The following is a 72,089-nucleotide window of genomic DNA, read 5'->3' as shown; positions in this document are numbered from 1 at the left end:
ATGTTTCTACTTCATTTACCCCACCTCTTCAAAATGTTCTCCTGAAAAAAGTGAACTGATGTCCTAGAAGTTTAAAGGGCCTTTTATAGTTTTCTGGTTTCTTTTAAAGAGCAAACCACTTAATGATTTGGGGAGGAATCAAAAAGCCCTAAATCTTGAAATAAAAGGAAAAAAAATAGTCCAAGTGGGTGTAAGTTTGGATCTAGGAAGTAGGCAACATAACTTCCCATGTGAAAACAAAGAAGAAATGGTTAAAGTTAAAAATGAAGGGAAACATGATTGTTTAAAAAGTGAATAAATTCTATATGATCAATGGACAAAAATAAAGCTAGAGATTATTACAGAAATTGATTCATTTCTAATAGAGATTATTATAGACCTTGGTTTATTTGTTCACTTCGGTTTATTTGTGATGGAGTCCAAGTATGTGTGGTTAGTAACTCCTCCATCATAACTGCACAGGACCATGGCAGAGACATCATGACGATGCTTTAAAGTGAAGGAAAGAGCAGGATTGGGGGTGCACATCGCCCACTGAGCTCCTTATAATATGCCATTACCTCCCCACTTTGTTACTTCATAACCCAGTGGGTAGTGACACGTGAGTGAAATTTGTCAACAATCTGCTTCCTTGTGTTTATGGAGGGGTGGATGCTCCCTGCAGTCCTTACCTGATGTCCTTTTGCTCACCAGATCCTTCCACTGTGTACGTTACAAGCCGGGAACAGCTCGGGCCCCTGGGGCATGTGTCTAATTCGCTGGAGTCACCAGGGGAAATTTAGTGTGCAGCAGAAATCCAGTCAACACCCTTGTTCCCATTAGTTAATATACTGTTTGACACCACTGTGGCCAGCAGAAGAATTAGTCCATCTCTCCCAGACCACCCACGCCACTAATAGCTAATAACTAACACATGGGGAGGCCATGGCTAATGATATCCTCCTTGGGTTCAGTGGTTCTTTGTGTTTTTATTTCTTTTTTCCTCCTCTTTATTAGCATTCACTCATTCAATTAACAGTTGTTGAGTGCCCGTGGGATGCCAGGTGCTGTGCTGGGCATTTTGGAGGAGACACAAGATGAGAGCCCTCCCACTGCCGTCCAGAGGCACACAAGCTCAGAGAATTCACTGTCATGTTGATGCTTTCACTCATGCACTGCTGTGGTCCATGCGATACACACTGAGAAGGTACATTTTAAATCAGTCACTTCTACATTTGGAGGGAAACTCAAATGGGGAAGTCCCAAAGGAGTGTTATTCAGTTACCCTCCCTAAACCAATCAACATTTAACGTTCAGGCAAGGGGAAGACCTCAGCAACAGATACATGACATAGACCTACTGGGGGGTAAAATAAAAAAAAAAAAAAAACTGGAGGCAATTCTTGAATACCTTCTGAAATACCATGGGAGGGCAGGGAATATGAAAAAAAGGCCAATAAGAAAAAGCATGAATCATAGACTCCTAAAAAAGCTGTCTACGAATACCTCCAAATGAGATCTGATAATACAACTCCCCCCCCATCTATCAATGCATCTGTCATTAGACCAGAAATCTTTGACTTCTAAGAGCTTGCCAATCCTAGTCCCGCCACATTAACTTGCCTCCCAAACAAAGATCCCAAGAACCACACGTTTTTAATTATACAAAGTAAAGGTTGATGAATGATTCATATAACTAATCTAAACTTGGGCCAGGTTAAAATAATACTGTGTAATAACTTATATTTATATAGCTCGTTTTCTTCAGAGCTCAGAGTCGTTTTCAGATACTATCTCGTCTCTTCTCATAACATCCTTGTGAAACAGACATGGTAAGGGAATCCTTGCTTTCCTTCCATGGGCAGGGCAATAAAGGGCCAGAAAATTCCAGACCCAAGTCCAAGATCACACAGGATGGCAGATGAAAATCCAGGACCATATCTGCACTTACGAAAGAAGTCATCTCCAAAACATGGAAATTAAAGGACAATGGCACTCACACAGCAGGCCTCCTTCCTGTTGGCAAATGACCCTGTTAATGGTGGAGGTTGTGATAGCAACAACTCTAAGCCATAACATTCCCTTTGTCCTGGTAGCTCTGGGGGCATCAGAGGTACTTAGGGCTTTGAGGTACTAAAGACATAAGACATTATGATTCAAACCCTTGGCCCATCAGCTCCAAGATTCTCCCTCTCAGTTATGAAGTGGAGGCAGTGTGAATCAGCATGGCCATTGGCCGTAGGCACCATGGCCCTCCCTCACTCCTTTGGGCCTGGACACTTTTGTCTGCATTATCGGTGCCTCTGCTAGAGGCTTCCTCTCCAGTACTGGAGGAAAGGTGTCTTGCCCACTTCAGGTGCCTATTGGTGCCTGAGTATTAACTTCCCCCTGAAAGGAGTTGTGCGTGAATGTCTGAGCTCCTCATCCTTGAGGTGTAACTGCGGAGGGTCCCCAATGCTCCCCAGAATGTCCCTGTGGGATGAAGCTCCAGGCTCCCACAGTGGCCACTGCATGGATAACACACACTGGAGAGCCTTCCCATTCCTGTCTCACTTCCCAACAGATGACTTTTCCAGAATTCTTGCATCAGGGTCAGTTTTGGGGAAACTCAAACTGTGACAATGATCCTCTCTAACATCATGCTCGACGTCCTGGTGACTCATTGTGGAGCCACATCCACAGTCCAAGCCTCCATGAAAATCTGTATCTGTCCCTCTCTCGGGGTGTCAGCTTCCCTAAGTTCCCTACTCACTGCGGGAAGAAGAGGATGTTGATAGGACCGGAGCAAAGAGACGTAAAAGTAGGAGTGTGCTCTGAGAACCTAAAAAAAAAAAAAAAAGCAAAACTCAGACTCTGGGTGTTTTCTTTTACTGTCCGGTGAGGACTGCATCAGGAATTTAGAAATGAGTGGACTTTTGAAAGCCATACTCTCATTTTTTAATGTAATTGATGAGTTTTTTTAGTCCACCTATTGTATGGCCCAGGACACACGTGAGAGGTGCAATACTGTTTGAATTTATTTTCTGAAGTAAGTCAACCATATGTGGTACACTTCCATAGGTGTGATGATCGATTTGCCCTCTAGTGGCTTAGTTGTTATTTGCAGAATATTATTTGTGAATTCACTTCATTCATTCAGTCCGTCAGTCACTCCATCAGCCAGTCAAGTAAATACAGAGCCCTTATTCTGTTCCAGGCATAGAGCTTGGGGCTGATGAAATACACAGCTGTGGGCCCTGGCCTCAGAGAGCTTACCGTTTTGTGAGGGACACAGATATGAAAGCAAATGAACACTAACAAACAAATAATTGAAAATTGTGATCATACCTATGAAGGAAATCAATGCGATGCTGTGAGAGAAAAGCAGGATACAGTTCATTTGAAGTGGGACAAGAATCAGAGAAGGGCTCTCAAAGACGTTATTTTTGAGCTGAAATCTGAAGGGTGAGCAGTCAGGCAGGATGTAAGGAAGGGCAATCTGGGCAGAGGGAACAGCATGTGCAAAGGCCCTGAGAAGCGAATGAGCTTGAAACACTTTCTCAGAGAAAGGATAGCCTAGAGACTAAGGCCCTACAGTCCAGATTCCGGCAGGCTGGGTCTCGGAAGTCCTACCTCTGTTATGAGCTCTGTGACCCTGGGCAAGAAATGTCACTGCTCTGTGCCTCATCTGTAAAATGGAGATTGCAATAATACTAGTAGCACCTCACAGTGCCCAGCACACAGCAAGGCCTGGAAAATGTTTTGGTTACTCACCAGAGCAAGTGGGCCGAGTTGGCATAGAATTGGCTTAAGTCTTAGGAGGCCATTCCCAAACACACACACACACACACACACACACACACACACACACACACACACACACACACTTTTCTTCATGTTCCAATGTTTCATTACCTTGAAGGCCCAGACACACTGTTCTTGAGAACCTCACTACTCAGAGTGTGGGCCAAGGCCCAGCAGCAGCAGCATCACCAGGGACCTTATGAGAAATGCGGAGCCTCAGGTCCCACCCCAGAGCTTCTGAATCAGAATCTGCATTTAACTAACCCCCCAGGGTGACTCTTCTGCACACTCCGGTTTGAGAAAAGCTGGTTGAGTGGCCTGGAATGCCATGGCCACTCCAGATCAAAATACCGACACGTCGTTACGGAAAGTGCTACCAGGTGACATCTCGTTCCTATTTTGATTTCGACACTGTCACCCTGAGCAAACAGATGGAACCTAAGATCTAAAGGAGAACAAAATTCTCATCTCACTTTACCTAAGCGCTGGAGGCTGGGCCCAAGCCCTCAGATGGAAGATTTAAGCCCTGAATTGTATGGTAGATGAGGAGAAGTTAGGCATGTAGGGGGAGAGAGAAAAGGAGGATACAGCTTTTCTTCTTTTATAACCCCCAATTCCCAATTTTTACCCCATCTTTCTTTTAAAAAGTCTTTCTAAAAAGTGACCGGTGGGTCTCTCTTCTCTTATAGTTGGTTACCACTAAGCGTTCTCCCCACTCTCATCCATCCAAAACTGTGATTGACATCACTGTGTTGAAATGTAATCATATGTTTGATTATGTCGCTATGACAAATAAATGGTATTTGTTAAAAGATGACAAGCATGTGAAAGAGAAATACCATATGGGACAAGACTAAAAAGTATAACTTTATTTTTTTAAACTCATCAGATTTTTTTTATCTGTGTTTTATAAACATGCCATGACTTTTGGGATACTTCTAATAATATTTACAACACAGAGAACAAAACACAAAAGCTTATAAGCTGCTCGTGTTATCTGAAAACACCAGGCAAGCATTTTTAGCACCATTTCCCTCTTAAATGTATAATTTAGATTTTGTCACATTGGCAATTACTTTGAACGTTTCACACACACACAACACAAAAGGTTCTGATGTGACGTTTCCTTTGATAGCCTATTATATTCAATGCGGATTCCAACTCAAATCTTGTTACCAAATAACACTGCACATTAGGGGTTTTCGTCGTTTATTTGCAAAATAAATAAATAAGCCCACACTAATCTCCAATGAAAACAAACCGAGGAGGCCTGCCTAATAAACCTGCATCACGTTTCGTCGTTCTCGTGATAAGATTTAGGGCTGGAAAATAACTTGTCAGTGGGACAGGCCGGTCCTCTCTTTCGTTTGTTAAACACACATTTTAAATAGCATCCATGTGATGATGGGTCTCTACCTGCGTTTAAAGGGCACCCGCGGGGAGGGATTGAAGGATTTCTAGGAGGAGCTCTGGAGAAAGGATCTCTCCATCTCACCAGGAAATAAATCCATGTCGCCATAGCAGAAGATAACGGGGGTTCCACATTGTTTAAATATCCAGCATACTTGACACTTTCCGCCCCTGAAAGAATCCCAGGCTGGATTCTTTCAGAGCGATGCAAAGAATGTGTGCATGTGGCCTGAAGTTTAAGAATCCATTCATTCATTCATTCATAAATGTGCATCGTCATTCATTTCAGGGGATTGAATAAAAAGTCGGGAACTCTATGAAAGCCTAACATAAACCTACACAAGAGTTTAGGAAACCTTTTAAAAAATGATACACGGAGATGATAAGAAACTTCCCCTGAAGTCACACCATCTCATTTGTAGGGCGACCTTTCTGACTGTCCATAGTAGGTATCATGCTGGGTCTGCAGTTTTGTGAATGTGCCTGTAGCTCCTTAAAGAATTGATGCATGTCTCATTCATCTTTGTTCTTTTCATATCTGGCTCTAAGTGAGTGCTCAGTAGATGTTTGATGAATGGGTAGATGGATAGATGGACAGAAGAAAGAAGGATAAATGGCTAGATACTCTGCTCTATCTCCAATTAGGTTTGAATTGTGGAAGAACAGAGGCAACGGGGAAATAAAGCAGGATATTATTTTAGATTGTATTATTTTTAATTTCATGCGACAAAAACCAAACTCAAACTAACCAGAGCAAAAAAAAAAAAAAAATGTTCTGGGTCATGTAACTGTGAAGTCCAGGGAGGGGGTCCTGCTTCAGGTAGAGCTGAATCAAGATGCTAGAATGGCATCGTTGGGGGCTTGGTTGTTTGCCCTTTTCCTTCCATGCCTCTGTTTCCCTCCATGTTGGCTTCCCTCTCAGGCAGCTTCAGGTTTACATGGTCTTTGCAGAACTTGCTCTCAAAAGGAGAAAGACCAGCTTGCTCTGGGTTCCTCTCTCCTTCCATTCCCCACCTCCACGCTTTACTTCCATCCTGGGCACACACACAGCTATACCAGGATCCCTTAGACGTATATCATGATGTTTGGAGAAGAGTATGAGAGCCTAAACTCATGAGCGATCAACTGAAAAAAAAAAGAGAATTTGTGAAAATGTGCTTAGCAATCAAAGTATAGGATTCTCTTTTGTAATAAAAGAGAAAGTTTTATTTCAAGAATTGTTAACTATAATTTTACACTGTTACCCTATTTTAGAGAAATAACATTTTAATGGCAATGGAAGCACAGAAAGCCTGAGAAACCTGCCTAAGGTCACACAGCCACTACCTGGTAGCGTGGACTTGCAAACCTGAGAAGACCTATTAGCGAAGACAGAGCTCTAGCCTTTCGGCTCAGCTGCTAAGCTTATTTCCTCATCTGTAAAAATGGGGACAATAATAGTACCTACTGATAGCATTGTGGGGAGGATTTTATGTATTCATACAGAGAAAGTGCTTACAATAGTGCTTAGCACACAGTAGGTACTCAGGAAATGCCAAGAGTTCTTAAGCTCTTAAGCTTCCCTGGAAGTTTGGGGAGGGGTGTGGGAGGAGGCAGGAAACCAAAACGTAATTAATCAAGTGTTCTACTTAGTAGGGTTCTGGCTCACTGATACTAGACGACATTGAGTTGACGGATGTCAGACATTCCTCTGTGAGGCTCACTTCCGCACGTGTTTAAGGCAGCTCCGGTGGCTATAATATTTCACCCAGGGATGGCGCCTCTAGGAGCAGCCTCCCTTAATTGGGGCTGCCTTTTCCAGCCAATCACAGCGGAGATTGACCCTGCCACGGAATATAAGTTTAATTCTGCTATGGAAATGGTATGACTTCCCCGCAATATTTTTCCAAATGTTTTCCTTCTGAGGGGTTTCAGGTGTCGATAGAATGCTAGAGCACTTGAACTTGGGGCACACGCTAGGATCTCAATTGAGACTCCTCCTGTAGGCGCCATACCCTGTCCCAGCCCCAAGGAACGGGCCTGGAGGGAGGATTCATACCAGTCCTTTCTGTGTGGTGAGAAACTTGCCGGATTCTGACAGTTGAATACCCACATACTCAACATAGCCACAGCCCATGCAACCCTCCCCCAAACCCCCATTTCTCCTTCTACAAGAGAGTATGCTCCTAATGTCACCAAAATTCTGCTACAAATGAGGGTGAATTCCTGCGATGGAGACACACAGGTCCCTAGCAATGCGAGGATTACTCCAAACGTCGGGGCATCCTGAAGAGGGACGCAAGCTGTTAACTGGCATTGACAAGTATTAGCAAAGAGGCCAGAGCCGGTGCCTGGCTTTGCCGACTCAGCACAAAGGGAGAGGATCCAAGCATTATGATAGCAGGGCGGTTCGGGCTGCTGCGGGCTATAGTTGTGTGTTCACACTTCCACAATAAACCTATTTTCAGGGGCTTAGAATTCAAGCGTAAAACTCTGCTCCGTGCTCCAACTTGGCAGAACAGAATCTCTGGCTGAGCGCAGATCTCCCTCCCTCACTTAAAATAGTTTCTAAAGACGTGTTTTAGATGGGTTTAAATGTCCAAAGTGCCAAACATATTAGAGATTTGAACAGCTCTTTTTCTTTAGTTGCGATCTAGAGAGACCTAATCTGCTCCTACGTTAAGGAAGCGCTGGCCTCTTTTTTTTTTTTTTTTTTGATCAATTTTGCCTGAAAAGTTGTCAAGTTGGAAAGAAGTTCAACAGCAACCTGAAATGAATTAGAGAGCATTAGACAATAATTAAACTGAAATTAGGGCATCATTTATTCATCAAGCCACCACCAAGGAAAGAATCCAATCCTCGTGGATACCTTTAAAATATTTAGATATCTTAAGCACCTTTGCAAGTCGGGAGAGGATGACGGGATTGTTTCTGCTCAGAGGGGTTTGCTGAGAACAGTGACTGAATTTTAAATAACACCCAGCCCTGGGCGGGGGGGTCAGGTTGAGTTGCGGGGGATGAAGCTGCTTTCAACTTGTGTTGACAAATTGGAAGCGATGGCTGATTGCGGGGGGGTATGGGGCGGGGGGATGTCCTAGCTCCATAGAATGCCCTTGGCCCCAGAATCTCCAGTGCCATGTGGGCAACACCAGCAGGCGGATGGCACCTTTCTCGAGCTTCCTCCTACGAAGCGTCCTCCTGTGAGGTTTCCTGGGGCAGGTCCTGCTGGGTGCTCTGAGGAGCCCCGTAGAATGCGCCTCAGAGTTGTGTCTCCAAAGGAGGGAAAGGTGCGGGCATTCATCCACTCAGTCCACGCGGAGAGGGAACGTCCCTGCGTTGCTGGGCTCCCGGGGCTTTGGCAGAAAAGAGACGCAGACCAGCCGGCCGCGTGGGCCCCACCTGGGGCTTGTGAGAAAGGCGGCATCTCAGGCCCCACCCAGCCCCACTGAGGCAGGATCCGCATCAGCAGCAGGCTCAGCCCTGGGTGTGCAGGTCAAGTCCAAGAAGCACAGAGCAAGCCCCCCACCTGGGGCCCATGCCCTGACCCAGCCCCAGGGGATGTCCATCACCCAGGGAGCTTTAGAACGACGGATGCCGGAGGCCCATCCCAGACAGGTGCAGCCAGGGAGGAAGATGCACTTAAGCTCCCCAACGGGATCCTGATGGGCGGCCACGTCAGAAAACTGCTGATCGGGCCCCTCGTATCCACTAAGGATTCTTTCCTTGGCGCCTCCGCTTGAATCGTGCCAGAGGCAGCAGGCTCATGACCTTGTGGACAGCCTAGCTCAGTGGTCGGCAAACCGCGGCTCGCGAGCCACATGCTGCTCTTTGGCCCCTTGAGTGTGGCTCTTCCACAAAGTACCACGGCCTGGGCGAGTCTATTTTGAAGAAGTGGCGTTAGAAGAAGTTTAAGTTTAAAAAATGTGGCTCTCAAAAGAAATTTCAATCATTGTCCTGTTGATATTTGGCTCTGTGGACTAATGAGTTTGCCGACCACTGGCCTAGCTCATCTTTGGACACCCAGACATTGTCCCTAAAAGATAGGAAAGTCTTCGTTGGAGGTAATCTCACTGCCCAGGGTTCCCTTCCTGAATTCCCGGGCACTCGCTTCGGTCCATGTCACAGTAGGGCCAGTTGCTGCTGAAGGGACGGCACCCTGAGCACACAGGTGCCAGCAGGTCTAGTTGATTTCATACCCACATGCTGTGCCTTGCCAATGTCACGCTGCACGAGACGTGCGTGTGCTCTCTGGTTGGGGTTTCTACTGGTTCCTAGAAAACAGTGTTTTCTCACTCCTTGGCATCTGCGGTGGCACGAGCTGGAGGAAGGGTGGTGAGGCGTTTTATCTTTGGTTGTAAGTCAGTGCTGGGGATGGTTGCCTTGCTTTCCAATATTGAGTCGATGGATTTCCTACGAGAGTCTTTAAATCTTTTTGAATAGAGCCTTAAGTCTTCTCCTCATGTCACTTTGCTTCCCTGGTGCCATCGATCATTTATGTGCTTTATGACTTATCTCGAGACAAACTCAGAGCTTATCTGCTGGGACATATACACAGGGAAGCCAGGGGAAAGCGAAGGTGAGGAACAAGAGTTCTCTCTCTCTCTCTCTCTCTCTCTCTCCTCTCTCTCTCTCTCTCTCTCTCCGGTTCTTTCTTTGTCTCTTTCTTCGTTGACTGGCTTGCTGGCTGTTTTTCCAGCCCCTTTGTCACTTCGCTGAACTGTACGCATGTCCGTTGTGCGAACGTCGGGAGAGAAGCCCGTCCTTCTGAGCCGAGAAGGTCCCCCTCCGATGATCACCAGATGAGCGCTAGAAAGTGTAGCATTTCAAAGCTGCCCGAAACGTGGTGGAATATTTTACATGTCGGTGGGTTCATCTGTTCCCCAGCCATTGTTCGCCTGGTGCGCGCCCCTCGGGACATGTGCTTTTGGTTTGGTCTTTATTGGTTTTGTTCTTTATTTCCACTCTTTCCTTCACCCAGGCACATAGGAAATCACCGCTGAAATCATGTTCATAGTGTGGGCGATGGTGGGAATCGAAACTAACACTCCCTTTCTTAGAAGAGAGGAGTCTCGGGCGGGTCAGGGCCATTGATCATCTCCGGGCTGTTGCTTTGGGTAGGTGTGGAGGGCCGCCGGGCGGGGTCCCGGTTAAAGACCGTCTCCATTATGCTCCAGGAAGCTTAAACCACGGTAATATCCGTGTGTCTGCCGTAATGACCGAGTTGATAGATTTTTATTCAGCTGTACATCTGAGGGAAACCGTCTCCGTTTCCTTTCCCCGCCTGGAAGTGGGTCAGCGTGTGGAAACCTAGTCCTTAAGCACATTCGCTGGTGCCGAGGTAGGTAGGCACCTGTTTCGCCGGCTTCGGCTTCCGGGGAGAAGCCCAGGCTCTTAGGGATGTGGCCCTGACCTCCACAGGCGCGGCGGGCGGAGGGAGACTGGGGGTTCCTACTGAGAACAAAGAAACAGTCTTGATTTTAGTGAGAGGAATTAAATAAAATGGATATCATAAGTGTGTGTGTGTGTGTGTGTGTGTGTGTGTGTGTGTGTGAGTGAGAGAGAGAGAGAGAGAGAGAGAGAGAGAGAGAGAGAGAGAGAGAGGAGCTAGTAGCTATGCTCCAATAAGAAGTACTGGCTCTTTTTTTATTTTCCTGAGAACTGATGACAATTACTCAACTAAATTAACATCCTGTATTGACTGATCCATTTGCCAGCAACAAGGAGTTCACAGGCCAAAACCTGTGCTGACCTTCAACCCCCACTCCACACACACCCTTACACACACACACACACACACACACACACACACACTATACACTATATATATATAATATACACACACTTTAACAGCTGATTTGATTACGTTTAGAAAATGAAATGTATTTTAATAAACACGGCCTTTACAGTTATCACAGTGTGCACACATTTATTGGGACACTATGTATGTACTTTTGTACTTTGCTGCTTGTCAGATTGCTTGTAAACTTCCCTTTTCCCTATTTTCATGGCCACGTCTACCTGGTACGCCAGGCTATGTGCATGTGACAGAGTCCAGAGGCAGAGCGGTTGGAGGGCAGGGAGAGGGGAGGTGGGCGGAAAGGCATTTTACATGAAGATAAGAGGCCTTTCCTAAAGTAAAACAGTGCTCCGTCCCTCTGTTTATGGTGCTAGGTATTTAAACAGCTTCTCCCCCATCCTGGCACCACCCCCAAACAGGCAAAGATCCTACTGAATTATAACATGCAAACAAAAAACAAAAACTGCAGTAACCATAAGTGTCCAGGATAATGTTTTACATGGGTGTCAGGCATGTGGCTGTCACCCACATTACAATACAGTGCATTTCCATCCCATAAACGATTACTTCCCGCCTCTCCCTGGTTAATAGTCCCACCCAGAAGCAAACCACTATTGTGACATCGATCACAACTATCAATCACTATAAATTGGTTTTGAAATGACAAGAAGTTAAATATCCTAGAGAGAGGAAACAAGAAATAAATTAACTAATAGTAAGAGTAATAGAAATAATTTATTGATCATTTACTATGTGTAGACACTATGCTAAGTACTTTAACATCACAGTTTATCTTTATATCAACACCATGAGGAAACTATGATCCCCTTTTAATATAGGAGGAAATTTAGCTCAGAAAAAAGTATCTAATTTATCCAAGTTCACACAACTAAGGGGGGGAGGGGTGTGGAGCCAAGATTTGAACATGGTTTATTTCTCCAAAGCTTGAGCTATGAACCATGGTGCTATATTTTCAAGAAGGATCATATTGGCTGGAGTTCAGATGGGTCTAGGGTGCTATTCTATCAAGCCACAGGCCTGAAATATTCAATGCTAAGTTTAAATTCCAGGTCAGATATAAATTAGGTGGAACCACATGAAACTGTTAATATCTGCATTTTTAAAAACTGTAAAGTGGTAATTTCTTATGGTTTAACCTCATTCCTGAATAAACAAGTTTCATCCAAATACAGAACTGGCCTCAACTAAAATTCTTGATTAACTTAGCTTGTTGCTATTTATCCATTTAACGAATGCCTTTCTGATGTCTGCTAAGGATCAAGTACTTTGAGAAACACTGGGAATGCAGAAGAAAACAGAATGGTTTACAATCTAATGTGTCCACTTTTCATAGGCCAAGTGGATAAAGCACGTTGTGAATCAGAAATCTGTTCTAAGAACAAAATTCCCTTTTCAATACCAAAGCTGCCCTAATTTTCAGAATGGTCAATGTTCTCAATGGTCAGATGTTTGTTGTTCTGTAGTTCTTAAGGTTAGGAAAGTGACTGACACATTTTCTAAAGGTTTGTCACAAAAGTTCTTCAACAAATATACACCGTATGGTGAACCTTCTGTTTATTCTGGGTTTTGTTCACTAGTATAAACAGTAACTCCATGTTTTCACAAAACGTGCCTGAGTTCTTGACTCCAGCCAATGGGATGCTATTTTGCATATGATTTGCATACCTTACATAATAAAAGGTAATATGCAAATTGACCCTAAAGGCAGAATGACCAGAACGACCACTCGACTAGTTACTATGAGGCGCGTTGGCCACCTCTCGGTCCCTTTCCCTGGCCAGCAGGCTCCGATCACCTGATGGTGAACTGGGAACTGGGGGTGGGTGGCAGTGGGGGGAGGGGGGGCAGGGCCAGCTGCAGGCAGCAGGGGAAGATGGCCCTGATCGCAGGCCAGGCCTAGGGACCGTACCTGCGCACAAATTTCATGCACTGGGTCTCTAGTTGTTAATAATGCCCAAATTACCTGACCTCAGTTTTTCCCACTCTATCACATACTTGTACTCTTTGCTCTTTCTGTTTTTACTTTTCTCTGGGATTCTTTCAGGAGCATCCAACTAAAGCTATAATAGGTTTTGCCAGCTTATTGAATTATTTTTTTTAATAAATTTTATTTTTAGGGCAATTTTAGGTTTACAGCAAAATTGAGTGAAAAGTACAGAGTTCCTATATACCCCTGCCCCCACAGATGTACACCCTCCCTACTGGAGTTTTTTTTATTTGTAAAGATATTTGGATGGCGAAAAATTATGAAAGGGGATATTTAAAATGAAGTTGTTTGACTCAATTTTATGTAATATAAAGCTAATATGCAAATCAACTGAACGGTGGAACTACTGGTCACTATGACATGCACTAACCACCAGGGGGCAGATGCTCAATGCAGGAGCTGCCCCCTGGTGGACAGTGCGCTCAGCCAGAAGCCAGGCTCATGGCTGGTGAGCACAGCGGTGGTGGCAGTAGCCTCTACCACCTCTGCAGCAGTGCTAAGGACCCCTCGGGGGATGTCCAACTGCCAGCTTAGGCAGATATCCCCCAAGGGGTCCCAGACTGTGAGAGGGTGCGGTGCAGGCCAGGCTGAGGCCTTCCCCCGCAATCACCCCCCCCCCCAGTGCACAAATGTCATGCACCGGGCCTCTAGCATTATATAAAATCCAGACCATGGAAAAAATTAAGACCATTTTGATTTATTTTATAAAACTACAAAAAGACACAAATCTTATAAAATAGTATACAAATGGAAAACAATAGACCTAATGCCCTTGTGGTTTCAGATGCAAACTGAATCCAGCAACATGTTTTAAAATGAATGCGTAGAAAGGTGATATAAAATTACATCAACAAATTAAGGACAAAATATGATTATGTTAACGTTTCATACATTCAATAACGTTTAACAGCCATTCTGAACAACAAACATTTTTAGTAAAATAGAAACAAAAGGAAATGATCTAAACATGGAAAGTGCCATTTACCCAAATCTTATAAGCAACCATTATATGAGGCGGCAAAATACTAAAATCATTCCCATCAAATACACAAAGCAGGATGTTTATTTTCATTATTACTTGAGGAGTTTAGCTAGTGTGATAAGACAAGAAAATGAAATCGTTGTTGTAAATGATGAAGATGATGAGAGAAAGCTATCGTTGTGTAAAATGATGAAATTCCACGAAGGTCTTTAGCTTCGCGGATGGTACTGAATGAATGCACAACAGGGCTGTCAATGGAGCAGCCGTGGTGGGCACCCTCTCACTGTGGCTGATGCTTCTACCACTGCTGCTGCTGAATGTGTAATCCATCAGCTGCAGAAACCAGTGCTGAGCCCTCCATATGCTATCCTTCCTTGAGAGAGGAAAACATGCCATTTGGTGATAAGTTGCTCTTCCCCCTGGAGGAGGTGATAATTTGTCGTTATTGGGATTGAAATCTATTCTGGGCATGGGTTTGCCTTTCCTGCCTGTGCCATTTCTGCCAGAGTCACTCCTCAAGAGCTAACAGTTAGCGATTTATTACCGTAGATCTTACATCACGAGGAGGCGTGCCCTGGTGGGCTCCTACCCCGAGTTTCCACTGTACTGCCTTGTTGGGTAGGGCCTCCTCTGCAGTGGATACTCTCCGGTGGGCACTGGTGTGGGTCGCTCTGTGCCCATTCCCTTGGGCCCTTCCGTGTGCTTCTCCTCCAGGCCTCTTTGCTTCTGATCTTCTCGTCTTTTCAGATCTCTGCCCAATCAGGCCACCCCCCACTTCTCAGGAGACAATGGGTACCCTTATGTCAGGTCACGTTTCCCTCCACACCAGGTTCATGACAAGGTGTACTCCTTGAAGCTGTGCCCATGGGGAGGGTTTTCTGTCCCATTGTTTTCAGGGTGTCACCTCCAGTGAGAGTGTGGTGTGACAGCATTCATGTTTAGCTTGCCGTAACATCTGGAGCTGATGCATCTGTGAACCCCAGAACGGGCCTTTTCCTCCTCCATAAGCCAGTCGGAGGAAACTTCCCATGTGGCCATAGGTGTGAGCTTGGGGAGAGGAGAGGTAGCTGGGGAATTTATATTTCATCTCCCATCAGTCTCCTAGAGAAGGTTAGTTTCCTGGCACTTCAGAAAGGATGTTGACCAGGGAGCGCGAGGCAGGGTGGTTACAGGATGTGGGCCAGTGCCGCAGTATCGGCCACACCAGCAAAAACCAGTTACAAAACGGAGATTTTAAAAAATCCTGTTCACCATGTTAACCAGGAATAAATGTAATAATAAAGGCATAGAGCCTATATAAAGAAAGCTATAAAATCTTATTGAAGATCTTAAAATAAGACCTCCCCCCCAAAAAATGGAGAAACATTATATTATGTTCCTGGTATTGGAAAGCTTAATACCATGAAAACATCAGTCCTCAAATTAACTTAGAAATGCAATTCCATTCAATTCAGCATCCCAGTGCTTGGCGGGGAGTTAGGGAGAGGTGGGGGCGGGGGAGCTGGGAATGCATGAAATTATTTAAAGTTTATATATAGTAATAACTATCTGAGAATGACCGAGAGACATTTGAAAGAGAAAAACATTTGGAAGGGTTCCCTTACAAAATAATGAAACTCATTATCCTATACTCCATAACATGTGTATATGTGTAACATGTATGTATAACATATATATGCGTGTGTGTCATATACAATACTACACTATAATCTAAACAACATGCCATTGACAGAGGAATACATGAAAGGATCAAGAACAAAAGAGAGAACCAGAAAGAGATCTGGGGTCATCGTACATGTAAAAGGTGGCTCATTGCTGCAATGTGAAGAAGACAGTTTATCCACTAAGTGACACAGGAATAACTGGTTGGCTATCGGGGTGGGGGTGGATGCTGGATCTCAAACCTCACATCATAAAGAAAAATAAATTCCAGATGAAATTCTCAAAAACTATGAGTTTGGGAAAAGTGCAATGCTTTCCACCTGAGCAGCAGGTGCCCTGGGCTCTGTTCTTGGGGAGGGGGGTGAGGAGAGACTCGTTGCCACAGGCTTTGAGGCTCCACCATTCCTTGGCGAATTCCAGTGTTGGGGATGGTGAAGGGACTGGGTATTGTGTCCCAAAGCCTTTTTCCAAACCGAGCCCATCCCCATACCGGGACAGTGCCCCACTCAGCCCAGCTTCCCTAAGTTAAAGCTTCGAATGCCTTAGAAAGTCACTTAACATCTTCAGCTCTGGGTTCTTCACCTGGAAAAGATTACGAAGATTCAATAAGATGACAAAGGCCACCTTAAACACAGAGTAAGCACCAAATAAATGTTAGTTATTATTAATTTTATTATTATTAATATAGTCCTTGTTGTTCTGTGTCACGGTATCAAGTAAGAGCAACTGAAAACATCCTGCCCCAAATTCTGGACACCAACCACTTCTCATCCAGTCATTAACACTCAGGCACCGGACCCGATAGAAATAGCTAATGCCTTGGGCTGAGACCACAACCATCCCCAATAGCACCTGCTTTCTAGTACTTACAGTTACTACTATTGTTCTGCCAGTCCATGACTTTAACATATGGCTATTTATTTTCCTTTATAATTTTTTTTCAAAGGCTGTTACCTTACTCTTTGTGAAAATCCAGCCTAACTAGGTCTACTTGTGGCCTATCATTTGCTAATGTATTTTTTTCTGTTGCAGAATTTTTCTCCACTAACTTAGAGGGGGTAAGATATCGTGCCTGGCTTGACCCTATCAAGCTAGACTAATCCCCATATCATCTTGTTCTCTTTTAATTAGACTTCCGAACAGTTTTCCCAGTTCCAAGCAGAGACTCCTCAGGGATCGGTGAGATCTGAAAACGATTTTCCGCAAAGTAATCTTAGAAAAGCAGAAACCCTGAAACACATCCAATTTCGCTCTTCAGCTGCAGACCTTGCCCTAATGGGGGACCCGCTGTGGCCCCTTCTCCCCCCACAAACTTCCTTCTGGCCAGGTCATTTCCAAGGCCGTTTGAGGTGGTGCCCATTTTTACACCAAATTAGGAACTTGAGATGTTATCTCTTCACTCTTTCACGTGGAGAATGGGCTTTCTCAGAGGAAGCTAACATGTATGAAACATCTACTGTGTGACCAGGCGCTATGCTCAATTCTTTATATATGTACAGAGCATTAGGTAAGTATCTGAACTACCTTGATGTTTTGAAGTAACTTGGTATTTTGAAACAGTTTTTTGATTAAAAAGAAGTTTCAAAGAATGGTATAGAGAGGTCCTGTGTACCTTCTGCTAGCTTCCCTCAATGCTAAAATCTTACATAACCTTAGCATACTGTCCTCACGTCATTGGTCTGTCTCGTGCTAAAGGAACGCCCCAGAATTCAAATAGTGATACAGTGCAAAGTGGTTCTCATGCTTCCCCTCTTCCCTATGATTCTATAACAAACGTTTAAATTCAAGTCAGCAATATGAATATTTATATACTAGAGGCCCAGTACATGAAATTCGTGCACGGGGGTGAGGGGGGGTGGGGGAGGCTTGCGTTCCTCAGGGGATGTCTGACTGCCTCTTGCAATCCGGGACTGCTGGCTCCTAACTGCTCACCTGCCTGCTTGCCTGCCTGATCGCCCCTAACCACTCTGCCTGCCTGCCTGATTGCCCCTAACCACTCTCCCCTGCCTGCCTGATCACTCCTAACAGCCTCTGCCTCAGCCCCACCACCATGGCTTTGTCCAGAAGGACATCCCATCTATCTGGCCTAATTAGCATATTACCCTTTTATTAGTATAGATATGCATGTATATGCATTCAAAGAAAAATGGTTGACGTTTTAAATGATTCATTTAAAATGAAAACACTCGAATTCGAGTTTTGAAGGAAATCCCAAGTTTTCATCAAATCTTTATCTATTAAATTGCGATGTGTTGATATTTCAGTGTAGCAACAAGTGTCCCAGGAACTCTTCACTTCAGATATCTTCGGAATATTCTGGAATGCTGGGGAAAAGTCAATTGAATGTTGCTGGGGAAAAATATATAAAAGGAAATAAAATCTTAAAGGTTTTCAATAATTGTTGGTGCTGCAACAACACAATTCTTTTTTTTTCAGGCGAGGGTCATGGGGTGACTCCATGTACCAGTGTGTGAATGTGTTGACATCAACATATTAATGCAAATGAGTAGGTAGAACCCATCAGAGACTGTGGGAGAGAAAGGTGTGAATATGCTGCACGGGTGTGTCCCTTCACCAAGGAGCCAGATATAGTGTGAGTGAAATGTTTGGGAAAAGGACAACTTCAAGGTGGTGTTTTCATTTTGATGAATATTTGATGATTTTTCTACTGCCACAGGTCAAGTGGAATCATAGCTAAGATGTAAAAGGTACATAGCCATGTTCATCTTTTTTTTTTTTTTTAATCCTCATCTGAGGATGCATTTTTATTTATTTTAAAGAGAGAGAAAGGGAGAGACAGAGAGAGAAACATCGATGTGAGAAACATCAATCGGTTGCCTCCCATATGCACCATGGGGTCAAACCTACAACCTAGGTATGTGCCCTGACTGGGAATTGAACCCTCAACCTTTTGGTGTACAGGATAATTCTTCCACCAACTGAGCCACCTGTCCAGTGTTTTATCTTCTTTTGATGACTCAATCATGCAACCATGTTTATGGCCACTTTATAAGTTATCTTCTCAGAAGAGTGATAAATACTCCCCTTAGCATGTCACAGAAGCTTGTGTCCCAGGGAAGAAACTAGAAAGCAAAAAGCCAGCCTGATATGTAGGGGGTTCTTCAGCCACAGTTGGAAGTGATGGACTTCTTCCCCAGAATGAATGAGAATGTCATGCCCCAGAGCAGAGACCAGTGGTAGTTCACCCAATATTCACCAATCCCTTTCATACCAATAAAATTATTATTTCCCAATCTCCCCTGCAGCCACGAATGGCTATGTGACTAAGTTCTCGAGGCCATGTAGGCTGAAGTTATTAGGTGAAGCTTTTGCCTTCTCCTTCCTCTTCCTTCCTATTTGGAATGCAGCTGTGATGCTTGGAGCTGTGGCAGCCAGTTTGCAATTATTGAGTATCTAAACCTCTTGAATCTTACTCCAAATTCCCACACATAGTAGTTTAGCAATTGATCTAATTTTCCCGTGCCTCAATTTCTCACCTATAAAATCAAAATAACAATAGTATCTAGTCATAGATGAGGTCATCCACATAAGTGACCTTGCAGAATGATCCAATATAGTGAAAGTTTTGTCAAAGATAGGTGCATTTTGTACAAGTTGTAGGAGTAGAGATAATAATAGTAGCAAGAACAATCTATAATAATAAAAGTGTAACATGCTAATTAGACTGGACAGCCGAACGACCTTCCGGGCATCATTCCAGATGTCCTTCCAGACTAAGCCTGGCAGTGGGGGCAAGGCAGAAGTGGTTAGGGGCGATCAGGCAGGCAGGCAGGCAAGCAGTTAGGGGCAATCAAGCAGGCAGGCAGAGTGGTTACAGGTGATCAGTGAGGAAGGCAGGCTAGTGGTTAGGAGCCAGTGGTCCTGGATTGTGAGAGGGATGTCTGACTGCCAATTTAGGCCTGATCCCTAAACCGGCAGTCAGACATCCCCCAAGGGGTCCCAGATTGCTAGAGGGTGCAGGCTGGGCTGAAGGACCCCCCCCCCCCCCCCCTGCCACCGTGCATGAATTTTGTGTACCAGGCCTCTAGTACTAGTATAATTAGTGATAACAATTATGATGATCAAATTAGCTGACTGCTAAACTAGGGAATACTTAAAATGCTATGAAGAGCCTGGCTGGTGTAGCTTAGTAGTTGAGCGTTGACCTATGCACCAGGAGGTCACAGTTCAATTCCCCATCAGGGCACATGCCCAGGTTGTAGGCTCGATCCCCAGTAGGGGGCGTGCAGGAGGCAACAGATAAATGATTCTCTCTGGTCATTAATGTTTCTACTTCTCTCTCCCTCTCCCTTCCTCTCTGAAATCAATCTGTATCTATATATCTATATCTATATCTATATCTATATCTATATCTATATCTATATCTATATCTATATCTATATCTATATCTATATCATCTATATCTATATCTATATCTATATTAAAGAGCTATTATGAGAATTTTGGCTTTTATTCCTTGGAAAGGACATAGTGAATAATCTTAAATAAGAGAGTGACTTGACTGCATTCAAGTTATAAAAAAATATATATATATAAAAAAAAAAACAACCACCTCTGGGTGGATTCAAGAACCGTGTTAGAAATAGAATTAACTTCACTTGATACCAACTTGTTTTTGGGATCACAAGGAGTTCAATGGGAGACAGGACTGCTATTTGTTGGGAGATTAACTTGATGTCCTCAGTAACCCTGAAGAAAGGATTAAATGGGGTGGGAGTTTCTCCCAAACGCTGTCTGCCCCGCGGGGGCTGATTAAGCCTGGAGCGGGGGGCTCCGCACACTCACACTTGTCTTTGATTTTCCTTTGAGGCGCTCCGGGCTTCACTGATGCAGCAGCGCCTGGAAGCAGGATTTCCCTGCTCCTTCCTGTGAGCTCAGGCACGGTGATTTTGTAACTCGGTAGTTGGACGCTAATTTACCTCAAGAGGCTAAAACATTTTCAAATCCCAGCATTGCAACTGACTTAGACACCAACTGCTGGGCTCATTGGCATTAATGGAAGAAAATGCTATTTTACAAACATCTTCGGCTTTAAAACAGGGGACTACAATTTGCTCCCAATTTAAAAACTGCTCTGTATTCCACCTTCAAAGAAATGGGGTGTGTGTGTGTGTGTGTGATTTGCTACAGAAATATTCTATAGAAAGACTGTAAGGCATTAATAGTTAAACTGAGGTAAACTACATAAACATTGCTATTTTGCAGGAGTCTTATTAAGAACTTATTTTGATAGAATCAGAAATCCGAAGGTACTATTATCTAAAATTTCCCTGGCTGATAAAAATCCCAACAGAAGATTTGAGCAGATCATCAAATTCACCACTGCTGCCTCAAATTTGTGTGTTTTCAGATGTCTGTGTTAGACCCCTTATAGCCATTGGGGAATCATATGCTCAATTTCCAACTCTAATTTTGGGGGGTGGGAGGGTCAGCACCATCCTGTCTGAATTAGGTGGTTACTATTATTCCTTCCTAAAGTTCACACCCAAGGCCTGTGATTGTAGAAAACAGAAAAGAGGACACAGTCAGCAAAGGGCTCGTGCATAGACCAACACTGGCCAGCGGGGACTGACTCTCTGGCGCCCCATGCTGAGGATTCTGAGCCTGTGTGTGCAACCCGAGGGACAGCAGACCTGGTGGGTCAGTAGTGTCAGCCATGCCCAGGAGTTGGGAATACCCAATGAAGACCAGGATTCGCCAGCCCCGCGGAGCCTGGAGCTCAGGGAACAGCAGCATGAAGTGAAAGTCTATCAAACCAGCTATCTGTCTATTTATTTGCAACTTATGTATTTCCAAAGAAGAGTTCAGGCCACATACAAATGTAATTATTATATCCATATGATGAAAATTGAAGAAGAATATGGGCATGAAGGGAGAATGATGTGGGAATCCAGGACCGTTAGATCTGGGGGCAGTCCACATTCAGGTTTTCATCCTCCAAGAGTGTCCTCGGGGCAGTCAGATGACCTCTCAGGCCTCAGTTTCCTTGCCTGTAAAATCGAATGGAATGGAGCAGAGCCTCTCTGAGGTCTCTTCCAGCCCCAATCCTTATGCTTTTCAAAATGTCCCACAGCCAGGCATCAGCACAACATATGAGCCTCCAGGGCACATGCTATGCACCAGGCTCCCTGCTAAATATCTCCTCATCTGACAGCTCTCTGAATGAGGTGGTTACTATTATCCCATTATACAGATAAGAACACTGAGGGACCCTGAAAGTTCTGTAAATTGCCCTAAATCACACATATAGTAAGGGCAAAAAGATAAGTGTATTGGGAAGCTGAAGAGAAAATGGAAAAGGCTAGGGGAAAAAAAATACACCAAAAAACCATGATTCAACAGATGACCTGCAGAAAGTGAACTGAGTGAAGGAAGTGGACTTGAGTCCACACCCTGAGGCTGGTTTTGGCCTCCTCTCAGCCCTCTGGTTGGGCCTCATCCGGAGCCCTCGGGCCCAGCCTCTGTGGCAGAATGAGGAAAGTTGGAGCGATCATGCAGGCAGCAGGCTTTGGCCACATAATTTCCCTGTCCCCTTCGCTGTGGCCGTCTGGCCTCCCGCAAAGCATGGGTCTCTTTGCCAAATTTAGGCCTTCTGGTTTACCGCAGAATGGCCAAGGTAACCACAAAACACAGCTGGAAGCCATGAGAGGAACTGAGGTTACACCAAGGGGGCCAGGGGCTGTCCCTGGGTGGGGATCCCAGACCGCCCTGGAGCCGGACCAGCCATGTCGCTGACTCTGCTCCCAGCTTGACATTGAGAGAGAGGCCTCTGCCCTCCAGGGAATCAGGGCCGGTGACCCCCAGCTGGTGCCGGAAGGGGCACTGGGCTCTCTGCAAAGTGCTCGGCAATCCTTAGAGGTAAGAGCTTCTGGGCCTCGCGACCCAAAGTGGGGACCAATGGCAACAGCGTCGCCAAGGAGCTGGTTAGACAGGAAGAACCTGGGGCCCCACCCAGACCTACTGAACACACTGCATTTTTATAAGATGTTGTTATTGATTTCAGAGAGGAAGGGAGAGGGAGAGAGAGACAGAAACATCAATGAGGACCGAGAATCATGGATCAGCTGCCTCCTGCATGCCCCACACTGGGGATCAAGACCACAACCTGGGCATGTGTCCTGACCTGGAAATGAACCGTGACCTCCAGGTTCATAGGTCAACGCTCAACCATTGAGCCACGCCGGCTGGGCCACTGCATTTTTACAAGATCCTCAGGGCAACGAACGCACGTGCCAGTCTGAGAAGCGCTGGAGTACAAGACGATTTACAAACATGAAACGGTGGTTCTCACTTTTACAAAATTCTGACGTCTGCATCCCGAACTAGACGGATTCTATCAGAACCCTGGAGGGGTCTAGGCACCGGGAGCATTGAAAGCCTCCCAGGTGGTTTTAATGTGCTCCCGCGGTCAAAGCCATGCCAAAATCTGCCCCCTCTCCAAACGGCAAGCCGGCACTAGCCATTTCTAGACAGCAGCTGGCAAGCCAATGCCATTCCATGGCAAAGAGCTCACAACTCTTTCACAAAAAGAGGAGAATAAAGACAACATAATGACTTCTCGTTGGCACACACTCATTCTCTTTCAAGGACTGGCTTTTATTCTGAAATCATGTTCTTACTATTTTCTTTTCATCATTTTATAAAATGTCCTTTCTTTTACGTAATGTTGGAGGGGGTAAATGGTATTCCTTACGAAGTAAAAAGCAGCAAACCCTATTTGGTACCTTGACAATTTTTTGTAAGAATCCACGAGCCTAAGAATCACAACTCTAGGAAATAGATTTAAATAATTCAGTGGGTACCCTCCCCACTTCCCACCTCACCCTATCCACTACCTCCCCAAAGGAGCACGAAGTCGCCCCACTCACTGAGGTGCTCCATCCCGAGCCGGAAATCAGAAAATGACTCCGGCCTTGCGTACATGCATTTCGATAAAAGGTAGGCGGAATCAGGTCAAGTTAAAGAACATAGGGTGTCCGTTATGTAACATGTTATGGTTAACCATCCAGACGAGCCATCGACAAAGGAGTTTCTTGGACATGTGCTAGATCAGCGCCTCTCAAATGTTAGCGCGCCCCAGAATTCCCTGGAGGGCGGGTTAAAATCTAGGGTACCGGTCTCCCTCCTGGAGTGCTTGATTCAGGAGCTCCAGAGTAGGGCCTGAGGAATCGCATTTCCAGCAAGCTCCCAGGTGAAGGTGTCCGCCCGGGCACCACACTTGGAGAATCGCTGATTTGGACACAGAAAAACTGCTAGAGAAAAGGTGAGTCACAAAGATATTTCTTGCAAAAAAGAGAAAAGCATATTTTTTAGTTTTGTTTGTCTAGAGAGCATGCGTGCCTCCAGTAGAAATAAGTCATTTGAAGGACATGATTTGCAGTGATCTTATAAAGTGATTTTTTAAAAAATATATATATTTTTATTGATTTCAGAGAAGAAGGGAGAGGGAGGGAGAGATAAAAACATCAATGATGACAGAGAATCATTGTTTGGCTGCCTCCTACCTGCCCCACAGTGGGGATCAAGCCCACAACCTGGGCATGTGCCTTGACAGGGAATCGAACTGTGACCTCCTGGTTCATAGGTCATCATTCAACCACTGAGCCACACCATCTGGGCTAAAGTGATTTTAAAAACGGCATCGTTAGCTGAGGGTTCCTCGGGGGACTTTGTTCCGTTGGAGGCAGGTGAGTAATTCCAAGGACGGGGTCTCCTCCCGGGCCTGAACCTTCCGGCCATCGGTATCTTCCTGCCCATCCCTTTCTCACTCCAGCTGGACCTCTGGTTTCTAGAACACCTCTAACAAGAGGCAATCTTCCCAAAGGTTGGCTCCCTTCCGATCCCGCGGCGTAGTGCTGACAACAGGCCCACGAAATGTAGCCGAAGTGGGGGAAAAAACAACACCCCACGCGGTCCCACCTCGGGGCGCACCTGCACCCCACGGGCCAGCCCGCCGGCCTCCACGGAGTTCTTAGAAAAATTAGGCTCCCTTTCATTAGCTCTCTGTCCCGTGGCCTCGGCAGGGCTGCAGGAGATGAGGGCCCTTTAATTAGGCCCTGCTCCACTCTCGGGTGTGAAAAGGCTCTCAGACACTTTGATTCCCCACCGCTTCCCAGCAGGAAGTGGTTGGCGATAATTGACATAGGATTTCCTTGTTAACCAGCAGCAGACATGCGGGATTAAAGCGACAGAGATCTCCAGAAGAAAGTGAAGGAGATAAGGCGCTCGGGGAAAAGACTTCTGCTTATTTGGCACTTGAGTTCGGGGAGGAAACAGCGACTCCCAGAGTGGAAGGGCGTCCCCTTATCAGGCCCATTTCAGCTTGGCTGATCAAAGATTGACTCCCCGGAAAAACCACATGGGCCTGGGGTCCATGCGCTTATTAAGCGGCAGGTTTTAGGAGTTATCACAGGTTTAAAGATGGATTGCAGTTTGTGTGAAGGGGGGGGAGGGGGATTATCGGGTTTTCATCTTAACAATTATAAACTATCACAGCTGAACGCTTGCTTGCAAATGACATAATTTCCCACCGCCGACTCGCCAGGTCATTGTGAGGCGGCGCCTAAGCGGTCTCCAGGCGGGAGGTGATGCAGGCAAATTAACTCTGGGGAGGAGTGAGGACCAACGGCCTCCTCCCGACGCCTCGGTCCACGTCGGAAGCTGGCGCGATCTCCTTTTGCCCCGAGCGGGTCCATAGGTAATTACATTTAATTTCTTCCCCGGGCTGTTGAGGTCGGCTGGCTGGCGTTAGGAGAGAGGGACGCCGTCAGAAGCAGCCCACTGAGATGGTCCTTCAAGAGCCGTTGTGATAAATGATACCGAAGTCGATCCCCAGGAGCCCAGTGAAATGAAATGTCGACTTTGGAGCAGAGACAATTATTGTGTATCCCTTAATAACTTAACCTTACAAGCCGCATGCGGCCCGCCTAAAGGGCTGGGAGCCGCATCGGCATGTGATGGGACTTCCCCTTGACAACTAACTCCATGCAGGTCCTGGGGTGGCAGATCTGGGAGCCAGGTCCGCAGTCGGCAGGGCTCTGTCCTTAACCGTGGACCCTGGCTCTAGTAAATGCCTCATTACAAGGGCTTCCATCCCCGCTGGTTTAAAAAAATATATAGCAGTTACTGCCTGGTTGTTTGTGTGTTTGTTGTTGGTAGTTATCACAGAAATGTGTGTTCTGGAAGAAATTTTAAGAAGCACAGCAAAATATTAAGAATGAATAAAAATACCTCCCCTCCCATCCCGGGGGAAGCCTGGCAAAGCCTTCAGCTTTTGCTGCTATATGTACACAAATATGTAATGTCTCATAAATTCTGGACCATCCCTTGAATTTTTAACAACTGCGTTGTTTGCTTCACCATGAATCGTTCCTGTGTTTGGTGCACATTATTCGAAGGTATGGCTCTGAATCGTGGCATTATGGATGACAACATCATTTGCCTAGATCAGTGGTCGGCAAACCGAGGCTCGCGAGCCACATGCGGCTGGTGAGCCGCGGTTTGCCGCTCTGTTGACTAATGAGTTTGCCGACCACTGTCATATGCTACCCTTTACCTCTTTGCACACAATATGCCACAATTGCCTAATCCTCACAGCTTCCAACTACATGGTAACATTTAGTCTAGTCCAGTGGTCGGCAAACTCATTAGTCAACAGAGCGGCAAACCGCGGCTCTCGAGCCGCATGTGGCTCGAGAGCCGTGGTTTGCCGACCACTGGCCTAGCTAATCCCCCGTAGTTGGACATTTAGATCCTCAGCAGTTGCTTTGCTGTTACAAATGAAGCTGACGTGACCAGCCTTGGACACACATCTTGGTCGGCATGTTTTATTGCTTCTGTGGCAGAATTAGAATCAGAAGTAGAATTCTGTCTCGAAGGACATGGACGTCTTAAAGGACACTGATACCTACATCAAATTTGTGGATTTTCAACGGAGCTTGAAAATGATTTCCCTGGCGCTGAAGTCAGAAGCATTCTGTGTCATCCACCCCTAAATGACAGCAGCTATTCCATCAAAACAAGATCCCCGTTCTGACGCGTCACTGGGTTCTTTCCTGCAGATCCGACCTCCAGCCGTCAGCTCTGTGACAGGCATGGCGATAAAGAGTGACTCAATAAGCAAGTCCCTAGGGCCAGACTCTGGAGAGCATCATGTCAATGTTGACAACTTAAGCCTGGAACACATCTTTTACCCAAGAAGTTCAAGTTCTTCTATGAGCACCAATTACCATTCACAATTGCAAATGGCCTTGGATGAAAAACACACACACACAACAAGACAAAAACCTTTAAAGCAAACTGAAAGAGGGGACGGCAGGAGGAAGGAGATACTGATTCTGGATGAGTCTTTTGGACAAAATACTAGGTGTACCAGTTAATAATGCGGATTTTTTTCAATAGATGGAGTTACACATATGTTGATATATATGCGAGTTGATATGTATGCTATTTTGTTGTATTGACAGCAAGCTTCAAAACTTCATATGTCAAATTTGCTGATGGTGTTAATATCATAGATATTTTTATGCTTAAAAATGTTGAATTTCGTGCCAAAAGAAAGAGCATTGGTGGGAAGTTTTAATTCATTACTTTATTTTGAAGAAAAAGTTATTGTATACTTCAGGAATCTTATGGTGAACATGCTCCATCTCAAGATACTTGTGAACTCTGGATAAAACGTGTTAAAAGTGATGATTTCGATGTGAAAGACAAAGAACGTCCAGGTCAACCAAAAAACTTTGAAGACCAACAATTACAAGCATTATTGGATGAAGATGCGTGTCAAACTCAAAAACAATTGCAGAGAGAGTAAACATTGCTCAGCAAACAATTTCAGATCGTTTACAAGCAAATGATTGATTGTAAAGGAAGGAAAATGGGTACCACATCAACTGAACGAAAGACAAATGGAAAACCGAAAAGTCATCAGTAAAATGTTGCTTAAACGGCATGAAAGAGTCTTTTTTGCATTCAATTGTGACTGGCAATGAAAAGTGGATTTATTTTGAGAATCACAAGTGCACAAAATCATGGGTTGATCCAGGTCAACCATCAACATCGACTACAAGGCCAAATCGCTTTGGAAAGAAGACAATGCTCTGCGTTTGGTGGGATCAGGATGGTGTGGTGTATTATGAGCTTCTAATCAATTTGAACCATGCTTTGATCGTGAAATGACCAGAATGTGCCAGAAGACACGGCAAAGTAATTTTGCTTCATGATGATGCACCATCACACACTTCAAAACCAGTTAAAGACATGTTAAAAGTTCTTGCCTGGGAAGTATTAACCCACCCGCTGTATTCACCAGACCTTGCTCCTTCAGATGACCACTTGTTCCGATCCATGGCATATATACTTTCTGAGCATCACTTCAAAACATACAAAGAAGTGGAAAATTGGGTCTCTGAATGGTTTGCCTCAAAACAAGAAAAGTTCTACTGGGACAGTATCCACAAATTACCTGAAAGATGGGGGAAATGTGTAGCTAGCAATGGACATTACTTTGAATACAGCACTTTTGATGTTTCTCTGGAAATTATCATGTTTTCTTTGATTACAAAATCCGCATTATTAACCAGTATACCTAGTAGCCCTTGGGGCCTGATTGAATATAAAGAAGAGCCTTGTCTTTTTCTTTTTTACTGTAAAAAGGCTGGAAGCTGGTCAACCATCAAGCCTTGAAACTGTCTTGAAAACAACAAAACAACAGCTTTGTGCCCTTCATTCAGTCTCTTCCAAGTGAGGCCCAATGACTCCTCATCTCAGGGATGTTTACGGATGGCCGAGATGACCTGGGGTCTCATATTATTCCTGAATTAAAGAAGTCGGTGTGCATAGGCAAGAGAATATGCTACTCTAGGATTTTTCTGCAGAATTTATTCATAAAGAATGATGCAAAGAAGATGCTCTCTGTAGATTTATAGCTTTGGAAAACAGATGTATCTATGGAAAAAAAAACTATGCTTTTCTACATATTTATCTATGAAGATAATCTTGCCTATATATTATCTATAGAAAAGACACTCTTAAAGGACCTATAGTCCCTAAAATAGATACTTATCTATGAAATTATTGTTTTAAAGCTCAATGCAGACATTGTCAATCTGATAACATATTGTACGCAATACTTAACTGTTTATTTCAAAGCCACATACATTCCTTCCTCTGTGAGCAAAGATGGAAAATGGTCGTTCCCTCTCGGCACTAAGCTCCTATATTGAAATCACATTGAACTCAAACACAGGACATCATGTGCCAGAAATGAGCCTGCTCCTGGTTGGGGGCGGGGGGCAAGGGGGCGGGGAGTGCGGGGGAAGGGGGAACTAGCATAAATCTATTTATCCCAATTTTTCTCTTGTCCTTTTTATTTGGGGTAATCTCTATAAGGCAAAATCCAATGAAGTTGTTATCCACAGTGTAACCTGGTCATTGATGAATTCTGCTGCTATAGTGGTAACCCTGACTTTCAACACTTTTTGACTCATCTGAAGGGTTGAAGGCTAGCCAGCCTCCTGGTCCTCCCAATCCTGCTGATGGGAGAGACTTAGAAATCATTTCAGCAGCCGGAGCTGCTTTGCTCAGAGAAACATCTGTCCAGGAGAGGCAGGGAGTGTCACTCACTGAAATAAGAAACAGCAAGGATATCTCCTCCCCGACCTATTCCCAGAGGGTGCCTCGGGAAGGACTGTCCCCGGGCCCCCTTGTAATTTAGGGTACAGAGATCAGAGACAAAGGGGTCTCATTGTAATAGTTTTCTCATTACCACCTTTGGAGATTTCCGGGGCAGTTCTGGGAGAATAACGCAATGGCCCTGCGCTCGTATCGCTGTCTGATTCACAATGCCAGCACGGTGGAGCCGAATAAAACACTAATTTCTAAGCTGGAGCTTCAGACTGTATAAAGGTTTTCTACAGAGAAGATCAGGGAGCTCTTTCTAACCGGCACTCTGCTTTGCAAATAAGGCAGAGTTTGTATTTCTATCTTATATACAGGAGAACCCCCATTTTCAACCCCTTATAATTCTCTTGTGGGGCCCAAGGAAACAAGATTTGTTTAAAAAAATCCTTTCATCAAGGAGGGCTTGCAGTTTGTTTTTGTTTTATTAGGTTGCAATCCTTTGTCCATGAGATAAGGGACATTATGTTACATGTAGATCACATATGGCATATGTGATATATCTAATATAAGGACATGTTATAATGTTATATGGCAAAAAAAAAGAGCAGCTCTGGCCAGTGTGGCTCAGTTGGTTGGGCATCATCCCGTGCACCAAAAGGTTGCCAGTTCGATTCCCAATCAAGGGCACATGCCCAGATTGCAGGCTCTATCCCCCAGTGGGGGTGTGCTGGAGGCAGCCCATTCATGTTGTCCTCTCACATCAATGTTTCTCTCCCTCTCCCTCACCTTCACCCTCTGTCTCTTAAAAAACATTAAAAACTAAAAGAGAGAGAGAGCATAAAAAAGTGATATGTATGCACATTTTATAAATTGTCATTTCTTTTTGAGGGGAAATTCTTTTAAACGGAGGTAGAATGAACACATATCAGTTTCAGGTGTACAACATGCTGATTGGATATTTGTGTATATTGCAATATAGTCACAGTAAGTCTAGTTAGCATCTGTCACCACACATAGCTACAGAACATTTTCTGTTGTAGTGAGGACCTATGAGATATATTCTCTTAGCAACTTTCAAATATACAATACAGTATCCTACCCAATAAAAAAATAATATGCAAATTGACCAAACCTTCACTAGCCTAAGCCACGCCCACCAGCCAATCAGGGCGAGTATGCAAATTAACCCAACCAAGATGGTGGTTAATTTGCATATCAAGACAGCGTAGGAAGAAGCCAAGTGCTGCAGAAGGGAGCAAAGCTGCTGAGAAGCAAGCAGGCAGGGCCAGCGGAGAAGGGAGGCAAGCAGGCGGGGCGGGGGAGAGCACAGCAGGAAGCCCTATTGCAGGAATCTTCCTGCAAGGGGCTACTAGTTTTAACTATAATCGCCATACTGTACATTACATCCTCATGACTTCTTTATCGTGAAAGTTTGTACCTTTTAGTTTGCACCCTCCACCCATTGCACGCACCTTGTAAGTGATCATTTCTGACCTTTTAAATCCTTCTGAAGAAGATGCCTCGTGTGAAGATTTCTCTGAAGGGCGGCCGGCACTTCTCCACCGGATCAAACCCGCACATCTTTCTCTAAGCCAATTTCTTCTCACAGATGTGGGATCTCACCCACATATATCAAGGGCTCCCTGTGTTACGTTCAGCATAGTTTTAACCTTTTGCACTCGGATGTCGAGTGTGACTCGACACGGTTAGCATTAGAATAAAGGAATCGAGAAAAAAGCAAGCGAGTGCAAAGGGTTAAGCATTTTACATATATGATCTCATTTAAGCTTCACACCACGCTATGTTCAAAAACAAATTTCCCAAGTCCAAAGCCTTCATTTATTTATTTGTTTGTTTAGAAATAGGGATTGAGTGTCTACTATTGGCCAGGCACTGCACTGCGCATGGAGGATGTGAAGATGAAAACAGGACACCAAGCACATGAGGGAGATATGGGCCCACAGACACACAAGGCCAGTGGAGCGTACTCAGAAGGAGGCAGGCGCTGGTTAGCACGCTGGCTTCGGGTCCGGGGCCTTGCGTGGACTGTCAGCCCCATCATTTGCTACCCAGGGCCCTTGGGTCACACATGCCTGTCCATCAAGTGGCAATAATAATACTGACAAATGGTTGTAAGAATTAAAACAAACCAACATGTCAAGCATAGAGTAAGAAGCCGAGGTTAATATATACTTAATAAATAAATAGTACCTACTTATTATTCTTATTAGTACTATTCCTGTCACTGCTGTAATGATTAGGGAAAGTGTTATGGAATTAAAAAAACTTTCAGAACGAGCAGTTTCCACCTCTCATCAGTGTTGCTCCTCACAGATTGTATCAGATTTTCCAGTGGTTTCTAAGGACCATCTGCAGACCAGGGCTGGTCAGTAACCACAGCTCTTCTGGTCTGTGGAGCGAGCACCTCAGCCTCTCTCCTAGGAAGAAAGACTGACCTGACTTTTCTTTTCTTTTCTTTTCTTTTCTTTTCTTTTCTTTTCTTTTCTTTTCTTTTCTTTTCTTTTCTTTTCTTTTCTTTCCTTTCCTTTCCTTTCCTTTCCTTTCCTTTCCTTTCCTTTCCTTTCCTTTCCTTTCTTTTCCTTTTCTTTTCTTTTCTTTTAATCCTCATCTGAGGATATTGTTCTATTGATTTTTAGAGAGAAGGAGGGGAGGAAATAGGGGGAGAGAGAGCGAGGCAGGGAGAAACATCGATGTGAGAGAGACACATCAGTCAGGGATGGAGTCTGCAACCAAGGTACATGCCCTTGACCGAGAATCAAACCTGAGACCCTTCGGTCCCCGGGACGATGCTCTAACCACTGAACCAAACTGGCTAGGCTAGGGTGATTGTGTTCTTTTTCAATGTTTATGTTGTTTAAAAATTTTTGTGTGTGCATGAAAATGTCCTTTCTCTCTATAGAATGACGGAGACAATATATACATCTGTGGAGGGATACTGATGAGATTACTTGGCAATCTCATATAGAGCACCCTGCCCCCACCTTAACTTTAAACATAATTTTGTTGCTTTACTAAATCTAGGAACCCTTGGGTTATACAAAGTATTCATTTCAGCAAAAGCAAAAGTCGACTTTCTTCCTAGAAAAAGTGAGGTTTTTTGAGGGGTGGGGGAGGGGCATAGTATTTGTTTTCATTTTTCTGTGGCAAATGCCTTTTTCTGTGGCAGTGGGGCTTTTGAATAAAAGACTCATTTTTCTAAGTGATGCATCTGCTTTTAATGTCTTAAATGCTGGGATGGAGCAGACATATCTTTCTGGTCTGGGTTTTCTTAAATAGCGCGAAGTCTTCATGATAAAGACAGCAGCCATCTAATAGAGAAATAACTCTAAGACAAAGTGCCGTGGCTGCCCGGCGTCGCCTCCCTGACAACCTATAAATGGGCCATATTGATGAAGTGAACGGGACTCTCTGGTCATTTTCAACTAGAAACTAATAATCCCCGTCATGATATCAGGCGTGCAATAACCTCGGTTAAAACTAGGTTCATCAAATAAATCACTCAGGAATTTTTCTATTTCTTTCCCGGGACGCACTGCACATCTGCTCAATGAAAGGCAGGGAGAAGCAATATTTCTTTGATCAGGATTTTTTTTTAATATTCCGTATCTGTCCCCGGGGATGCGAGCTTTTCAAGTGGGTGCAGAGAGCCCATCGCTTTCTAATGAATGCAGAGAATTTATGAATTTCAGCTATAAAACCCAATCGGAGGGATTTTTCGTTTATCTCAACCTATATTTTATAGGAGGAAATAAGGCGGACCACAAGGCGGTATTGTGCCCCGTTCACTAAATCTCCTGACCCCTGGCGACCTTTTCAATGCGTTCCATTTGTGGCCACATGTGGGCGGGGGATGCAAACAGATGATGGCTTTGTACTTCCCCTCCCAATATGTCTAAATACATGTAACACTTTTCATACCCTCCCGGCCGTGGACAGTCAGGGGTTGGCCGGAGCGTCAGACATCAGCCTCAGCTAATATTGTCAGATGTTAACATCCTACTGACTCTGTTAATACTTGCTAGGTCTTGGATGGATTTTTTTGAAATTTGTAAAATGGACGCAGTTGTCATCCTGTGTCGTGGGGATCTGAAAAGCCCTAGGTCAGCTCTCCAAGCCTTCAGGAATTATGAACAGAAGATGTCTTTTCCGCTTGTGAAAGAGAAAATACCAGACGATGTATGACTGGGGAAGCTACGCTTCCCTGAATGTGGAGCACAACGTGAATGAAAAGGTGGAGGCTGCAGTCTGCTCCTGCTGGTCCGTTCTACGGGTGCCGAGAGGAGGCCAGTGTGGTGGAGAGCCCACAGGGCTGGGGGCCAGGGGACCCACGTTCAAATTCCAGGTCTGCCACCTGCCTGCTGGGTGGCAGGACACTTGTGTAAACCTTGAGTTCCTCATGGGTGACTCTGGGTCATGGTGCTGACCTCGTAGAATTCAGTGAAAAGTGAAATGACTGAAGGTTTAGGAGACATTTGGTGCCTTGCCTGCTTCACGGTAGATGCTGAATGGATCCGAGTTCCTCTCCTTTTCCTGAGTGCAAGGCTCAGCCTGGCAAGCTGTGTGACCCTGAGTGAGTGACTGAACCTCTCTGTCCCTCAGCTTCCTCCTCTGGAAAATAGACACGATTATAAGATGTATCCTGCAGGGTTGTTATCAGTGAGATAGATAATGGGCAGAAGCCCCGGGAACAGTGCCTGAGTTCCAGTGGATGTCATTTATTATCGTGCATTATTACTTTTTAAAACAGTCTTACTGTTATTTCCATTATTTCCGTGATCATTATTTCTCCTCTTCTTGCTTCTTGTTCTCCCACTTCTATTTCTTCATCTGGAAACGAAAGTGGGTGGACCAGACATACCTCTGTCCCTTCCAGCTCTAATCTGTGGAGACCTGATATGTGAAATAACATGTGTAAGAGCAGTTGACCACGTGAACTGTTACGCAACGTACGGTGGAAGTTTTGTAATTTGCGTTTTCTACCAATGCTTTTTCCTCCAAAGAATAGCAATAGTCATCGTTTGTTGAGTGCCTGCCATGTTGCCTGGCATGCTGATTTTTTAATACTGTTTTTAGTTTGGAATAATTTAGGTTTACAGAAAAGTTGCAAAGAGTGTAGAGTTCCCGTGTACCTTTCACAAGGTGTCAGTTTTCACTAATGTGACCATCATCCATTACCACGCACATCCGTCTAAAGCAGGGGTGGGGAACTTCCGGCCCCGGGGCCCTATAAGGCCCTGCCAAGGCCTTAGGGGTGAGTTAACTAAATGTTTGACCAAACATAGCGGGCTGATTTTTAAGTGGGTAATTTTATATGGCCCGTGAATGATGTTATAATTTCCACCACCCCTGGTCTAAAGGAAGGACCAAGATCCCTGTATGCCTATGAACTCAGCTCTGGGCTTTATCTGGATTCCACCATTTCCCCGCGTGAATGCCTTCTTTTTCTATTCCACAAAAAAGGTAGCCGTTTTTCAGTCTTTCCTTGCTTTTCACTACCTTGACAGTTTGGGGAAGTATCTGGTGTTTTGTAGGACGTCTTTCAATTTGGGTTTGCCTGGTATTTTTCTCGTAGTGAAACTGAAGGTGTGGAGGGAAGAAGACCACAGAGGTGAAGTGACCCTCCCATGGTATCACATCATTGGGACATCGTGACATCCCTGTGACATGGTGCGTGGTGTCACCGGCACACCTTTAACGCACAGCCCATTGAGTGGATCCGTCACAGGTGACCCTCTCCACAGTCGAGGGATGCCTGAGTGGCGTTCAGCTTTGGTGATGATGACGAAAGTCCCTGTGAACATTCTCATACAGGTGTTTGTGTGAGCGTAAGCTTTTCCTTCACTTGGGTCAATACCGAGGAGTGGAATTGCTGAGTCATATGGGGAGTGTATGTTTAATTTAATAAGAAATTGCTAAACTGTTTTTTCAAAGAGCCTGTATCATTGTGTATTCCCCTAGCAACGTAGGAGACCAAATTCTCCACATCTCTGCCAGCACTTGGCATTTTCAGTGTTGTTGGTGTGTGTGGTTTTGGTGTTGTTGCTTTTTTGGCCTTTTTAATCAGTGTGTTGAAGTTTCTAAATTGTGGTTTTAATTTGCATTTCCCCGATGACTAATGGTTTTGAGCATCTTTCATAAGCTTATTTGCACTTTATGTCTTCTTTGGTGAAGCTTTTATTAAAATATTTTGCCCGTTTCTTTAAAAATGGGTACTTTGTTTTCTCATTATTAAGGCTTGTATGAATTTAGGATACGAATCCTTTATTAGTTGTGGGATTTGCAAATACTCTTCCTAATGTGTTGTGGGGCTTTGCTGTTGTTGCTGTTTTGTGCTTTTTTCTTTTTTTTTTTTTTAATTTGCGTAACTATCTTTTGAAGAGCAGAAGTTCTTAATTTTTATTTTATCCATTTTTTTTCTTTCATGGATCATACCATTTGGTGTTGAAATATTTGAAATATTTGCTATCCAAGGTCACAAAGATGTTATTACTTCTTCTAAAAGTAGACAACTCGGAATAAAATCTCAAGCCACAAACCCAGTTCCCAGTGGAAAGTTTTCACCCTCAGGGGCCCATTCCAAAGGGGAGCCCTCACCTTGTCCAAAGAAATGACATTTTAAAAATCAGCAAACAGCCAAGCCTCCCCAAGTTGGACCGATGTTAAAGAAAGATTCACTTTATCCGACGGCTCACTCATCATTCAAGATGCCCCTTACAGCATCTCTTCGCCTCCTAGGGAGTTGGCTATCGTGTGAGGCCAAGCATGTTTTCTGAAACTTAAGCATTTTCAGTAAGAACCTGATATGACCCAGCTGAGCTGTAAGACACCTGTTAGGCCTGTCCCCCAACACCAGAAGGACAAAGGCGGTCTGGCAAACACAGAGGGCCTTGAATTAGTCCAACAGAGCACACCTTTGTGGGGGCCCTCGGGGACGCTGGCTTAATGAATAAAAAAGAGGGATTTATAATTAGCCCCGCAATGGTGCCTGAATGGGTGTTTCCAAAGTGATTGAAATGTATGCCTTACCCACGTTGAAAAGTGCCTATCATTCTAATTATACGGTATATAGGGATAGAAAACGCATTTTCTATAGACAAAGGGAAAGGGGGTGGGAAACAGCTATTTCTTAGGAACCTACTATGTGTTCAGCATGTTGCGTTCATGATGTCATCTAAACTTCACAGAAGCCCACCCGCCCCCCTCCCAAGTAGCTAGCAAATTGCAAATGGGTAGGGCTCAAAAATGAGGTTTGCTATATATTTATTTCTTCCAGAAAAAAAAGGACACATTTCCTAGAAACTGTACCTGCCTCATAGAGTTATTACAGTCCATTGTTAGTGCCACTTAAGTGTTTAATTAACAGACACACCCTGGAATTTCACATTGTACAACTCCAGCCAAGTTAGGCAGCCCTGCTGTCTACACCCTCCTCCCCCCACACACACACCCACTACCCAAGCCCCTAGCCCTCTGATGGATGAAATCAGGTGTTTTGTGATATTTCTACCAAGAACTAGCCTTAACATCCCAATGCCCTGCAAATTTGCCAAGTAGGTTTTGAAAAGCCAGCGAGAGACAGAGATTTCAGGGAGGAGGGAGCAGACAGCAGCCACCCCACCGAGTGCTTTCCACGTGCAATGCACCCTGCCCAAGTGGACATGCAGATCCCATGGGCGCTCCGCAATGCCTCTGAGCTCAGAGGACACTGAGGCTGATGGAAATGATATAAGGCATCTGAAGTCACCAGGTACTAAGTGACAGCGCGGAGATCTGATTCCTTGAAGATGATACAATTCTTCTAAAACCAGATTCCTCTTGGCTGCGAAGCTGCCATTCTTGGGTGCTCTGTGTCCCATTCCTCTTTGCTCTGCTCGCTCACACAGAGCCCTGTATGGAGAACACACAATCCACCCTGCAATTCCAGAGGGTAGCTAAAGAGGAAACTGAGGCAAAAGTGTGCCATGGGGCTGCAAGAGGCTTGGTGGAGGAAGAGGAGGTTGGGGTTCTTCCTGAGCAACTAGCCTTCCTCCTCCCACCAGGATGTTGGCTACAGAAATAATGGTGAATGATGGTGGTGGTAACGCTTTGATTTAATGACTGGTCACTGTGTGCCCAGCCCTAAATGTGAGGACGACTAGTATTGACCCCAATCTACAGATGCAGAAACTGAGGCACTAGTTTACCCTTAGTAAACTAGTCTACCCTTAGCAAGAGCCCATAATCACTGCCCCATCCACAGCGCATCGGGGGAGAGTTGTTAAAAGGAAGACTTTAAATTGTTGGTCATCATCCCAGTGTCACCCTTCTCTGGACAGGAAGCCTCCAAGTTGTGGTGTCCAGGGGCCATGGTCCCCCGGCACCTGCCACCTGTTCCCGGAAGCTTTGCCAGAGGCCCTTTCCTCCCTGGAATGTGCTCCTCTCTCCTCTGGGCTCACAGCATCGGTGACACGCTCTCTTGTCCTCATACTTCTCTGTCACCTCCTCCTCCAGCCCACAGTCAGCCGAGGGCAAAGACCACGTTGTTTTGATATGACCTGCTCACTCCTTGGCACACAGCAGGTGCAAAGAACGTAAGCTCTGCGTGGACTGAGCTGGGGAGGAGACTGCGACAGGGACCCATCCCAGCGAGGGTGGCTGCCGCCCTGCTGCCCAGCCCTGCACAGGGGCCTCTTTCTAAGGATGATGGGATCTGGGCACCCGTAGGCTGGCTAACATGGCTGACTCCTTAGGTGCAAGGTCTTTGTTTCTTCCGTGGGGCTTTGCATTGGACCAAGCTAGCTTTGAATTCCACTCCCATCCTCCTTGGCTAACTGACTTTGGGCAGGTCATTTGATTTCTGCTTCTCCCTTTCCTAGTCTGTGAAAATAGGTATAAAGATGCATAGAGGTGTGGTGAGGATTAAGTAAGACGGTGTGCATGAGCAAGAATAGGGCCTGGCTCACTGCTCTTAGCTGTTGGCATCATTTTCATATGGAGCCACACCAGTGGCCTCCTCCTTGGGGAAACCCAATGGGCTGGAAGGCCACCCCATCAGGAAACTTGACCCAAATGCACATAGAGCTCCCTCAGGGCCCCGTGGCCCACGGCAGTGGTGGTCCCCTTCCTCTCTCGCTCACAAGCCCTGTATTGTTCAGGGTGGACTCCCAGACAAGGAGTGAGGACTCCCCAGACTACATGACTTGGATGAGGGGGTGGCCACTGAGTGACACACCTATGGGGCCTGCCCTGGGGAATTCCCAAGAGTGAATTTCTGGCTGATCCAACCAAGCCGACTGGGGTGAGGAGAAGGTGGGACTTTTCCCCCTGGATTACTTTTACCGTCGTGTCCAGTAGATCATTTATGTCCTAACCCTTTATCAAACTCCTACTATATGCCACGTGCCAAGTAACCTCCAGGAAAAGGGGGGAAAGAGACAGGTAAATAACAACAATCATGCAAACAGGCAGGAATGATTTAAGTAACAGGGCGGGCGGAGGCAGGATGTCAGGGATGGCTTTAGAAGGAGGGCGCCTCTGAGGTTAGATACGTTCCTTTCTTACCCAACTTCCATGAATGGCCAATTCATGCCCAGGGGACAGGGAGAGCCAAACCCTGGATTGTTCCAACATCTGACCCTGGGGCTTTGCCTCGGGTTAGGAGCAAGGGGCCTGGAGTCAGGCACACTCAGGATGGAATCCCTGCTCCACCACTTGCTCGGTCTGCAACCTTGGCCAACCGCCTTGGCCTCTCTAGCCTCCGTGTTGCCACATACCATTAGGACAACGGTAGCACCTGCCATGCCACAACATGAGCTAATGCAGGGAGCGCGCTGGCACCAATGGCAGCCGTTTTGGTGAGGAGTAGCCTGCTGGCCCTTTAACACTCCACACAGCTCAGGTGGGATCCAAGCCGGACTTCAGCCAGGAAAGCCGCGTGACTCATCAGGCCAGCTGAGCCCGGGGCGTGGGAAAGAGCTGGGAGAGAGATTCTTGCACCTTCCAGGGTGTGGAAGAGAAAGGCTCACAGAGGCCAGACTTACCATGATGAAGTGAGTGAGAAGACAATACGGGGGGAAAGAGGGAGCTTCAAAAAGAAAATGGGAGTGAGCGGGGGAAAGCACAGGGCCTGGAGACAGAAGCGGACGGATGAAGTGTGATAAGAAGATTATGGGCTGCTGAGAGCTGGGGTGGGCAGTGAGGAGGGAGACGGTGTTGAAGGGGAGGGAAGCACTTTGCTGCGATAACCAGATGAATCAAAGGTAATGAAGTGCGAAGGGGAGCGGGTGTGTGGGGAGCAAGAGGGAAACGCATGCAGGCTGTGCGGGCCAGTGTGGCCCAACCCCGGGCCCGGAGAACCAGGAGAGTTGTCCTACAAAGGCTCTGTGTGCGTGGAAAGGGTGTCAGCGATGCCTGCTGCATAGTGTTCGTGTCCATCCAAACAGTTCTACTCACTGAAAGGGCCCAGCACGCATGAGCTCAGGTGTGCAAGAGCAATGTGATCTGTTATATGTGCAAATATTAGTGATAATGCCGTCAGCCACAATAACAAGTATCATCGCTAACAACTTAGGATGGGCTAGTCACTCTGCGATAAGCCTCAAACGCGCTTGATGTTCTCAGTCGTCACCATAATCTGGTGGCGTGGGCACACTTATGTTCCCATTCTAAAGATAGGAATCGAGGCTCAGAGAGGTTCGGTTGCTTGCTCAAGGTCACACAGCTGTAAGAGGCAATTTCTAAAATTAGCTTTTTGGTGTTTTGTTTTGTTTTTTGTTTTGTTTTTTTTGTTTTTACTTTTTATTTGTCAATTCAAACTTACAGAAAAGTTGCAAGAACAGTACAGGAAACTTCCAGAAAGCCTGTACACAGATTCCCCAGATGATTACATTTGACCCCATTTGCTCGTCTGACATCCCCTCCCTTCCTCTCTCTCTCCCTCTACCATTGAACCTCCTTATCCCTGAATACGTGAATGAATACTTACCAAAATCAAGTAATCTGGAACAGTTCCTTAGCATTTTTCTTGGTCTCAACAATTTAAGGGTTATATGCCAGTTATTTTTTGTAGAATGTTCCTCAATTTGGGTTTGTCTGGTGTTTCTTTATGATTAGATTCAGGTTATGCATTTTTGGCAGGAATACTACATGATGCTGTGTCCTGCTAAGCATGAATTTTTTTTTAAATAAAAAGGAAAATGCTATGAAAAAAAAAAACGGCTTGATAAATGGATACAGCCCCTCACTCCCTTCCTCCTCCAAGGACAGGGACCATGGCCATGTCTTAGCCATCTTGACGTTCTTTGCCGTGTTCAGTATTCATCTGTTTTACATTTTATTTCATTCATTTTTGCCAAACGTTTCTGGAGCACCTACAACCCTGTGCTCACTTTTACATTTTCACTTCATCTCCTTATATTGGCCACAGCTTTCCAGAGCAGAGCCTCTGTCTGCATTGTGCCCGAGCACAGGAGACAACTGAATATTTGCTGAATTGGATTGTGCTGTTCTGCCTCGGCCTAGCAGATCTGTGCAGCCACCCCGGGGGGGGGGGGGGGGCGGAGGGTTCCTCCCTCTTTAGTGGCTTCTCAGCTATTCTTCTCTACCTCCGTCTCCATGCTTAGGACATTCCATCAAAACTATCTGTCTCCCTGATGTGCCTGAGCTACTTGAGGAGAGAAACCACGCTACATCCATCTCCAGCTCCCAGGAGCCCAGCCCACGCTCCCAATCAGTGCTTCATACACATTCCAGAATCGGTGGCATTTCCACAGCTACCCAGTGTGGAGGGCTCACTCTTCGCCTGGCTCATTCTGTTGGACGATCCTTCAGTTCTACATAGAAAGAAGCCAAGAGCCACCCAAACGCAGCAGAAACCCATGGTATACACACATTCAAACACACACACACCCTCGCTCTTTTGGTGGGATTTGAGGTTCTCATCACTAATATTTGTACATGCAACAGTCCATGTTGCCCTTGCACACCTGAGGTGATGTGTGCGGGGTCCTTTAGGGGAGCGGAACTGTTTGGATGAGGGGGATTTAGTTCAGAGTGTATTTCTTCAATAAAAATGGCCCACGGTGCCCCAAACTGGCTAATTCTTTGCTCCAGGTACCCCAGAAATTGAGCATCAGATTGTGTTCCTTAAGCAAAGTGGTTTTGAGAGCAGCAGCCCACGCTCGGAGCCTAATGTCTTCATCCCGTAACTAGCAGTTGTCCTGGTAACTTCCCCTGCTTTTAACTCCACAACCAGGAAAAGTAAGCGGGAACGAGCCACTTTACATTAAATATGAGAAACGATTCTATTTTTACAGTTTAATTGCATTTTTTCTCCCAGCCTAACTTTCTAAACAAGATATTGCACACATCAAGTACGCCAATTGTATTTTTAGATTCTTTTGCAATTAAGGAAAGTATCCCTAAAAAGAGATAAAGCAATTGGTGGACTAAATGGTTACTTCTTGAGGGAACTATATGAGGAATGAATGCTGAGCCATCACATCCACAATAATTAGCTCTGAAACCACAGAGGACAGATGGAGACTCCCCCTTGAAGCCACGATCCTATTCTTCACACTCTCCCTTCTGCTCCACTTTCTGACCCAATCACACGTCAGGAAATGCCCTGGCTGGCAGAGGTGGGTGGGCTCGTCGTCCTGTGCTCTGGGCACCCCGAGGTGGCTTCAGAGGTGGCCTCCTGCGAGTGGTCACCCAGGCTAAAGAGTGACCAGCCCATCTTGGGACGTGACTTCAACATCTGAGAACTGAGAATGCATTTGGAGGATCGTATGCCGCTGTGAAAATGCCAAAAACTGATTCCACAGATTCAGTGGGGTGGGAGAGGGATATGTGATTAACTAAAAAAAGGAAGATGCCAAATGGTACAATCTCAGTTGGTACCATCAAGATGTGCACATATTGAAGACAGGCAGAAAGAATGTACCTCCAAACATTAACCCCTGGATGGCGGGGTACATGGTGGGCTTTCCTTCTTTAGCCTTTTCTTTGTAATCAGCAAAAACTGGGTGTTCCACAAATCTTTTTTTTTAAATTTCTTTATTGATTAAGCTGTTACATATGTGTCCTTATTCCCCCATTACTCCCCCTACCCCCCGCCACTCATGCCCTTACCCCCCTGTTGTCTGTGTCTATTGGTTAGGTTTATATGCATGCATACAAGTCCTTTGGTTGATCTCTCCCCCTTACCCCTACCCTCCCCTACCTTCCCTCTGAGGTTTGATGGTCTGATGCTTCTCTGTCTCTGGATCTATTTTTGTTCATCAGTTTATGTTGTTCATTATATTCCATAAATGAGTAAGATCATGTGATATTTATCTTTCTCTAACTAGCTTATTTCACTTAGCATAATGCTCTCCAGTTCCATCCATGCTGTTCCAAATGGTAAGAACTCCTTCTTTTTTACCGCAGCGTAGTATTCCATTGTGTAGATGTACCACAGTTTTTTAATCCACTCATCTGCTGATGGGCACTTAGGCTGTTTACCAAATCTTAGCTCTGGCGAATTGTGCTGCTACGAACATAGGGGTGCATATACCCTTTCTGATTGGTGTTTCTCGTTTCTTGGTACACAAATCTTTACAGGGTAGGGTTGCAGTACGTGTGGTTGAAGCCAAGCTCAGAATGATGACCTTCACAGCATCTATATTTGATGGTGCTTATTACAGCCTGAATTGTGCCTCCCCAAAATCCATATATTGAGGTCCCAACCCCAAGTACCTCAGAAAATGGCCCTAATTGTAGACAGGGTCTTTAAAGAGGTGATCAAGTTAAAAGGAAGTCATAAAACAGGCCCTAATCCATTCTTACTGGTGTCCTTGTTAGGTGAGGACACACACACATGGAGGGAAGAGGATGCGAAGACACGGGGAGAAGATGGCCATCTGCAAGCCAAGGAGAGAGGCCTCAGAAGACAGGTGACCTTGGACCTCCGACCTCCAGAACTGTAAGAACATCCATGTCCTTGTGTAAGGTGCACAGTCATGGGACTTTGCTGTGGCAGCCCGAGCAGACTGATACGCGCCACTCGTGACAAAGTTCACGGTGTCAGGGCAGTCTTATGAGCACGTGAGCCATGCCGATGCACAGGGCCCCATGCTCAGAAGGGCCCTGCACTTGTCTCTGTGCTCTGTCATATCTGTCTTCAAATTCTTAATAATTTTTGAACAAGTAGCCCCATATTTTTATTTTTCAATGGGCCCAAATTACTTAGTCAGTCTTGGTTGTACCCATTCATCTGTGTATGCTTCTACTCTTCAAGGTAGGCCAAGTAGGCACTTGTCTGTTTGCTAAGCATTTATTGAGCACCTACTGTGTGCCAGACACTTTGCTCCAAGAGAGAGAAGATCTTGTCCTTGGGAGCTGAGCTGAAGAGGGAGAAAGGCGTGTAAAGAGCTCAGTGTCCATACACGGAGGAGGCAAAGGGTCATGGGAACATCCTCAGACCAGATGGCTTCGCACCAAACTCAGCCACATACTCTACCCTATGCCCATTCTGGAGACAATGAAATTGAGCCTGACCTGCCCAAGTTCAGCCATCTGGTCAGTGACAGGCTCAAACCCTGGTCTAATGTCTCCTTGGTCCATGAGGCCACACCATTCCCAGAAGTGCCCTTGTGGTTTCCGACAGAGTTAACACACAGACTGAGGGAACGCTGAGCAGGTATGTGGTATATTCACACCTGAGGATCAGCAAGGCGGTGGGTACCCTGTGAGGTCATGTTAGAGGCCCATGTCTTCAGCACGGGCTCTGGAATCATGGAAGGTGGACAGGGCATGTGAGGCCAGGGCCAACTGTAGGACAGAGAGCCTGAAACCAGGGGCAGAGATTCCTAAAAGGATGTTAGAGTTAGCCTTGGATTAAATCATTTTAGAAGCAACAGTGTCTGGGTTTGTTCCTGGGTGCAGGAACCCCTTCTGTGTTATAATGCCCACTCTCTACCAACTCTTGAAGTGTCTACTAAATCATTGCTTTCCCAATATTGGCAATATCACTGATACAAGAAAGTTCCACGCCCAGAAATTATAAAGACATTAGACCAAAGTCTGCATTATCAGCAACTACTAGTATAACGGGGTTAGGGTGCCGACCAATTGCAGAGTACAAATTTCTCTTATAACTTATCAGGCCCCCATATATGTGGCTTTCAATTTTCAGTTGACTCTTGAACTGTGGCCAATTGAACTGCATGGGTCAGTTGAAAAACATCCGCATGTAAGTAGACTCGCGCAGTTCAAACTCCGTTCAAGCCCGTGTTGTTCAAGGATCAACTGGAGATGGTTTATTTCCATGAAAAACAATGCCCTGTTTACCCCGACCCCCTCCTCCCCTGTCTGATGGATTTTGTTCAATATCTCAGCACGCCTTCCTTATTTGGCTCAGAGTTCTGCCACTTTATTTTTTTTTTAATATGTTTTTATGGATTTCAGAGGGAGGAGGGAGAGAGAGAGAGAAACATCAATGATGACAGAGAATCATTGATTGGCTGCCTCCTGCATACCCCCTACTGGGATCAAGCCTACAACCTGGGCATGTGCCCTGTTTGGGAATTGAACCGTGACCTCCTGGTTCATAGGTTGATGCTCAACCACTGAACCATGCCTGGGGGGGGGGGGGGGGGGGGGGCGAGGGGGCGGGCAGGGGAGGAGGCAGAGTTCTGCCACTTTAGTAACGTCATTACTTAAGATACCTGTTACTTAAATATGGGTAAGAGATGGGTAAGATTAATCCTTTTCCAAACTCTCAAGCCAGTGAAACTCGGTCATTTTTCTTACAGCAGGAATGAGGAACCACGCGCTTTCTCCTGCACCAAGCAGGCCTTGAATCCGTGCTCGCCCGGCCAGAGGCGCAAAGGGTTTCAGTCCCCCGCTGGCCAGTTCAGCACCATTTCTTCTCATACATCAACCCCGTTTCGGCCTGTTAGCCCGAGTGCCCCACAGGCCATCAAGAAGAGGCCCCGGACTCCATTATAACGTCTCTTAGCACTTTCTGCACATCCACGCCATGCTGGCGGGGTACCTGGCTGTGTGAAAGGCGCCTGCAAATGGGATTCGAGACATAACATCACCTTGCCTGTCCCCTCCAGCGGGCGAGGGAGAAGGCGGGTCTCGCTAAGCAACCAAGCCGGTCCTTTGATTTCTCAGGTCTGTTGCCGCCCCCACCCCCCTCATTTCTACTTCGATGGGTGAAACCAATACTTTCCAAGACAGGGCTGACACCTGGGGGCCCCCTGTGTGGGCAACTAGGGAAACCGAGTCATGGTAACATGGGTCCCAGCATCTCTATGCACAAGCTAGATTGTGTCACCTTCTTTCGGCTTTGATTTCTGGGTCCCGATGGTGATGAACGTGTGTGTGTGTGTGTGTGTGTGTGTGTTTTCTTCCACCTCCTGCCAGGAGAAGAACATGGCAGTCTAAAGAGAGGGTACACAGGGTTCCAGGGAAGCTGGGGACATCAGTTGATCAGGGCATCTGGGCCAGGCAGGCAGCCGAGGGCCTGAACAGTTTATAACTCACACACACACACACACACACACACACACACACACACACACACACTGAGTCACGGGCCTTGCCTGTCCAAGTTCAGCAGAGTTGACAACTCTGAGCTTCACTTGGTACCATTGGACCTTGCCCGAAACCCCTCCAACTGTCCCAGGCAGGAGAGAAAGGCCCTCTGCTAATTACCCGGAGGCCAGCTTTCTGCCCCTTTGAAGTGCTCGCTTTGATGTGATCTAATGCCGCTGCCAGGCCCGGCTGTGCCCAGATTAAGCACATAATGAGCAATTATCAGCCGGGCTTGGGGAGTGCGGCTGAGGCAGCCGAGTGGAAGCGCTGCCTGTGCCCACCACCGAGGATTCAGCCGCCGGCGGCTCCCTCTGGGGCTGGGTTCATTCCCAAACCCACTTCCCTTCCCACCCTGGCCCTCCAGTGATGGTTTTCCCATCCGGGAAATGGGGTGGGAGGACCTGGAGGACACACTCTGCTTCAGTGGCTGCTCACGGCACAAGGGAAATACTAGGAGATACAACCTGGGCCGGCACGGAGCCTGATTGGTCAAAGTCCCCGTAGGAGCTGTGTGAAAGGCAGGGGATCAACCTCCTAGCCTCAGGCCCCCCTCTGGACAGGCAGGACCCTGGGGAATCCACGTGCGGGACTGTCAGCTGTCAATGGAGCTCCGTGCCTGTGTCTAGCTGCTGCTCAACCCACGCTGCTGCTGTAACCCGGGGGTTCCCATTTTTGGTCCCACAGAGTGAAGTGGGGATTGATGGGCTCATAATACGATAACTGAGGCACAGACAGAGTGATCTGCATGTCTGTCTGCCCTAGCCTGGCCGGTGTGGCTCAGTGGTTGAACATCGACCTTAGGAACCAGGAGGTCATGGTTCTACTCCCGGTCAGGGCACATGCCCAAGTTGTGGGCTCGATCCCCAGTAGGGAGCATGTAGGAGGCAGCTGATCAATGATTCTCATCATTGATGTTTCTATCTCTCTCCCTCTCCCTTCCTCTGTGAAATCAATTTTTTAAAAAAAAGAAAAGAAAAAGGCCAAGATGGGATCTGAGTCCCACCTTAGAAGGTCTTCAGGGGCGTTCTGAGCACCAGGACCTCAAGTCCCGTGCTGACGGCTGTGCTCCCCCAGCGGGAGGGAAACACCACCCAGAGGGGAGCCGCTCTGGGCCCAGGAGCGAGGGCACCCACCTACGGAGCCCTGGTCCTCAGGAGTCTCCTCCTGCTTCCGACTCCCTTCAGGCCTGAGAAGCAGAGCTCCCTGGAGAAGGGTCGGGGACTTGCCTCCGGTGGTTCCCTCAGCCTTCCGCCAGGTTCACCTGCAGAAACCCTCGTCCTTCGGGAAGACCCCCGCCCCCACCCCCCCTGCCCCCCTCCTCCCCCAGTGGCCATGTGGTGTTGTCTGAATTCCCACAGTGTCCCCTCTTGGGCCCTGGTCTCTGGGTCTTGCAGACGGTTCTGTGGGGGCAGTTTAAGGGCCCTGTGAGCCCCCGGGAACACAGGCCACACCCTGCTCACCCTGTCCCTCGAAGCTTCACTCTTTTTTCTTTTTCTTTTTTTTTAATTTAAGCCAATGTCCTGAGATTATGTCAAGAGCAGGATTGGTGGAGAGGGAGTGAGCCCAAGCATCTGGGGTGGAGCGACTGCCACAGAGGGAAGCACTGAGGAGAGGCCACCTCCTGCTGGCCTTTGCCATCTTGAAGTTCCAGAATGTTCCATGTGCTTCACCTCGGGGAGGCAGCCTTGTCTTCATTCCGGCCTCCCTCCCGACCCTCAAATGAAGCAGATTCTCTCCCATTCCTGCTCCTTCTCACTCGCTAGTCTTCCTTTCTCCTAACCACGTACTCCCACTCGAGTTCCGGGGAACTCAGCTCTCTTCCTCAGAGAGGCCACCACCTCGCTGCCCAACCCAAACGGGGTCCCGCCTCACTCCCACTGCACCTTTCCTCGTCCTTCCTGGCCTCGTCCCAGTTCCCCCTCAGACACTGATCTGTGGGAATATCTGATTCATGCTCACGTCGGCAGCCACAGTCCGACACCTCGTGGGGGCAGCGCCCGCCCTGGCCCAGCCCAGTGCCCGGGGCTCGGGCAGCAGGTGCTGGGGAAGGATTTGGTGATGAATGAATGAATGAATGAATGAGCGTGACCACCAACGTTGCTGGGGCCCAGGTATCAGGTCTACCCTGAAGCCCAGGATGTGCAAGGAGGGAATGGGTCTGCTTGCTGTCTGCTCAGAGGAGACCCCCCCAAAATCACGTGAGCCTCAGCCCCCATTACAGCTTTTACTCCCAATGAACTCGGGTTGTGTTCCAGCGGGATTTTAACCACAGCCCACGCCCGCAAAATTCCCTTAAAACAAAGCACCCTCCCTCTCCCCAAGGGGGCGGTTTTAGACACTCACCTCCTTTGGGAAGGGTCACCATCACCTACACCCCCAGCCCCAGGGAGCTGAGCCACCAGCCTGGCCTCCCAAACCTGAGAGCACTGTCACCTCCGGGGAGGCCGGAAAAGGCCAGTGGCGGGGGACGGGGAGGAGGGGGAGCAGGCAGGCAGTTTTCACCTCTCAGGATCTGACATGATTGCCTTTCTCTCCTCGCCCTGTGGGTGGGGAGGTGTGTTATGAGCCGGTGGCTTCAGGCTGGGCCCGGAGATGGAACAAGTCACACAGTTGTCGGGAGCAACTTAGCAGGTCCCTCCACACCCATCACAGCTGAGGCCTGGAACCATCCACAGCGCGTCAGCAGCATTTACACAGGCGACGGCGGCCTGGAGCGGGGGCTGCGAGGGGCAGCGAGCGGGCTGCCGGGCCAGAGACCAGGGCGAGACCCCGTGTTGCAGAGAGAAATGAGTGTAATAGTACTGATGAGAGAAAAGGGCAACCCTGGCTGGTTTGGCTCAGTGGGTAGAGTGTCAGTGGATAGAGCATCAGCCTGCGGACTGAAGGGTCCCGGGTTCGACTCCAGTCAAGGGCACATGCCCAGGTTGCGGGCTTGATCCCCAATAGGGGGTGTGCAGGAGGCAGCCGATCAATAATTCTCTCTCATCGATGTTTCTATTTCTCCCTCTTCCTTCCTCTCTGAAATCAATAACAATATATTGAAAAAAAAGGGGTGGAGCAAACCCTGCCCTCCTCAGGGCAGCTACAAGGAAGGGCTGTCCAGGAGGACCCCCACCCATGCCCCCAGATGCCGGGGAAAGGGCCACAGGCCTCCCATACAACCCCATGGGGATGCCTTTTCTCCACGTCCATGGCACCAGGCACAGGGCCTGGCCCCCAGAAGGTTCGGGATTGCTTCATCCAGTGGTAAAACAGGGAGAAAGGCTGTGTTTGGGGGTCAGACAGGTCAAGGCTCAAATCCAAACTTGGTCACTTGCTGACCAAATGACCTTGAACAAGTGCTTAATCTCTCTTAGCTTGAACTATCTTCGGGCTCCTTGTGGACTGAATACCTTATGAAGTTCTCTGGATAGTCATGGGTAAGGGCGGGACACTCTCCTCATGTTACCATGGCGCACACGCCAGGACCCTCCTCCATGGATGAGGAATATGTACCCCCGGGCAGAAACCGTGGTCTTAAGTAAGATTCTCTCTCTCTCTCTCTCTCTCTCTCTCCCCCCCCCCCCCCCCCCCGCCTCTCTCTCTCTCTCTCTCTGTACCCACCGTTGCCCATCACCTTCCTTCATTCCGGAACCCACTATAATTCGTCTGAGAATTAACTTTCCCTGCACATCATCTTCGCTCATTTCTTGGGTAGAAACTTACAGTCAGTGATTAGATGAGAACAGAAGACAGAGCCCGAGTTTGGAAACGTGCTTCAGAGTTGGCCGTATTTTTCCGTGCAGCCTCGCTTGACAGACAGGGAGTCTTGTTGGGATGAAAAACACAAAACAGGTGGACGTAAGTAAGTCAATGGCCTCGCAGCCCCGCCTGCCCAGGGGTGAGCATCTGGCCCGGGGTGTCTCCGCGTGGCTTCTGCTGGCTCTGACAGCAGCACGCAAACAGCGCTCGCAGCCCTTGGAGATGCTGGTGTGAAGGTCGGTAAAGTGGTTTTTCTTTTTCAAAAAAAGAGAAAATTCCATAGTGATTATCAACCCTCTATACTCCATAGAGAAACCTGGCCACTCAAGCTGTTGCATTGCCACGGGTTTCTTATTTATACCTGCCTCTTTAAGGAGGATTTGGCATGAGTTACTCTCACATATAGAGTATATATATATATATATATACATATATATATATATATAATCTCCCGTTCACAACAGAATAAAATAAATAGATGAAGAAACCACGATGAAGGGGTAATAGATGTGCTAAAATGAAATTCATCCAAAAATTAGGCCATAAAATGTGGAGCAGCTGCTACAGTGGGGCGATTCTGATATTAAAATACCCAGGGATGGAGAGGTGGGCTTTATTTACACTCATGCAAAGACATTCTTTTCTTCGCCCCCAAACCCCTTGCCCAGAGCCTCCTGGAGGCACTTTCGACCCTATGTCACTAACCCCCCACGTGGTGGTGTCTTGCCTCGCGTCACTGTTTTACAGTGAATTTATCTCCTGGCACGAAATCTACTCTACCTTTTAGAGCCACAGGCCTCGGTCCTTTCTCACCTGGGGTTCTCCTAGCCCAGGTGTCCGACAGCGCCCCGGTCTGGGGTAGCAATCGGCCTAAGAAGAAGGCTGGGCTAAGCATCTTTGGAAGAGATATTTGCTCAGTGAAATGTGGTTGTCGAGTTGTCCCTAATTCTGTTGTGTACTTACCACCCTGAGCGCTCTCATCCACAACGGGGACCTGCCCCGTGCTTCCGCTGGACGCCAGGCAGACGGGACGCCAGGATCTACAGAGAAACCGGCACACCCCATGGACCAGCCACAGGGAGCTTTTGTTTTCCCTTTTATCCCTACAGATTCTTAACGCAAGTTCATCACGAGGGACAATAGGAAACGAAGGTGTACAGTTCGGGCACTTCGTAACAAATCCAGACCCATCCATCTCCCCCTCCCTTTGGTGGAATGGTTAGCAGCCCCGAGTTTGCAGCCCACCCTGGTGCTCACTAGCTTCGTGAACTTGGGCAAACCTTAACCTCCCTGAGCCTAGACTCTCTCGCCTATAAAATGAAGTAATAACAAATATCCATATAATCGAGTTATTGTGAGGATTAAATGAGAGAATGTATATAAAGCATCGAGCCATTTCTTGCACTCAATAAAAGTCAGCTGCTGTAATTTATATTATTAATCTCATGACGATGATGACAATGCTTTCAAGCAGTGGTTCTTAACCGGGCACCATTTTGCCTCCCAGGGGACATGTGCAATGTCTGGAGACAGTTTTGCCCGAACTCGGGGGTTGTGGGGGGTGCCACTGGCACCGAATGGGTGGAGGCCCGGATGCTGCTAACCTTCCCACAATGCACAGGGCAGGCCCCAGAACAAAATGATCCAGCCCAACACGTCAACAATGGCAAAGGGTGAGAAACCCTACTTTAAGGCACAACAATGCCTTGTTCAGAATTTTTAGGCATTCTATTACATCATCTGGACAAACCACAATTTTTTTTTTTTAAAAAAAGGAGGGAAATACCTTTGCCAGTTGGGAAAGTGTCTGCATAATCTGGCACGGTCTGCTCCAGCCTCAGCGCTGCCATCTGTAAAGTGGCCGCATCCACTCGTTGATTTCTGTGTCCTCCTGGCTCCGACCCTCTCTGCGCTTCTAGCTTCCCACAATCCCCCTTTGTGCACGGAGGAAGAGGGGCCGGGCGGGACCCCTGCTACATTCTGGATAAATAAGAGCACAATTGAATTCCGTTGGGGAATAAATCATCTTTTCATATAAAATCTTCTGAAGACCGTTCCGTGAAGAGTAATAGATCTGCCAGTCCAACACCTGCAGGGTGGGCAATAATTCACTTGGCCCACTGACTTGGAGGCAGGTCCTGTGCTTGATAAATGGCCCAATTAAGCATCTGTTAATCACAGCATTATCTCATCGGAAGGTGGAATACCTACTTCTCTCAAGCAGTTTCTCAGTGAGATAACATCACAAATTCCCCGAGAGGCGAAGGGCATTTAACAGCACCCGGGGAGCGTGGTGGGGGGAGAGCCATGCCCCGCTCTGGGGCTTCAACCCTAAAGGTTGCTGGGAATATCCTCCGTGCCCCATCCCGGCCCCTCCCCCATCAACCTTCCTATAACCTCGGCTCCTGAACTCTCCTGTTCGTCTGAGGCCTTGATAATAAAGCAACATCTGCAAAACCTACGAGAACTTTACTGCAGTTAATTGAGTAATTGAAGCAAGATGCAGGGAGAGGTGATCTATGGGCCTGGGTTGAGGGCCGAGAAGGGAGACAACGGATTTATTGCAAAGGCCGTGGGCGGCCTTGGGTCCAGGCCCTGGTTCACGGGAAGTTTGAGGTCATGTGGGATTAAAATATCTTCAGAAACAAATGGAATAATTTGACTGAAATATCGGGAACGCTGTGCCAGCTGATGCCAGGAGGCCAGGTGTGATTTATTTACCTGCGCCCAACACATTTTTTTGATATCTGCCCCATTAGTCCAAATTTATAGATTATTGAGCAAATGGAGAGCCCTTGTTCGTGTCTGTCCGTCTGTCTCATCCTGATTGTTACATGAAGCCTGGCTTTTGTAGTTCAAGATAAATAACGTTAGGCCTTAAAAAGACTGGAGCCCCGGAAACTACCCTGGTGGTGAGCAGGGCCAAAGATATTTACAATCTAGTGGTTATGTTTGCTCCAAAGAGGCTTGTTAGAGCAATAAGCAATTGGTGGTAATATCTTCTTGTAGTAATCTGAATAAACCCATAAATCTTTACATGCAAGCGTAATTCACCACCTTGAAGTCATTGGGCACGATGCAATATATTTGCTAGCTTTGCAGATGCCAGACGTACACATTACAGAGACATAAAATCGCCCGTGTGAGCGCCTGGCATCGGGGCGGCCCGGGGACTCGCCCGAGCACACGCCCCTCGCCTGCCAGAGGATCGGCTTTGTGGAAGGTTATTGCTCCTTTTGTAGTTTCTCCGCCGCTTTATTAAATCCCCAATTCCTTGCAAAACTGTACAATTTTAATAACTCAAATCCGCGTGGATCATAAAGCTGTCTAAATATACCTCGCACCCCGGGTATCAGACGGATCCGTGGGTGATGATGTCACTGGACCTGATTAACCGGAACAGGTCACCGACAAGATTTTATTACAAGTGTCATTTAGATTTCTGACAGCTTTACAAGGCTTAATGGCTTTTTATTAAATACATTGTGTTCAAGGAAGCTGACAGTCGGGGATGCCTTGTAAATACAATGCCGTGGAATTTCCTTAGAAGCCGCGTGAGAGAAAGCAGAAGGAGCAAGGGACGTCCCTCCCTGTCCCCGGTCCCATTGCTCAGGAGGCCCGGAAGTCATTGTCTCCTGCGCTAAAGACAAATGACCCCCGGCCACTGCCCCCACCAGCTCTCCCAACCCAGCAGGTCTGCCCCAGGTCAGCCCAGCTGTGTTCATCTGGCGCACTCTCCAGAGAATTAAATTCCTTGGCCCAGAGGGTGACCCACTCCAGCCAACCTCCCTCCCCCCACCCCCAAACCCAGGCCTTCTCCTAGGAGTCAGGGAGGCTGGCCTCCCTGAAACTCATGTTCTCCGTGGGTGGACTAGCTAGGCTGTGTTTGCTTCTGCCCAGCAGCTCATTGGACCCACTTGGAGAGAGACGGGAAGAAGGATGGATGGACATACCATAGCCCCTAGGCCATCCCCAGGTGCTTGGGGCCCTGGGTAGATGACCTCACCCCATCACGCCACCACCTAGGGGGCAGGTGTCTCTACTCGCCTTTAACAAGTGAGGAAATGCAGGTCCAGGAGGATTCGACCAAAGAGGGTCAGGGAGACAGGGGCGCTGTGGCGTCTCACGTGCGTCTCACTTTATTTCTCACCCCGCTCTCTGAAGGATGCGCTGGTCCCTGGCTGTAAAGATGAGGACGTGGAGGCTCACGTGACTTTCCCCAGCCCTCTCACCCAGCCCAGACCAGGGCACGGCCACTCGTTCCAGCAAGAACAGCCGCCCTCCCTGCGTGTCCTTCTGGCCTGGGTTCTATCTGAAGTGCTTTCCCTGCATCGTCTCCTTGAATTCTGACGGCAGCCCCATGGGGTCGCATACTGTTCGTATTCTCCCCGCCTCACAGGGGAGCGTGATGCTCAAGCTCATGCAAACAGCCAGTGGCAGAGGCAGGATTCGAACCCAGGGAGGCTGGGCTCTGACTGCCTGAGCACTGACACGCCGTGCCCTCCCAGCTCCCAGCGCATCAGAAAAGCGTGTAAATCCCCAACATCTCTGGCTTACTTACCGCCTCCAAATCCTTGTGCACACATCTTCTCGCGAGATTTCCACAGCTGCATTGGCAAGGCAGCGAGACAAGGAGTCGTGACCTCCATCTTCCAGATTGGGTACCGGAGGCAAACAATTTTCTCCCATCCCCGTGGCCCCCCAGCCTGCAGGCCTGGACGGGGCTCCTGGGGTCTCCCCCTGTAATTTGCTCACCATGTCTGATCTCTGGGGCTTGGGAGGATAATCTTACGTGAGGGTTTGGTTTCTCAAACTCCACCTGTGCATGGACTCGTTTTAAAGGAAAAAAATAATTCACGGGTTATGGAGAATTTATCTTGGACCCCGCTGTGGGTCGAGGCAAAATGGAAGGCTTCTCCGACAACAAAGCAGGTTGTTATTGCAACAGAGAAGATGTGTTCAGATGTCTGGTGAAAGAATTATTTTTATATCCTTAAAATAAGGTATGATTTTTTTTTTAAGGTTGTTTGGGACTTACTGGCTTTCCAAGACTACGTCTATGGGCTGCAGTTTGGGAGTCACTGAATTAGGGAGAACTGCGACGTGGGGTCATTTGAGAAAGGGCAGGGCAGCCTGGAGGGATGGCCACGCCACCCTGTCTCATCCATCATGTCACCTCTCAGCCTGAGGGAACGGACACCTGGCTTGGGCCCCTGTGCCCACCCCCAGCGTTTGGGTGGCAACGTGGAGCTAATTCCCAAGGCCCTAAACCCGCCTCCCTGGCTTGGCAAGCCAGCACCTGCCCCGTTCTCACTGGGGGCAGGCAGAGTCTTCCTGTGTGTTTCCTTGTTCCCCCAGAAGAAGTGCCACCTGTGGACCAAAATCTCAGGGGCGGTAGGTTCAACTTCCAACCGGGACATGTTGGAAATAGCTCGTGTACTGGAGTTAGAAAGGAGGCACTAAAGGGATGGCAACTTGCTCACCAACACATTGTATACATTTCCTAAAGTGGGCTCCACCGGCCCGGACCCTCTCTTTCGTGTGAGGCTGCCGCAGCCACGTGGAGAAGACGCCTCTTGACCTGAATCAGAAATAAGTGAGTCCCCAACTCCCCTGCCGAACATCACATTGGACCTGTGAGCCTCCGTGTTCTGCCTAATAAACTATGGATCCTATCAGGCCTCCCAGAGGGTGGCCAGGAGGGGTGAGTGAGATAACCAAAGTGCCCACCCAAGGGCCCAGCACAGAATATAGGCCAGAGGCTCCCATTTCACCCCTGAAACTCACTGTGAAACCAGAGGGGGTCCTCTCCATTCCTGGCCACCCCCAGGGCAAAGCAGTCTGTTGGGACAACGCATCATCAAAAAGGATGCTAAGTGCCCTAGCCGGTTTGGCTCAGTGGATAGAGCATCGGCCTGTGGACTGAAGGGGTCCCGGGTTCGATTCCAGTTGAGGGTACATACCTTGATTGCAGGCTCAATCCCTGGCCTGGGTCAGGGTGGATGCGGGAGGCAACTAATCAATGTGTCTCTCTCACATCAATGTTTCTCTCTCTGTGTCTCTCCCTCTCCCTTCCACTCTCTGAAAAATCAATGGAAAAATATCCTCGGGTGAGGATTAACAAGAAAAGGATGCTAAGTGTCAAATTTTTGGAGATGGTGGGTGTCAGATGTGCCCTGAAATCATAAGCAATGCTTTCCCCCCATTTCTCTCAGCCTTTTTCTCGGGTCAACATTTACCTGCCTGCAGCCCCCACGACCCAGGGACTCCAGGTAGAGCCGCCAGTGGCTGAACGCCATATCTACTCGGTTAAGTCCTAATATCTCCAGACTCGATGGCTCCTCCCGCTCACCTTGCCACTGGCTGCATGGGAAGCGGTTAGAGCTCGGGCCAGGCTAGGACCTCTCCTCTCTGCTCCCGGGCTGTCACCAGTGTTGCCTCCAGCACCTTGAAAAGGATTCACCTGAGCAGTACTGACAGTGATGGGAGGATGGGCGGAAATCAGGAGGATGCTATCCGCGCTGATGGACCCTGCCTTCCTGCCAGCCGCCCGGTGAAGGGAGGGGCAGGAGATTCGGAGAGCCGGACGTTGCACGCGGACAGCACCTAACTGCTCGGGGGGCCTGCCTCTCCCAGAAACCCTCATGCCTGCTCACGTCACTCAACAACTGCAGGGCCGCCCAATATTCCAGCCCCCACTCCAGTCCCCTCCCCACACAGTCCCGAAGGCGTGTCTCAGCAACGGCTGCACTTACCTGTCATGCTTCCACAGTTCCTGACTCTTCCATGTATCAGCCGTGTGACACTGCACCTATGATTTACTCTCTCTGAACCAACCTCAATGTTCCCATCAGTGAAAATGGACGTAAGGATGCCTACTTCTCAATGAGCTAGTAGGGGAAATCCCGCACCAGAGCCAGCGCGTAGCCAATGTTCAATTCACTTAAAAAATAATGATGGCTAGAGGATGTTCACATCGCACGCCTTTTTGGAAAGAGAGGACTGAGCATCTCGTTGGGCATAATGAGTCCCTCTGCCTACCTCACCAGGCTCCATGAAGAAAAAAAAAAAATAGTCCCCATCACTCAGGCCAAGACATCTTGATGGTTGACAGAGGTGCATGCCACCCAGGGCCTCCCACCCATAGCTACCCGGTCATGTGCTGAGCCTGCACAACTGCTCGTGGCTGCTCTGGGCCAGCTCTTACCTGCTCTGTGTCTAGAATCCGAGGAAAGTTCTTTCTCGGTTGTCGGTCCCCAAACCCATCCAACTCTATCAGTTTAAGTCTTCACAGACTTGCAAAAGGAGCACCCCATCTGTCCTCCCCGACCTCTCCTCCCTGTGACCGTCTGTACGGCCCCGGGAGTTCCCACCTCTGAGTCGGGGCTCAGGGGTTCAGGCTCAGACAAATGCGGGGAGGACCCAGCCTATAGTAGTCCTGGTGGGGGTGGTGGGGGTGGGGGTGGGGGTGGGGGTGATGTCCCAGAGCCAGGTCTCCTGGCAGGGTCTCTCCACACTCCCTGGCTACACACCTGCCCAGGCTTGGCTTTGCTTCACCCCACACACCCCCTTGCCAGCTCCCCTGTTAATAACGCCATACCCCTTAGGCCTGCCTTGCCGTCCTGCTTCTATTCCTGCTCCTCCCCACTCCTCTCCACACCTGGCCCTGAGTCTGGAATATGAGTCTCCTCATGTTACCCACCCCTTCTTAAACCAATCAACGGCGTCCGCTCTCCGCAGGTGAAATTCCAAACTCCTTCCCAGGTTTAGAAGATTCTTCCGAGCTTCCCTTTGCTTTTCTGCCCATCACCCCGCTAACTCCTACGCCAGGGGCAGGTCTCAGGTGTCACCTCTTCCGGGAAGGCTTCCCTGATGCTCCTCCTCAAAGCTCCCACAGCTGCCTGTTCTTTCCCATCCAAACCCCACGGGCTCAGATGGCCCGTTCACCTGCTTCCCCGACTGGCTGAAGTCACTGACTCCTCTCTGGTTCCCAGTGCCCAGCTCGATGCTGAAAACCACGCAGAATCCCTGAGTGCCTACGATTGTAGTGACTCCTTCTGGAAACTACCAGGAGTCTCTCCGATTGGGACAAGCAGCTCAGAGCTTGCCCGAGGCACCGGGAGACTTCAGAACCCCGGGCCTGTGGCCCTGCGGGGTCTGCCTTGCAGGGGTCTGCCTTGCAGAGGTCTGCCGGCGAGGTCTGTGGTTTTACTGCTCATGGAAATTAGGCTGGCAGATCAAAGGCACGGCTCCGCCGGCCCAGATTGCCAGCCGCCAGCACTATCGAAATTTCGCTTGAATTGGTAATTCGAAATTAAGTGGGTTAATGATTGACATCGATTTGTAAAGCCTGGCCCACCACCTCGCCTCCTGCAAACAGGGGTTGGCTGGGAGCTTTCAAACAGGAGTTCATTTAGCCCTGGCCATGCCCCGCCCCCACCCCGACTTTAAAGGGCCCCTGTTCTCAAAAACTCAGCCATTCCTGCGAAAAGGCTTAGCACCTGAGAGCCCCTTTCAGAAATAAAAACTCACAAATTCGAGCCACGGGGAAAAGCCTGGTGTGACTTTGCACCTGTAACACATGAGTCACTTGATTAAGAAAATGTTCAAAATCAAGTGTGCGATTTCTCTCTGTGTGGGGTACAGGAGAGCAGGGGGGGGTGGGGGCGAGGAGGGTGAGAAATACCTTCAGCTGCACCAGCTTTCAAATCCTAACCAGGGTCTAGCCCTAGCCGGTTTAGGCTCAGTGGATAGAGCATCGGCCTGCAGACCAAATGGTGCAATTCCAGTCAAGGGCACACACGTAGCTCGGTTGCAGGCTCCTCCCCGGCCCGGGCCCTGGTCGGAGCTCATGCAGGAGGCAACCAATCGATGTGTTTCTCTCACATTGATGTTTCTTTCCTTCTCTCTTCCACTCTCCCTAAAAATCAATGGGAAAATATCCTCGGGTGAGGATTAATAAACAAACCAGAAAAATCCTAACCAGGGTCTAAGTCAAGCATGTCAAACTCACGGCCCGTGGGCCTCATGCCTCGTTTATTTGGCCCGTGTTAGCCTTTGAGTTTGACACGCTTGGTCTAAGTACTAGGGGCCGTCCACATTTTGGAAAGGGACTTTTCCCATGGTGCTTTATTGTATGACCCGTCTAAGCGAACAACTGTTGGAGGACTTCAAAGCCACCCCACCATGGGGCAGGCGGGCTGTCTCCTCACCTTGGTTTGGAAGCTGGAGAGGACAGGGGCTTCCTGAGGGGGGCGGGGTCCCCCTGTATCAGGTGAGGGACACCAGCCAGGAGCAACCCTCATGCAAAGCCTCCAGTGTACTTGGACTTGGAAATGCTCTGACGATGCACAGAGAATCCGTGGGAGAAACACGTCCTTCGTGAAGGCCCCTGGCCCCGCTGGGCGCCCGTTGGGCCTCTGCACAGAGCTCAAGTCCAGATAAGGCCCACCTGCCCGGGCCAGTCCATCCACACCTCCTGGCATGCGGGCAGCCCGATTCTGAGACGGCATCTAAGGATGGCTCCCGAGGGAGGACAAGGGCAGCCACGGTTTCATCTATAAACTGGGACAATCGTTGCTTTCCATCAGGAAAAGGGAGGAGCCAATGAGATCATTGACCTACAGCAGGTGGCCCAGTGCCCAGCACCTCGCCCTCCCAGCTCCCCTGAGAGGCAGACACATTGGTTCCTAATGATTGTGACTCACATGGTCACTCAGGGTCACTCCGGGAATGCGTTTTCCTGCTGTTTGTTTGTCTCGGGCCTTTCTGGAACAGAGGCCGGGGAGCTGGGAAGAGAGAGGGACGGTGGCTGCTATGTCACGTGGGATCTCAGGGAAGGGGAGACAGGAGGATGGAGGCCAGGAGCGCGGGTTGGGACGGCTCCCTTCCCAGAGCTCTGGTCCTCGCCAGCTCCTGCCTCGGGTGGGATGGAGGGCGAGGGAGGACCAGGGGGCCGAGGAAGGCCGGAGCAGGGAGGGCCACCTCCAGCTTCCACCACGTATGTCCTTCTGCCCAACTTCCCAAGTTTGTTATGCGCGAGGGATCCTGGGTTGCATATTAATAAAACAATGGAATTTTTATTTCTTCTTCTCATAAATTACATAATTCAAACCTTAAAACACCTTTAATGAACAGTGACTGGGCATGTGACACTTAATAAAACGGGGCTCGGGTCAGTTTCTGCTTGACAGGCTACCAGCCGGGAATGCGCCTTGCGAGTCAATGATTAAGAGGCGGGGATCTTTCCTGGGCTCCACTATTAAACACTTCAAAGGTTTCCAAAGTCAGATAAAATGAAAAGCAAATGTGTTTCACTGCCTCTCAAATGCCTCAAATGTTTTAGCAGGTGCAAGCAATGAAACCTGCCATGGTGACAGCATTTTAGGGTCTGCAAAGTGCACCCGACGGAATTCTGGGAATTCTGGGCCGGCTTCATAAAAATGCATGATTTCCAATGAGGAGAGGTGGCCGTCTTCAGAGCCCATCTGCATGTGGGGCACGAAAGGAACAGGTCTCAGGGTCCTGGGGTCACGGGTCAGCTTAACCCTCTCTGCCCCAGGAGAGACCCAGGTCTGCTCGGAGCTCTGAGCATCCCCAGCTGGGAGGTCAGCCTTGTGCTGGCAAAGCAGACGGGCAAGTCTCTGGGTTGGCCCAGACTTTCCAACAGCACATTCATGGCCAGGTCAAACCCAAGTCCTTCTTTTTTTAAAAATATATTTTATTAATTTTTTAGAGAGGAAGGGAGAGGGATAGAGAGTTAGAAACATCAATGAGAGAGAAACATTGATCAGCTGCCTCCTGCACACTCCCTACTGGGTATGTGCCCGCAAGCAAGGTACATGCCCTTGACCGGAATCGAACCTGGGACCCTTGAGTCCACAGGCCGACGCTCTATCCACTGAGCCAAACCGGTTAGGCCCAAATCCTCTTTTTCTGGGCACGAGTACATTTCTACATGGTCTGGGCGTGCATCGCAGACTACAGACTTAGGACAGATAGATGGTAGATGTTGTGCCATTTTTAAACTTCTGTACCCCAGTTTCCTCATCTATAAGATGGGGGTAATTGTGGCGCCCACATCATAGGGTGTTTGTGAGGTTAGCATCCTAGAAGCGCGTAGATGCCACAGCAGAATTCAATGCGTGTTCTCAATTCTTATTGTCCTGTAAGGAAAAATGAACCCGAATGTTAGCATTCTACAGCTTGGCCACTTGAGATTTTCATTTGAAATGTGCTGTAACTGAGCTTGATACGTCATAGTCACGTCTCGCATAGACATATCATGTTTTATGGTTTACGGAGGACGTTCTGAGACGTTACCTCATTCCAACCTTCCCGCGGCGAAGCTGGCACAACCAGGGATGGGGTTTCTGCTCCGCCGTGGCTCTCGCACGCAGAGTTGGACCCATCACGGGGGCCTCTGCGTTCCGAGGGCACCCATCTGTGAAATGGGCACAGAGAGGCTCCCTCTGAGTCACAGCACAGTCCACACCGAAGAGCTGGCACCAGCAACATCTGCTGGGTTCTCAGAGCTCCTGGCCCCATTGTGGGCACCAGGAGCTCAAACGCACTGGACAGATTATCTCAGTCATCTTGCAAGCGCTCGCTTCTGAGACCTCAACTTCTCTTCTTCCCCTTCCTTAACGAGGAAGGCAGTGAAGTGACATTCCAAGAGCCAATGGAGGGGAACCCCTTTGCTCTTGCCTCGGGGAATAGCTGAGCAGAGATCGTTATCACAGAACATTCTCCTGCTTTCCTGGCAACATGGGATTACTCACCTCCCCCTCACCACGTGCTCTGCGTGCTTGGTGCTCGCCCCGGAAAGCCTTGCAGCTCAGGGGACTGGAAGCCGAGACGCATCCCACAGGCCCTTCACCACATGGGCTTTTAAAAATAGGCACACTGCCCGGCCCGCATGGCGCCGTGGTTGAGCATCCACCTATGAACCAGGAGGTCACAGTTCAATTCCTGGTCAGGCCACATGCCCAGGTTGTGGGCTCGATCCCCAGTGGGGGGCGTGCAGGAGGCAGCCGATTCATGATTCTCTCTCATCATTGATGTTTCTATCTCTCTCTCTTCCTACCTCTCTGAAATCCATAAAAACATATTTAAAAAAAATAAAAATAGGCGTACATATCTTTTAGTTTTTCTCTATATAATTTGTACTTCTAGTAAACAAGGGATCATTCTAGACCCACAGCGTTACCACACGCTAATCTGTAGCCTAGTGTGACCTCTAGAAGCATCTCACTGCCCAGCCACACAACCCCCCATCTGCTCTACGGCCTGTGGACACACAGTGGAGATACCCTCCTACAAAATCATGGTTAGTTTTTCGGCTCAAACATCCCTTCTCTCCTGCCCCGCCCCCGCCACCACCCCAGTCCCCCCAAAAACCATGTTAGACTCAGGTTGGCCTCTACTCTGCTCCCAGCACACGCCAGCGATTAACTATCCACTCATACCTTTCTAACCATGCTATTTAAGGACACAGTTGTAAGATGTATGTAAAGGGATCATTGCTAGGACATTCTTTATAGCATTGTTTATAATAATGAAAGATGCAAAACACCTGAAGTGTCCAGCATTAATAACATTTGGAACAACCATCCGCTCAATGATGTGGCTGTTGTGTACAGGAAAACACACTCATGTGTCATGCTAATTACACATGAGCATGTGGTAAAGTCTAATATATGTCTAGAGCGATCCCTTGTTTACTAGAAGTACAAATTTTACTCATATATATTACAAGATAGGTATGCCCATTTTTAAAAGCCTATGAGTATGCACATGAGTTGGCTTATCGTGTTTCCTGCTCAGTAATATGATATCAAATTTAATTTGTTCTTCAGTTTCTGTTCTCAGTCCTGTACTTTTAGATTTGCTATTTTGCTCCATTTTCTTTCTTTGGCCCATCCCTATTTTCTGATTTCTCTATAGAAAACACCATTTCTTTTGTTATATTAAAAATGCTTTTCTTAGTTAAAAAAGTACTTAGCGTTTCATGGCTGAGAGTGGCTCTGGAATTTATCTAGTCAGGCCCTCGTTAATAGTTGGGTAAACTGAGGCCCAGAGAAGTGAAGTGCCTCCACGAAGGTCCTCAAGCCAATTTGGTGGCAGAGACCAGGTCCCCAAACCTATCCCAGTTCTTCCGTGAAGGCCTGTGATGTCACAGGTTTTATTTTTTATAAACATGGAAGGACCCCTTCCATGAGGCCGAATGCACGGGACCCCCCCCACCTCTCACTGAAACGGGGCATTCCTCCATTGGCTCAAAAGCAAACGTGCCTCCTCCTGCATCCACTCCACCCGCTCCCCCAGGTGAGGAAACCAGCGGCGCACAGAGCAGAAGTGCCCGGACGCAGGGAGTGGCGTCGCCCCAGATGTCAGCACATTATTCCTGTTCAGGCTACTGTTCCGTGTGCGGAGCAAGTGTGGGGCGCTGCCCTGCCCTCAGCCCGCGCTACCCCCAGGCTCATCCTGGCCCCCGGTTAATGAATAACGTGGCCAAATGAATGGGCAGAGATTGTATCAGCCTGTTTCAAAGTTATTCTTTTCCTAAAACACCCTAAGCATTTGTGGCTTTTCCGTCTCACTCATCATGACTCATTCATTTGCTGGTGCTGAAATGGAAGGTGATTGTTCTGTTCAATTGCAGTGATTTTTCCATCCAGGAAAGGAGAGAAGCGATGTCCTGACAGGACCCTTCGTGCGGCTGAAGGTCCCGGTGAGGCCATAGCCGCAGGGATGGGAAGGAGAGGAAGGCTGGGTTGTAGCTGAGTGCCTGCCACGGCCTTCAAGAGCAAGTTCAAGCTGGTGCTAACAGCGTCCACCCCTCACTAGGGCTCGGTGCTCCCCCTTCCCCCACCTTCACCTCATCACGGGCATCCCCACCAGCCTCTGCACCAGGCCTGGGCGTTCCTCTACAGACGGGGAGACGGAGGGTGGACAGAGAGGCTGAGTGAATTCCCGAGGTCACACAGCTAGTAAGGTGGCCCTGCGCCTAGTTCAGTGTTTCCCCCTGTTCTAGCCTCAGGGGGGATGTGAGGGGCTGGGGGACCCTGTTGCTCCATCATAGGAGGCAGAAGGAACACTTGGAACCATTTCGGAATGAGAGTAGAAAAATCAAATTATAGACAACGCCCCAACCTCAGAAGCTCCACGCTCGGGGCTCGTATCACAGGCAACATTTTTTTTTCCTTCTCTAATCTTTTTCTTTTTAAGCCTTACATTATCCCCAAGTCTCTGAATTCTCACTTCTGGGATTCTGTTCCATAGAAATAAAAGCACGATTCCCTAGAGATACGCATGTAAATTTAAACATATAAGGATGTTTGTTAATAGCCTAAAATAAAAACGAAAAATAAAAATGAATTCCCTTCCATGGAAGAATGGCCACATAATGTCCCAGATACGATGGGCCAAGGTGGGGTCACGAAACAAGATTGAAAATGGAGCCGAAGGGGGCCTCTCCGAATTCCCCCATGGGTGTGGCCACCCCGGCCTCTCTCCAGGATCTCTGCCTCATCCTGCCAACCAGGGGCCCAAAACAGAACTCAGGGATGGACTTGGCCGAAGCTGAAAGGGATGAGCAGGCTACCTCGTGGGCCTTGCGAAGGTCCCTCCTATCCGTTTGCTCCCATGTCCTTGGTGTAAAAGAGAACAGCACTTCCCTGTGGGTAAGCCACTGGCAGCCTCTCTGTCCCTCGGTGTCCCTGAGCGGCGAGCCCTCACAGCTCTGACTCCTGGCTCCCTTTGCCCACTGGGCTTCAGGGTGGCTGCGTTCGCATGGCTCCTGTTGCTCTGGGCGGCTTGCCACCGTCATCGGCCACTAGCCCAGCGCCGTGAGAAGAGCTGCCACTGAGCTGGATGACACTCTTAAGCAGTATCTCTGGAGGTGCCACCCTGCTGGCCCAGGACAACTGCCTCAGGGCTGCCACTCACCTGGACAGGAGGCCCGACAGTGACATTGACCTGGAAACAGAGTGTTCCTGTGGATGGCCGGTGAACCCCATTCAGATGCAGAGCAGCTTGTTTCAGAATGGCCAGGCGCGTTCTCTCTCTCTCTCTCTCTCTCTCTCTCTCACACACACACACACACACACACACACACACACACACACACGGCTTATTGTTGCCTTCAAAAACAAATTTAAAACACATTTATGGAGTTAACAGACTGTGAGAGGGTTTTTTTTTTTTAAATAAAATTAACTTGTAAAGGTTTCAGGATGTTAACAAATGATCAATGAGACTGTTGCATAATTGATTTTAAAAATTCATTAGGAACACAGTGTGGCTTTCTTATTAACTTTGACTTTAGCCTCCAGTTGAGTCTTTGTTGCACTTGAGTGGACCCAGGAAGAAGCATTCTTGTGGTCACTGGGTCTGAGCTTCGCTCTGGGACCCCGCCCTTGACTGCAAGGCTTTCATTGACCCATTGGCTCTGGGATCCGGTTTGGTAACCTTCACGCCAGTGGGGAGGGGAGGAGAGGAGAGGGCGTTTCAGGAGACTCAGGGAGTCCTCTAGGTGCCTCCTGAGCCCACCTCATCTTCCCAAAGTATTCCCCATGCGCAGTGGGCAAATGTCAGGGTGAGGTACCCACACTATCAAGGCCCACTGCTCTTCTAGATGGGTACAGGGCTGCCTTCAGCCTCCATCCCATTCCACATATCCCCATGACAACACTTCATCCATCCATCCATCCATCCGTCCATGCATTCATTCATGTAATATTCATTGAGTTCCTGCTAACACCGGATACTGGAAAGTTCACTCCCTATATCTCTCTTTTCACGTGTTTCTTCCCCAAGAAGGGACAGAAGCCGGAGCCCAGGGGTCTCAGCAGAAAGCGGCTGCCAGCTGGTGGCCAGTGACGGCCAGGACTTTCTGTCCCTCGGAAGGAAGTTCTGGGAGGCAAGTCTGTAGGCTTCTTTGAGGTCCTGGGGGTAGAGTCCCCCATTGCTCATCGTTCTCACCCCTGCCACATTGTTTTCTTTTCCTTCATAGCATTTATTATCCTTGACATGTTCTACATGCACTACATCTCTCATTTCTCATCTCTCCCACCAAAATGTAAGCTCCACACATGTAAAGATTTTGTTTTGTTCATTGGGATTTCCTAGTGGCCAGATTGGTGCCTGGCACATGGTTGGAAATCAAAAATATTTGGTTTTAGGTGGACAGATTGGAGGATGGATGGATAGATGAGTGGTTGGATGAATGGATTGATGGAAGGAAGGAAGGAAGGAAGGAAGGAAGGAAGGAAGGAAGGAAGGAAGGAAGGGATAAATGAATGGATGGGTGGGTGGGTGGATGGATGGATGGATGGATGGATGGAAGGGGGAAGGAAGGATGGAAGGAAGGAAGGAAGGAAGGAAGGAAGGAAGGAAGGAAGGAAAGAAGGAAGGAAGGAAGGATGACGATATGGTTCTTGCCTTTGATGAGCTTTTAGTTTTGTGAAGGAGACTATGAATTAAAGAATCATGAAGAATGTAAGAAAAGGCTCTGGCCTGATCCGGATGGGAAAGAGAGCCTCACTTTGAGGAAGTGGCATGAGCTAAGGTCGGGGAGTGAGGAGGAATCCACTGGAACATACAAACGGTCCCTCTCTGTATGGTTTCGAGTTGTGTGAACTTTGCTCTGCACTCCCCCTCTCTACCTGCTTCTCCCCAGGAAGAAGTAATGAGCAGGAGCCCAGGTTTCCCAGGAGGCTGTGGGCTGCCAGCTGGTGGCCATGACTCCCAGAGAAGAAAGACAGGACTCGTGCTTCCCCCATCCTCCCAACCATGTCCCAGATACGATGGGCCACAGCGGGGCTGCAAAACAAGGTCGAAAACATAACCAGCCAAATGGTGCCAGCTGGGGAGGGGCTTCTTTCAAAACTTAAACAGCGCTTTTGGGGGGCCTAGAGATCAACGAGTGCCCCGTCTTCCCCTGGGGTCCTTCCCGTGCATCCCCGTGCAGAGGGAAGAGCACTCTCATGGTGTCAACTCCCTGGGTTAAGGCTTGCTCTGCTCCTTCCCAGCTATGTGGCCTGGGTCTCAGGCAGGGTTTGCTCTGCCTTACGGTTTGATCTCCGCTGCTGAATTCGGTCTGTTTTGCGTCTTTGCCCCCGACCTGACCAAGTCTAGCATACCGGTGGCTGCAAGGATCTGAGGAAGACCCGTGAGAGGGGGTGTGAGAACCCTGCCCTTGAGGAATTCCCAGTCCTGTTGGAGAGGTGAGGCTCCTATAAAGTCAAGCCAGGCCCAGGCCCTGCTCAGAGCCGCTGAGTGAACCGGGGAGTCGGAGTGGGGAGCTCAGTTCACTCTGAAGCCACCAAGAGGGGTCGCAAAAGGAGGCAGGGCTGGGTCTCCGTGTTAAGGTCCTCCCTCAGCCCCAAGAAAATAAACCCTGGCTGGCAACGGAAACTCAACTCAAACTGGTTTCTGGGGAGAACACAGGGTACTCTCAGCCCGTGTCATTGAAAAATCCTGGAGTCAGGCTGGATCCAGCTCTCAGGAGCCTACCTCCCCTCCTCAGCTGTTGGTGGCAGGAAGGCCTTCTGCATAGGTCGCTCTGGACTTCCATCTTCTGGGTCAAGTCCACTGTCACGGGAGCTCGGCTTTCCAGAGATCTCTGGCCGGAGCCCTTGCCTGGGCTGGTTCTGATTGGGCCCCAGAGAAATGCAATGTGCTGATTGGCCAGGCCTGGTCATGTGCTCACCCTGGAGCTTGGGGGTTGGAATCCACTCCCATCAACCACGTGAACTGAGAACCTGGGAGCCAGGCTTCTGCCTGGAACCTTGAAGACTTTCTCCGTTCACCACAGGAGCCGTTCTATATTGCCCTGCTCTTAAAAGTGAGAAAATGGGGGTTCACTCTCCCCAAAACACGCAGACGTTTGGAGCAACGTTTCCCACCTCGTGTAACCATTCCGCTCCAAAGAGTGTCCTGAAAAATCACCCTTTCTGTCTGCACTCTTGGGAGAGAGGGTGTAAGACGGGTGTTTAGACGAAGGAGGCTTTAGTCTGAAAAATCACATCACCTGCCTTGGGGGCTACAGAAAGCTCCACAGCCTTCTCCATAAATAGAGCTCAGAGTTATCCTTCGTGTACGGCCCCCCTCTCCCCCCCCCACCACCATTTTTTCTTTTTACTCTTACTGGGCTGGAATGGAAACATTATTGTCCTAACTATTAGTTTCAAGGGAAAATTGTAATTGCTTCTAGACCCACTCCCTGGCTTCAAGAGCGCTTTAACCTTTAACTTTCTCAGTACAAAAGGAGGCTTGCTGGGCGGCGAATCTAACAAGACCATCATTTATCGCTGGCAGAGTTCATTAGTCAATGGTAACAGTTTAATTATTAGCATTTTAATGCATGCGCATTGAACTAGACAGAACAGCGAGCGTTGGGGGACAGAACAAGACTTCCGAAATGGAGTGAATTAGCCCGCACAATTGCTTGTATTGTGGCGTGTTATTAAAACGAGGTGATTAAAATGCAAGAAACAAATGGGTCCATGTATTTAGCCAACACAACAGCACTGGGCTTCGTGGTACTGAGGGAGGCTTTTTTTTTTTTTTTTTTTTTAGCTTGAATTTAAAAATCTTTATTTTATTTTTCCTGCTTCAAATTGTGGGCTAAAAGGATATAAAGGGGATATCCATTTTGATCTGCTTACTGTGATGGTGGCTTTAATAAAGAGAGGGGAGGGAGGGAGCCTGCAAGTGGTCAGAGGGGCCCAGCCCGAGAAGCTACCGTATGGGCTCCAGGCCCTGGGTTCTGGCTGCAGGGGAGAGTCACCTGGAGGTTCTTTCAACTGCTCCATCCAGCCCTAACCGGTTTGGCTCAGTGGATAGAGCGTCGGCCTGCGGACTGAAGCGTCCCAGGTTTGATTCCGGTCAAGGGCATGTACCTTGGTTGCAGGCACATCCCCAGTAGGGGGTGTGCAGGAGGCAGCTGATCAATGTTTCTAACTCTCTATCCCTCTCCATTCCTCTCTGTAAAAAATCAATAAAATATATATTTTTAAAAATAAAATAAAATGAACTGCTCCATCCAGAAAATCTAACATTCCGACGGTCTGGAGTGGGTTTTTTTTTTTTTTTTCCTTTTTCTTTTTAACTCTCCAGACCATGCTGACCTGTAGTCAGGGCTGCAAACAGGGCTCCACCTCCCCCTGAGATGAGGTGGATCACTTACCCACATTTGCCAAATAAGAATAAGACTGGCCAATGGAGACAGTCTAGTCACAATAGCCCCAAAGTGGAAGCAATCCTAATGTTCGTCAACAAACGAATGAATACACAAAATGCAGTGTCTATACACGAAGGAATATTATCCAGTCTTGAAAAGGAATGAAATTCTGATGCACGCTGCAACGTAGATGAACCTTGAAGAGAGTATGCTTAAGTTAAAGAAGCCAGGATCAAAAGGACAAATGCCGTATGATTCCATGTACACGAGGAACGTAGAACAAATTCAGAGAGACAGCGGATTCGAATTTACAAGGGTCTGTGGAGAAAAAAGATTGTGGGTTATTTTCAATGGGTGTAGAGCAGTGATGGCGAACCTATGACACGCGTGTCAGCACTGACACGCGCAGCCATTTCTGATGACACGCAGCCGCATGCCGAGGATGAAACATTTGCTGCTCCTGAGGATGAAACATTTGCGACTAGAGTCTTGGAGTTAGTTTTTTTCCTCAAAGTGACACACTACCCGAGTTATGCTCAGTTTTTTGGCGAAGTTTGACACACGGAGCTCAAAAGGTTGCCCATCACTGGTGTAGAGTGTGGGGTGCAGCTACAGTGTTTGGACAGGTTCAAGCCTTGGATTAATGAGAGGGCACAGTCCTCTCGTGGCCACGTGCAAGTCCCAGCGTGGAGGGCAGAGCCCTCCCAGCACCATGATAGCCCACAGCTGTAGTTGTGAGCTTGAACCTATGGTCTGAACGCGTGGCCCCACGTGCCTGAGTGATAGAGGCTGCAAGGAAACAAAGCTGGATCAGGTGCATGTAGTTGAGGAGGATCGAAACCCACGAGAATGGTGTAAACATCTTGACCACACCCTTACTTTGCCTCGTGGCATCGGCTATAAAAGAAAGACACGGCTTGTAGTCCGTGGCACTGTCGCTAGCTCTCCATCAGAGAGGCTCTCCATCAGAGGGGACAGTGTCCCACCCAGACCCAGCTTTCTTCTCTTGTCTGTCTTTTCTCAATCCTTCACCGCCCCCTCTCAGGGTCACCGAACCTGGCTGAGCTGGCGCGGCACATAAGGTGCCCTGGGGCTGAGTGTGCCATGGCCGTGCAGGTTCCCCACAGTAGAGTTTTTGTTTGGGATGATGAAATCGTTCTGGAAATGGATAGTGACGATGCTGGTAGTGTTGTGAATGCACTTAATGCCACTGAATTGTACACTTCAAAATTGTAAAGATGGGAAATTTTATGTTAGGAATAGTTTACCATAATAGACAATGGAATCAAAGCGTGTTATCAAATGAGATTATAAGCTTAAAATGATGTTCACATTTAGGTGGTAGTAATATTCTTTATTTGTTTTAATCATATTGTTTTAATAAGAGGCTACCCTACAGACAGCTGAGAAGGTTAATTAATAATGTCAAACCCAAATGAGTATAATTAATGTCACTTAGCAAAGGCCTTCACTTGACTCAAAACATATTTTCTCTCTGGGGTAATTGTGGCCTGATTTTTCCAAACAGTTTCTCTTTTGACCGGGAGGCAGGAAATATTAGAGAATCTGGAAAGAAATGGAAAAGTCTTGCATTTTTCACTTGAGGCTAGACCCGTGGTCGGCAAACTGCGACTCATGAGCCACATACGGCTCTTTGGCCCCTTGCGTGTGGCTCTTCCACAAAATACCACGGCCTGGGTGAGTCTATTTTGAAGAAGTGGTGTTAGAAGAAGTTTAAGTTTAAAAAATTTGGCTCTCAAAAGAAATTTCAATCATTGTACTGTTGATATTTGGCTCTGTTGACTAATGAGTTTGCCAACCACTGGGCTAGACGTTCATAGTGTCGTCTCACGCGTTGTTGGTGGCACCCACATACTGGCCTCTTGGAAGTAAAAGTCTGCAAGCCCTACCATGGCCTCTCCTAAGACAGCCATCCAAACGGACAAGGTGTAACAAGTAATAATTATAAGAGCCCACGCCGGATGAATCTTTTATAAAGGCCAAGCTTCTGCTGTAAATTACGGTCGGAAGTGGTTGGAAGCATGGAAGGCCAGAGAAGAGGTAGGAGCCCTCCCTCGGCCAGGCAAGAAGTAACTCAGAATCCCAAAGAATTTTCTGTTAGCTCTTTGCTTCTGATTCAAGCAGTATAATCCGACCCAGAGAGTCTGTGGGTTGGTGGGGATTTGGGCCTCACTCCAAGCCTATGAGGATGTCACTTTGGTTCTGGGCTGACACCCAGACTGATAGGCAATGGAGGTTCTAACAAACCCACCATCTGACATGTCTACTCATCTTGGCTGAGAAGTCTCCCAAAGCCCATGGAACTGAGTCCCACCTTGGTCATAATCCTATCTCAGTGACGCCCCCACCTCCCATCGATGTTTGGGCCATGGAACTTCCTGGAAAGCTCGCCAAGGCCAACTAGTTTCAGAGTCAACCTAATAGGCAGAGCTGGGATTCAAGCAGAGTACACTGGAGTCCCTCCACTTCACCCATTCCTTAATTGCCCTTCACGTTTGGATTTCAGCCTCAAACATCACTTTACGGAGCCGTTCCAGAGTATGCCCTGTACCACCCACCAAGTTTAGGTGTCATTCCTCTCTTGTAAGATCCTGCTCTTCATCTGCACAACATGGCCCACACCTGCAACCTCTCGGTCAACGTCAGCCTTCCCTGTTAAGGTATAAGAACCATGGAAACAGAGATTTTTCTGGAGAATTCCCTGCTCTAATTTTAGGACCTAGGGTAATGCCTGGCAAATAGTATGTACTCAGTAAAAGAGAGTGAACTCAGCTTAGCTTCCATCTCTGAGCATCTCTACAAGGAGGTGCAAATGGAGAAAAGAAAATAGAAAGAGGAAAGGTCCTGATGTACAAAAACAAAAGAGGACCAATCTGAGAAATCAGAGAAAAATACTTCCCTGAGAAACTGATAGTGCAGGAAGCAGGGAAATTTTTAGGAATTTGTTTCATTTGTATTCTCAACACCTGATATAAGAGCAAGTGATAACTTAAAAAAAACATCTGAGATCAGGACATTCTACAAAGTGATGAGAAGTACAATTGCTGAGTTGACAGCAACAAATAGTAGCTTGAAAACTTTTAAAACTGTAAATCAATGAAATACAAAATATGGTCCAAGACATTTTCCCAGAATAAAGAAATGAATATGCTGAAAGTAAATATTTTAAGAGGATTAAATAGATTAAATTATTATTTGTTACCAATGTAAGTAACAAAAAAGGATGGAAGATAAAATAATCTAGCAAGTAATAAAATCTCTGTAAAACTAAAATAGAGAGAAGAGAAGGAAGGCAGGAGGAGAGGAAGGAAAGAGGA

Source organism: Eptesicus fuscus, chromosome 17 (assembly GCF_027574615.1).
Source record: "Eptesicus fuscus isolate TK198812 chromosome 17, DD_ASM_mEF_20220401, whole genome shotgun sequence".
NCBI lineage: Eukaryota > Metazoa > Chordata > Mammalia > Chiroptera > Vespertilionidae > Eptesicus > Eptesicus fuscus.
Note: the sequence above shows the minus strand (reverse complement) of the source record.